Genomic DNA, 72,089 nt, shown 5'->3' on the forward strand with positions numbered 1-72,089 from the left:
TGAGAACCAGAGCTCCAGACCAAAGCACTTATTTTGAAAATACCTATTTTTCAAAGATTTTGCATTTTAAATTAAACCAGATGAGTAATTGTATCCCGGCTTCATGGTGTGTTCTAGAAAAGAAAATTCTTGTCCCTTAACTTGGGAAAGAGCATCATGATTTTGCAAAAGGAAAGCAATTAGGAGGAAGGCAGGTAGAGTTCTGGGCTGCCCAAACTCAAGGTACAGGTGCCATCAGGTGTCCTTGGCCAAGCAGACAGGCAAAGTTAAGTAACTGGGAATCTTCCAGAGCACGGCTTCTCCCTCCTGAGGAAAACCAAACTTTCATTGCAGGCTGGCCTGCCCCACCTTGCTGTGTCAAAGGTGATAAGCTAGTACACTTGAAGATTTTGAAATCCAAATTGAGTGAAAATAATTATGTCAGGTATTGTTGATGGTCTTTAAATAGACAAACTTGTTTCACTGGGTTAGAGAAGTGTTTGTTCTTCACTTATGTTTTTTTTCCTTTATTTAATTTGACAAGAAGCTGAGATACCAAGCAGAGATTTTGATTTGGCTGATGTCTCAGAACCAGAAAGTGGTAGAACAAATATTCAAACCAAGGTCCATCAAACTCCAAAGCCCCTTCTCTAAGGACTCAGATTTGCAACGTGAAGATTATGACAAACAGGCTCTAGGAACTTGGCATTAATGAAGTACATGGAGTTAACAGATATGCGTCCAGGGGTGATACGATGAAAAGAGCAGGGAAACTGCTTCTAAACAGACTTTTCCTCCTACTGCGGGTATGACCTTGCACTAGCCATTTAACCTGGCTTTCAATTTCCTCAGTCGAAAAATGCAACTAAACAGTATGCTTATCTCTTAGCCAAGATTATCTGAGGGCTGGGGTTGTGGCTCAGAGGTAGAACACTCGCCTAATATATGTGAGGCACTGGGTTCGATTCTCAGCACCAAATAAAAATAAAATAAAGATATTGTGTCTACCTATAACTAAAAAAAATAAATGTTTTTTTAAATATTATAGGAAAAAAATGAGTTGAAGCATCTTTCACCCGAATCTCAGTAAATGCTATTGGCTAAGTAAGTTACTCAAAAGGAATTATAGTACAGCATCTAAGAGCTTGGCCTCTAGCTCATTCTACCAGGTTCAAACCCCAGCTCTCCCACTTAGCAGCATCATCTTGAACAAGTTTCTTAAGTTCTTTGCAAAATGGAGATAATAGAGGGGTTGTTCTACTGTCTTAGAATAGTACCTGACATGTAATAAGAAGTATGTGACTGCTTATTACCAGAGTTATTGTTAATATGAGTAAAAGTAATAGATTGTTTCAACATGTTTGAAGGAAGGAGAAGAACACAAGATTGCTACAGAGAAGAAAAAAAATGCATTTAAATCTGTAGTTTTTACTAAATGGCCGAAGATAAATACTTGCAGACAAATATATAGTTATGACTTAGTGGGTGACAATAGTGATTCATTTATAAAACAGATCAGAAACATTGATTTGGTTTTTCTATACCATTTCTTAGGCACAAGTTGTATTCCAGGCACCATACCTGGATTGAGAATGCAAAGATGAATGAGGCTGATACCTGACTTTGAGAAAAGAGTATCATCCCCGAGAGAAATAACATGAAAACAAGTAACTCGAATATAGGTACTAAAGCTACATTGAGGTTAAGAGTAAAGGGTTAAGAAAACAGGACATCAGATGGTGACATAACCATGCACACAGATTATTTCTGTCTCATTGTAAGTAATGTTTTATAAGACCTAAAGAAAGCCTATTCAAGATCACTATCAGTAAGTCACCAAGTTCAATGTAACTTATTACCCAAATACCAAATAGCCAAATTCTATGTCAATTATCAAGAGACTTCTAGCTAATTTTAATGCCTGCACTAAATATTTTAGTCAGCTTTTTTGCTGCTGTGACTAAATGACCCAATGGCGCAACCATAGAGGAGGAAGCATTTATTTGAGGTCTCAGGGTTTCAGAGTTCTTATTCAATAGACAGCCGGCTCCATTCCTCAGGGCTCCAGTGAGACAGGAGCAACATGGCAGAAGAGTGTGACAGAGGGAAGCAGCTTATGTGGTGATCAGGAAGCAGAGATAGAGATTCTACTCACCAGATACAAATATATACTCAAAGCCACGTCCCAATCCCCACCTCCTCCAGCCACAACCTATCACTTCAGTTACCACTCAGTTTATCACTGATTGGGTTAAGACTCTCACAACCCAATCATTTCTCCTCTGAACCTTCTTGCACTTTCTCACATGTGAGCTTTTGGGGGACACCTCGCATCCAAGCCATAACACTAAATAAATGAATATTCCCTGAATATCCATGGCCCAGGATCTAGGCATTTCAAGGTGTGATGGCAAAGACATGCACTTGGGTGGACAAGAAAAGAGAGAAGAGAGAACCCCAAGAAAGAGATATTCTTTCAGCATTAACAGGAAGAAAGTGATGGTCACACCAACCAAAGTGTAGAGATCCTGAAAATTATGGTTGTGATGATAATCAAATATTTAAGAAAATAAACGACACCTCTAATGACAAGTATTTTAAAACACCAACTCTAGAAGTACACAAATATATGCCAAACCACATAGTCCAATAAGTGGCTTGCAAAAGATAGGCATCAGAGTTGTATATGGCACTGCAGTCTAAAAACCAGTGACTGGGGAGGTAGTAGTCAGGGATTCACTGGGATAGTAGCTGAAGGATGTAGCCAGGGAGAGCTGGGTCCAGTTCAAGATTAGAAAAGAGACAGCTGGCAGAAGCAGCAAGAGATGCCCCGTCCATGTTGTTGAACAACCAACCAAGGAAATCCAGAGCCCAGAGAGTCTCCATCCTCAGGATACAGTAGAACATCTGGTATGGGACACTTAGCATACTTCTTTTGAGCAGTTTGCTTGCTGATAACATCTATGTTTATTGGTCCTATGACATATAGGGAGGAATTTCCTGAAGGAATGTCTCCAAACTCCACTTATGTGGTCAAAATGACCAATCCAGGGTATCTGCAAAAGCTACTCTATTTAAGAGAGAATCTGGGACCAGGTAGACCAGCATGGACAGGATCAGCAAAGGGCTATGGAAGTGACAAGGTCTAAGGCTCTTGGGTCATTCCTTGATGTTCCCAGAGCCCCCCACTTGATCTACACCAAGCACATATCACTTTCTGCCCAGAAGAGTCACCTGGTACATACCTTTCCCTGCCACCACCACCACTACCAGAGTATAAGCAGGAACAATGTCATCTTCTTTTTTATTTCCCAAATCATTTGGCATGGAAAGTTAGCAGGACAGAAAAGAAAGAAAAATGGGCAACAGCACTGGTGTTGAGCCACACTGAGGCAGCCCAGTGGTTGGAATTACAATCTGTGGAACCAGCATTGTCTTGTTCAAGCCTGGACTCTTGTAAGTAGCTAGGTGAGCATAAGCAACTTTGTTAGTCGCTTCCACCTCAGTTATTGCATCTGTCAATTAAGAGCAGTAATAATAAGGCCCACTCCCAAAGTGCTAGGAATTAAATGAATGTAAGCACTCATAGTAGTGGACATACTGGGGTAGATCATATTCCTAGCACTTAACAATCTTGTGTTTGTTAATTTGCCTAAGATTTATTTTCTCATCTGAAAAATGAGAGCATGAGACCCAACCTCATGGAATTAGATAGGAGAATAAAATTAAGATGATGGAAGTCAAAAATATGTTGAATGGAAAATGCAATCCAAATGTTTGTGTTTGCTGTTATCATTGCACATAGTAGGCACTGGAATCAATGATTGCTAAAATGTGGAAATAAAACGACCATGGAGAGGTTGGGCTGGACCCCCTCAAAACTCACCATCCTGAGATCTTGCACAGGAAAGTTATTTGTTAACGTGAATGCCAGACAAGTGTTCCTTGTTAGCTATGCATGGGCCCTGGAGATCAGCACTGCCATGTGGTGAGATCAAGTGAAGTGAAGGGCTCTGCCAAGCATGGCTCTGCAGCCACCCCTCACATGAGCCTGAGAAATGACTCCCCCAGAGGCCTCCTGCACTGTGCTGTGCCCCAGCCCCCATCATACCCACCTCCCTGAAGGGCCCGCCCTCCCTCCTGCAACCCTCCATTCCTAGCTGGTGTGGAAGCACAGAGCTCAGCACATTCCACACTCCATCCTTCTGGCTTCACCCCAATGGGGTAGTTCTGCTTGCCTGCCCCAAGCACCATCAAAAAGGACTTACTTAGACAACGCTGGGCAGAACCAAATCCAGCATGTCTTGTCACCGCAGAGAGTCTAATGCTCCCGTCATCACCATGACACAGACACAGAACAGGCCCCTGGGAAGAGCCTGAACCCTCCCCAGAGCCAGGGGCTATCCAGAAAACCATGTGGGGATGTAGGTTCTCCTGCAAAAGCTGAGCCACCAACAACCCAAGCCCTGGAAAACTCTTTCCAAGTAGACATTTGGCAAATGAAAGGGAAGAGAAAGAACTGGCAGAAAAAGAGCATTTGTCTCTGAAGCTGCTTAGCTCTACCTAAAACTTAAAAATGACTTGTTGAAACTCAAATCTTAGAGAGTTGTAATGAGCTCAAATAACAATAATAAATAATAATAATAATAATAATAATAATAATAATAATAATAACTGGAAAGCATTCCTTCTATAGGTCTTAAGTGTTTTAGAAAATCCTATAGAGATTTTGACCAAGATACTTGGCCTCTCTGAGCATCCTCATTAGCATGATGGGGATTAAAATACTAACTTTTCATGGCTTGCACACAAAAAAAAAATGTATAAAAGGAGGTTAGTACATAGGAAGCCTGACTACTGATAAGCCCGGAAGTTTCACCCAGGTCACAGTAAATCTTGACTCCCTTTCCTAAATGAGAATCTCCTTCATCTAACTCCCCCTCCATTCCCCAAAAGCTGAAGCCATGTGCCCACCACTTTGTTTACCACATTCCTAAGCTAGCATTCCCAAGCTCCTTTCTGCTAGTGCCTGGATCAGTTTAATAAAATGCTACAGATGCCCCTGGAAATTGATAAGCCTGTCCTGTGCAACCTGCCATTCACAGCACTGTGGTCTTACAGTTACTCAAAAACACTGATTCACTCCCTTGTTAACAAGGAAACTTTTGATCCCAATAAAATAAACTTTTCAAAAAATAAAATTTTCATAAATAGGATCATAGCCTTTAATTCAAATTAGTTGTTACACATTCATTTATTCACTCATTCAACAAATGCTTACTGTGAACCAACTATGTGCCAGGCATGATGCCAGGGACTCAAGATGGCGTAGTGACAAAAGCCAGACACCAAGCTTGTTCTTACTGTCCCAGTGGTACTGGTTCTTGTACTCCAGAGCATGCAATCCCAGCTTGGCAGCACTTCCCAGAGGAGATCAATTGGTTCTTGGGTGGTAAAAAAGCCCTCTTCTTTTTTAGGTATAAAATATAGATATGCATACCATGTGCAGATATGTGTACACAGATGCACAGTTGAACTGTTTTTCTGTTTCTGCTTTCAAATTGCCACAAATTTAGTGATTTAAAATAAACTTTATTATCTTGCAGCTCTGTTGAGTCAGAGTGGATGTCACTGGGCTGAAATCAAGGTGTCTGGGAGGAGCTGAATTCCTTCTGCAGGTCACAGGGAACATTCCTTGTCTTCTCATCCTTCCTCCACAGTCAATAACAGTCAACAATGGCCACCCATATTTTATACCTTTGTCATGCTGAATCTCTCAGACTCTCCTGCCTCCCTCTTTTGCTTGTAAGACCTTTGTGGTTATACTGGGCCCTCCTAATAATCCAGAATCATCTCCTCATCTCTGTCCGTGGATCAGTAACCTTAATTCCATCTACAACCTTCATTCTCCCTTGACATTGAATACAGCCTACTCACAGGCTCCAGGGTTTAGGATAGGGATGTCTTTGGAGGGACCATTATTCTGCCCACAACAGCACATCTGTGGCAGTAAAATTTCATGGGTGATGGTGGGGATTACTAAACATATCTCAAAAAATAAAAGGCTCTGTGGCTCGAGAGCTTGAGAAACACTGAGCTACAAAGATGATATACTAGTCAGCTGTTCACTACTGTAATGAAATTCCTGACACAGGATACTTACAAGGAAAAGGAGGTTGATTTAGCTCACAGTTTGGGAAGTTCAAATTTCAAAATTGAGCAGGCTCATTGGTTTGGCCTCTAGTGAGGACCTCATGGTGAATGGCAGATAGCAATGGCAGAATTGTTTGGGCTAGTGATCCCATCTTGTGTCAGAAGTAGATTGAGAGATAGAGAAAAAAAAGAGAGAGAGAAAAAAACTGGTATCCCATAATCCTTTTCAAAGGCATTCCACCATTGATCTACAGACCCTCCACCAGACCCCACCTCTTAAATATCTATACCAGCTTCCACTACCACCAACCCAGGGACCAAACCTTTAATCACATCAACTGCTGGCAGGGGACACAACCATATTTGAACCACATCATCAGGTAACAGCATCATAACTAAAGGTGTGCACCTTGGGGCTGGGCTGCCTGGGCTCAGACCCCAGCTCTGTGTTTACTAGCCATGTGGCTGTAGGAAAATTACTGAAATCCTCAGGGAGGATAATAATGGAGTGAACTCACTCACTTTTTTGTAAGAACCAAATATAAATATGTTAAAATACTGACACAACTCAGAAATCGACAGGTATGCAATAAGTGCTCAGTACATGTTTCCATTATTGCTAGAGGGGACAAGATCATGCAATAATCACAGAAGAAATGTGTCAGCTCAAGTCACAATAAATACTAAGAAAGGGAAAGAAAGCATGCTCTCACAGTGTTGTGAGAGTACAGACAAGGGAACTCTCTGCAGTAGTGGGTAGAGAAGGGTTTTCCAAGGAAGTTATCCCTGAATTAAGATTTGGAAGGTGGGTTGGCACTAAAGAAGCTGGAAAAGTTGGCAAAGTTGCTGGAAGTGTGGAAGTTGTGGAGAGCTTCCCAAGCAGAGGGAACAACATAGGGGTGTCCTTGGGGCAGGAGACATACAGCACAGATCATGTAACCGACAGGCCAGAATGGCTGCCCCACAGAGAGAGAGGGGTCAGGTGGAGCCAGACCAGGCTGAAGAGCTAGAAGGAGCCAGATTATAAGGTCTGGGCCCATGTTAGGATTTCTTTGGGTTTTGTTTTGTGTTGTGTTGTGTTTTCATCAGTACCAGGAAGCAAGCACTCTACCATTAAGCTGCGTCCCCAGCCCCAGGTTAGAATTTTCACCTTTAGCCAAACAATGACAGAAGGCCACTGATGAATTTGGAGAAGAGGGGGTGGTGTGAGTGAAATCGTCAAGACTGGTTGGAGAGACTAATCAGCAGTTAAGGGGGAAAGCAACTGGGACGGGGAGGAGATAGAGCAAAAGGAGAAGCCCAAGAAGTACTTTAAAGTTAAATCTATAGGACTTGTTCAGAACAGAAGAGTGTGTTGTATGCAGACTCGTTTCCAATACCCCATGTTCATGTCCACATGCATTCATCAGTGCCTAGAGCCGCCTTTCCCCAGGCGTGAGGGTGTCCTGTTGGGTGAGAAGGCCTGCCAGAACATCTGGTCGGTCCTGCCCAGATGTGCGATGACTTCTGCAGCGCTCTGCCCACCATTCCGCCTCCTGAGTATAAAATAAACTTTAAATTGAATACAGCTTTAACAAAAAGTGATGCTGGCAACAGATCTTCTTTTAAGGCCTCTGTTTACTATAAAGTGTTTTAAGCATGACGTTTTAATTTCATTTTTTTAAATATGTATTTTGTGAGAAATCAACAGAGATGACTTAACTGGAAATTGAACCAGGGACTCCTGGCACTTGTCCCACATTTCTACCCAGGGCCCAACTGTCTGCTGAGGTATAAATCTCTCTGTGCAAGCTGCCATAGGACCAATTGAGCTGTGTTTATGTTCCTCTTAAAAATGCATGCACTTTTTGGCCAGAGGCCTCAGGGTCCAAAGCATTGATCTTTTAGACCTCTGTTCCAAGGAAACCTAATTTGATTCTTGGTATAATAAGACAGAAGTACAGCTGCACCTATTTTCCCAAAAGTCCTCTGTATTCGTGTACCCCACATCCAAGGTCTTCAAGCTTCTCCCTGACATGGGAGGGCCACAGTTTACAAATAAACCACTCTGAGTTCCTTGAACCTCTTGCCATGGCAATGGTTGGGAAAGAAATCCTATGGGGAAAGATGAAGACTGGAAGAAGCTAAACCATTGGAGAGAAATAAATAAGGATTAGGGTGGACAAGCAGGAAAGGAGAACTGTCCCTATTTCTGTCATTTTTAAAACACTGAAGTCAAGAGACCTGGTTTTACTCCATCTCTGCCACTGATGCCTGTGAAATCTTCTGCAGCTCCATTCTATTCTGTTCAACAAACTGTGAGTAAATGAATGACATGACTAGGCAGGTTCTAAAAGCTGAACACCACGCTAGATACTGCTGGGACTTCCTTAAGGCAAAGATACAAGAACCTGAGCAAGAACTGACTAGGCAAATAGACGTGGAAAAAAGCACTCCAATTTAGCCATGAATGGACATAGGGCAGCTCATAACAGTGTCACAAATGCTGAATTATAGACAGTTGTCATTCTTTGAGATGCTTAGCATCTGAACTACTCTTCTGTGTTTAGGCACTCACTCTCTTTTGAAACTTGATTGGATTCTCACTATAGAAGGTGAATATTTCTGAAAATTTCCTCTCTCCTGTGCATTTGGGTCTCAGGTATGTGACTAAAGTTTGAACAATTAGATACTATGCCAAACATTAAATTGTGAGCTAATGATACAAATAAAAACAGACTACATGAAATTGTTGCTGGTTACTAGAAGAAGCCAGGCAAAGTCTAGATTGCAAAGACAGTGGTAGCCAAGGAAACAGAGACAGCCCCAGAACCCAAGGTCAGGGTATGCATAGTGGAGGCTACAATGTCGAGGGCTGCAGCAGTATGACCACAATAGACCTGTTTGGGAAGTGGTTTGGGTGATGGTTTCAACTGGGTACCTTCTAACCTAGTTCTTCTGCCTTTATGGCAATTCTAGAAACTAGCTATTATCCTTTTAGTAAATTTGTTTTCTGCCTCAGTCACCCAGGGTTGGTTCCATTGGCTTGCAACCCAAACATCTTACTGATACAAGAATACCATGAGCAAAGCCTCCCAGGTAAGGAACAGTTTGATGCTACGGAATTATGGTGGGCCACTGTAAGCAGTTCAATGTTAAGGGCATCAAGAGCAAGATGAAAAGGATGGAAATAAGCTAGATAGAGAGAGACAGGTCAAGTTACAGAGCAGCTAGGGCACTGGGCTAAAAGACTTGGAATCATCCTAAAGGTGACAAGTACCACAGAAGTGACAAAGGTGATGGGTAAGTCCAAAAGAAGCATTGACACATTCATATTTTAGATCGACTTACTGAACACCAGTGGAAGGGGTCAAAAGAAAGAGGACAAGGACAGATATGGAGAGATTACACGAGATTCTATTACAATAGGGTCCAAAGAAAGAGGACAAAAGCCGACTTTGGGCAGTGGTTATCCGGGGAAAAAGAGGTGGTGAGAGGACTGAAGAATATTTAGGCAACAAAGCAGGTGTATTCGTCTATTTTCTGTTACTATAATACACAATACTGAAGCTGGGTACTTATAAAGACAAGAGGTTTATTTTGCTTAAGTTCTGGAGGTTCAAGGGCATGGGCATGGTACCAGCGTTGAATCTATTTTGGTGAGGAGCCCCCTTGGCTGCATCATGTGAAAGAAGGCATCAGGGTTTGAGCAGGTACAAGAGGGAAAGATCACATGGCAAGAGAGGAAGTCAGAGAGAAGGAACCAGATTGCTTTTGTATAACAACAATATCAAGAGAACTAATGAGATTCCCAAGAGAACTACAGTGACTGCTTCCAAGGGCAGTGCCTGCCATGGCCTAATGACCTCCCACTAGGACCAACTCTTAACCTCACCACATTGAGGACCAAGCTTCTAGCTCAGGAACCCTTGTGGACATACTCAAACCACATTGAAACCATAGCTGCAGGTAACACCTGTATTCACACTGAGATGGGAGAATCCCTTTGCCATGCTAGGTTCAGCTTCTTCATCTTTAAATTAGAGGTGAAGTCTGGGCATTCTACAAGGCACTCGACAGTTTGTGATTCTGATTATAGGAGAGGCAGGCACATCAGCCTGAAGAAAGAGGAAACTGTCACCAGGAAAGGAAAGAAATCTCTCTATGGGAACAGGTCAAAACAGGTGAATCACTTCTAGTGAGCAAGACGAAGACTGGGGAGGGTTAACATGATATAGAGTGTGTTGTGAAAAGCACAGTATATGGTAAAGATGGGTTTGTTTACTGAAGTTTGGTTTCTAAGACTGAAAACTGGAAAGAGAATGTGATTATATAAAACATGGCTATACACAGCAGGTGCACTGCCTAGGTGTACTAACATTTGAAAATCTGAAGTCCCGTAAAACACAATCTCCTTTATAATTCTTTTTTTTTTACCATTTATGCATATGTTTTCCCATTACATAGACATGAATTCACAAGCAGACTTGATTTCTTGAACAGTCACAGTAAAATGTTTCTTTAATCAAACAAACATTTCTTCAGCAACCCTATACTCTTCCAACAAACCAAATTTCTGAAGGGTTGGGTATCAAAGCACACAGGATTGTGCTTTTAAGTATGTATGTAGCTAAAATTGAACAAGAAAAGTGACCAAGACTAGAAGCATGAAAAATTGACATTTTCCCAGAATCTCAGCACGCCAGGGGTAAGCACATGCTTCCGGCCCAAGTGCAATTTACCTTTGCAATGCATGAGTTCTTTCTCAGCTGTAAAGAAAATTGTTTTGAGTTGAAATTGAAAAATTTAAGTGACCAGAAGGCTCTCTTCAACCTATTTCTTTAAAGGCTCCAGAATGAAAATGTGCCTTATATTATTTTTCACAATTAATGAGCTTTTCTACATTCTGATCACTGTAATGAATGCAAGGACATAAGAAGACACACTTTAGACTCGTGCTTTCAAATTTTCAAAGAAAGACTAGGGATGCATTTGCAGTTTCTCTCAATTAGTGTTTCTACGTGAAGAGCCTAACTCAGTCACTCCGCTCTTATGGGGAAGGAATGTCACCCACATCAGCCCCTCCTGACCTCACATGACTCACTCCAACTCATCAGTGGAAAATGGCTCCCCAATGTCCCTTTGTGGCTATGATGATTTAGTCCATGAAAATGTATAAATTAAAATAAAATGTATAATCACTGTTCATTCTGGTTTACTTTTTCTGTTTCTCAAACTGAGAAGTACTTGGCAAGTTTCTGATAGGTAGGTAATATGCAATTAAACCATATGTGTACATATGTGAGTGCATGTATATATGTATATGTGTATGTATATGTGTTATATGTATGTATATGTATGTGTATGTATGTGTATGTGTGTGTGGGTCTGTATATATTTGCAGTCCTAAGGATGGAGCCCTGGGCCTCATATGCCACATGCTAGACAAGCATTCTACAACTGAGCTACACCCCAGCCCCCACCCCCATAACTTGAATACTCTCTCTCCATCTCCCCTTCTCCCTAAATTAGGACACATAAGAAAAGTGAATTTCCATCCTGAGATGGCAATAAAGAACATTTTCTTCTTTTATTTTAGTCTGAGGTGCCCTTGGAGGATTTTCTCCTTTGGCCTCCAGATCCCTTTTTGAAAGTCACCTTGATTTAAGGAAGGACATTTCTGAAATCCATTTTTAAAGCACCTATGCACTCTTTCCCGGAGATAAATTTTAATAACTAAAGACATTTGCTACCACCTTCCTTTCATCCCCCAAGAAGAGGTGTTTATTTTTTAACTATTTTTTTTTTTTGAAACTTGCAGCTTTGTTCCTCTGAGCCATGGCAACTTCCAAGGTGCCACCTACAGAGGGAGGGGGCCACCCACCCTTGCCGGTGATGTTTTGGTTTTATTGCTTCACATTTCTGATCGCTTCCCTGAAGCCCAGGACTTGAGTCAAGTGTGCTGGGCAGACAAATGCTAACACTTCGGACAGTTGTACTCCAGCACAAAGAAGTCGGCCATGGTTGCAGGTGGATAAGGGCAGCGGCTCAGATATGCTGTCTCTGGAACCAGCCCTCTGTGCTGGGGAGAAAATCCCGAGAGTCGGTGTCTCCCGCAGAAAGGACCAGGAGATGGTTTCCTACTGTTAGCCACCTGACCTTGGCCGTGTCAATTATTCAGAGGAAGAGAAAACTACTCTAAAATAGCCTTTTTAAAAACATCCATTTACTTAGTATAATTTCCTTGCCCCAGTTTTCCTGACACTTTGTTTTTAAAGAAATATGTCCTCACTGGCTGACGGGGACCAGTTTTCCCCCACTCCCCTTCATCATCCATTATAATCCTCCTCACCGTTCATTTCCCCCCAGCCCCCTGCAACCCCCAAATTGGATTCCATGATAAATAAACACTGCTGCCATCACCGTTAACTTTATCTCAAACCAGAAAATGAACAGGATTTCAGAAACCTGTTTTCTAAACTCCCAGCGACTGAGACAGGAAGGGGTGGGGGGAGAGGATGGCGGCCTGTTTGTACACCCACTGGCACTGCCTCTGCCTCACCAGTGGAGCTTTCCATGGAAATTCTGGCTGCATTGGCCTTGGCTAAGCTTGGGACTATTTTTGGAAGCCTAAAAACCTCAGGGGAGTGACTTTTACTTTTATTCATGTACAGGGTCCTTACTTTTATTTATTAAAGAAACAAAAACATGTCTCCTGCTTAACTTCAACCAGCTTTCATGTCAAGCAAAACAAAACTTGTTGGCTGATCCAATCAGCCATTGGCCAGGGTGGAGGGGGAGCCCCTTCCACAGCAGGTCCGAAGCTTAGGTGACCTGGGTATTAATCACCCCTCACAAAAAGGAGAGGAACCACAGACTTTTGAGGTTCTTGTCCCAAAGGAACAACTTTGGGAGAGTGTTTGAATCTGGCTGGGAAAGAAAAAGTATCTGGGAAAAATTCCAGCAAATTTGAAATGTTACTTTAAAAAGCATTTCAGGTGAGAAAGAAGAGAGGAAGGCCCAATATCAGCCCTCTCCACCCTGCAACTGTGACACTGACATCCCTGAAAAAATCAGTAGAGAGGATTACAAGGCAAGAATCACCCCTCAGCTCTCTCTTCAACCCCCTCCCCCAGAGTCTAAGTGTTCATTTTAACAAGTTGTGAAGGGCACACAGCCAACCCCCCGCCCCCAGGCCTCCAACAAGACAAATTGATTCAAGGTTTTCCCCTTGAGCCTGCAGCCAGGATGCCTGCAATAAAAGCAGCTGGAGAGATGCTGTTGCTTTATCTCAGTGGAGATGCGGAACTTCCCTAGCCAGGACTAGTGGCCCACGAGGCATCTACAAGTGGGGGAAAGAAACAGCAAGAAACGTGAGCAAAACAGAAGATAAACTCCAGCACTAAACAGAGCTGCTGTGAGAATCCCCAGGGAACTTGCCTCGTAGCTTCCCCAGGCCAATGTCCAGGCTGGCCCTCTGTCTTTCTGCCTTCTGGTGTTATAACTGAATACATCAGACTAGAAAATATATGAAGAAGAGAGGTTTATTGAACTCTCAGTTCTGGAGGCTGGGAAATCCAAAAGCATGGTGCTGGCCCTTAGTAAGGGCCCAATACTGTATCATAATATGGCAGAGCACATCATATGGCAAGACAGAGCAAGCTGCTAGCTGGGATTTCTCCTCCTCTTCTCCTGAAACTATTATTGCCATCTTGGGGACCTCACCCTCATGGCCTCATTTAATACTGATTCCCTTCCAAGGCCCCTCCCCCTCTCCAAATGCCAATATGTGACTCTGGGGATCAAGTTTCCCAAATGTAAATTCCAAGGGATCCATCAAAACCATGGTACTATTACCTCAGCTCTCTCTTCCTTCTAAACCCTCTACACTGCCCTAATTATGACTCTAGGTAGGATTTTCCCTGTATCCCAACAAGTTGGTGGATGGCTACAAATACTTATTCCACACTGGGCAAGTCACTTTAACTTCCCCAAAGTGCAGTTCATTCTACTAATTGCATGTGTGGCAGGCAGTACTACCCGATCACCGTAATTCTGTTCTGCCTGGGCACACAGCTAAATATACTTGTGCTCTTTGTAATTAGTCATGGGCATGTGACTTTCATTCCTAGTCAACAGAACTTAAACAAAAGATGTATATGCCATTTTCAGAGCAAGAAGTTAGTATGCCACCTTTTTTTCTCTTCTCACCAGCTGCACATGGGCAATGAAGAAGTACTAGGTATCCAAATAGGGAAAATGGCAGAGACAGAAAATATATCCCAATATCACCCTGTGAAAAGAAAACTGCCCTCTAACCCAAAATATCTTCTTTGGATTGCTTCATGAGCAAAGAAGAAGCATTGGTGGGGTTAAGTTCCTTAAGTTTGGGGAACCTAACTTGTTACTGCAGCCTACCCAACCCTGATACAGGGTAATAATAATACATGCCCTGCCTAGCCTGAAGGACAGTGGGAAAAATCAAAGGAGATATCTTATGTGCACACACTTTGAAAACATATCACATCCTTGTAGTCTACAGCAGAAATACCATCTGGAGCTGGATGACATTATGTTTAGTGAAATAATCCAGGCACAAATACTGCATGTTCTCACTCATGTGCAGAAGCTGAAAAGGCTGATTTCATAGAAGTAGAAAATAGAACAGTGATCACCAGAGGCTAGGAATGGCAGGGGAGTGGAGGAATAAAGGGAAAATGGATAACAGGTACCAAAATAGTTATTGGAGAAATAAGTTTGAATATTCTATAGCACAATGACTGTAATTCACAATAATTCATTGTTTATTTTATAAAGTGCTGGCAGAAAGGAGTTCAAAGATTTCTAACACAAAGAAATGATAAGTGTATGAGAGGGAAATGTTCATTCTCTTGATCTTATCATTATACATTGTAAGCATGTATCAAATTATCACATCCTACCTTATGTATATGCAGTTATAATGTGCTGATTAAATTTTTTTTAAGAAATAATGCCATCTATAGAAGGGGAAGCACCCATAACTTAACCGTCTTTAATAGAGTCCAGGCATCAAGTTATTTAAATGTTTAATAAGGATTATTTTATGTAATCCACATTATAATGTTCCAAAAGAGATACTACTGCCATTCCCACTTACCAGATGAGGAAACCGTGAAGATGAAGAACTCACCCAGAACTGCATAGCTGTCCCAGAGTCGAAGACAGAGAGTCTGGCACCAGAACCAACCTTCCAGGCCAGCAGTCCCCAGCTTCCTACCCAGGCAGCTTCACATAAATGAATAATTGGAACTTTTAATTAATGAGGTGAAACATTTAAAGGGCTTTGCTTTGATTACCTATTTTTTTAAGCCACCTTGGCCTACCATTTTTCCCCAAGCTGACTCGGTTTTTCCACTTTGTTTCCCATATGTACACACAACTCCATCTAGGGTACCTGGGATTCTTTCAGGAACATTTCTAGTCTAGCAAACTAGACCTGAAACCTAAATCCCTTTCATAAGCTTGGATGCAGGATTTGACATTCACTAGGCGCATTTTAGAATCTCACTCCAATACATTATTTTTTCTTCCCTTTAGAATTTCTTTTGTCCTCTTACATGTCCTTAACATAAGCTAAGAGACAAAGAAACCCTATTTAATGAGTGGAAAAGGGCAAGGACACCTCCCAGGTATTAACTCACTTAAGAAATCTTAAAGCAATTTTACTTTATGCTTCCACTGTTAGACAGAATCCCAAAGTACAATTACTGAAACCTTCTAACGAGACCACCAAAGGTAAGCAGGCCATTATAAAAATTTAAGACCTATTGAACACTGTGCGTTTTTATAGTCGGTCAGCTCAGAGTTATTTAGCACATGTTTTTTCCATCCTTGCAATACATGGGGAAAATTCACAGCATCCAACATCTCTCAAAAAACACATTTCCACCTGTGTGGGGCAGTGGAATTAATAAGCATATAGAATAAGTTTACAAATTTGGATCCCACTCATCTGGAATTCATGATATTACAGTTATACATATGTGGACCTGGCCAGACCAAAAGGCTGGAAAGGGGCGGAGGTCAATGCATACAGCTAGAGCAACATCAGGGCTGGCAGGGTCAAGGGAGGGAATCAGGCTGCAGAGTTCAGAGACTATTATTCAGACATGTTTAATCATCAAGTATGAATTATATATACAAAGTCATTTATCGTGTGCTGAGATTGGGTTTACCCTTTGGAATTCATAAGGGTTTGAGAAATAAATTTAAACATAAGTGAAATTGTAGGAGGAATGTTTAACCTGCTTGCCAATCAAGGCAAACAAAGCATTTTCTCCACCTTTTCAGAAATAAGCTCCCCAAAGCTATGGGCACAATTATCTATTCCCTGGAGGACGTAAACAACCCTCCTTGGAATCTTCCTGGGAAAAAAAAGCTAATAAAATACCAGTATCTACAAAAGACTAATACTGTTTGATCTCACTTACATGTGAAATCTGAAATAACTGAACTCATAGAAATAGAGAGAATAGTGGTGGACAGGGGCTGAGAGTAGGGAGGAATAGGGAAGCAATTGTCCAAGGGTGTGAAGTTTCAGTTATACAAGATAAATTGGTCTGGAGACCTATTACACAGCACAGTGCCTTAAGCTAACCACACTGTTATACACAGTCATGCATCACTTAACGACAAGGACACAGTCACAGGAATAGGTCGTTAGGTGATTTCATCATTGCATGAACATCACAGAGTATACTCACACAAATCTAAATGGTATAACCTACTACACACTTGGACTATATGGTAGATACCCTCATATATGAGGCCCACTATTGACCAAGACAGTGTATATAGAGTGTGGCTGTATTTAAAATTTGCCGAGAATAAACTTTATGTTAAGTGTTACCAATAAATAAATAAATAACAATATTAATAGTAAAGGGGGCAGGAGGAAACTTTGAAGGTGATGGGTCTGTTTATGGCCTTGATGGTGGTGACAGTTTCACAGGCATGTACTTATCCCCAAAACTCACTGAGTTGTAGACATTAACTATGTTCGGCTTTTTACATGTGGATCATGCCTCAATAAAGTGGTTTTAAAATTTTAAAATAAAATGCCAGTCTTTGAGAGTTCAGATTTAAAACTTCAAATAACTCTGATAACCTTCCTATAATCATTTATACACACACACACACACACATACACACACACACACAAATGTGCTGCTTAGTGTGTGGCTCAGCTCCAGTGAAGAGATGAGTACAAGTTCAAACTTAACTATGGATCTAAAGCAGAGCCATGTTGGTTGTGCTTGTCTCTTCTGTTTAAAAAAACAAAATCCTTTGAGTGATCAAAGAAGACTTCTGAGCCACACTAGATTAACCATTCTCCTTCATTTTTCTCTGGGCACCTGCTTCCTTCTGCCTCTATAGAACTCCTCTAAGATAATGAGCATAAAGCAATCCTGTTATATTTGGAATGGGCTCCATTTTTAGGCTATCAGAAAAGATAAAATGTGTAACTAATCCTACAGAAATGAATAAGCATATTTCATTTATATCTATGGGGACATCAAGATATATCATTTTCTCCTACGGATAATAAAACACCAGTATTATATGACAAGTACCTTCTTATAACAGGTTATATACCAAGCAGAGCAAAAATTCAAAGAAATTCAAACTTCATTTAACTGTTCACTGAATCATTTTTTCTTTATCCCAGAGAAGTCATTATCTTAGGATTCCCAGGTCCTAAGACCTTTGGGTGTTTCTGGGTCCCATCTCTTCCAGCCATTTTTCTGCTACCAATCAAAGGGAAAACATATATAGCCTGAAATATATCCCTAAGGGGAAATGTCTTCTTTTTCTGGTTATGCACTTTACTAAACATTCAGAAAGCACAGACATTGCCTGGTGTGATGGTGCATACCTGTAATTCCAGCTACACAGGAGACTGAGACAGAAGGATCACAAGTTCAAGGTCAGCCAGGGCAACTTAGTGAGACTCTGTCTCAAAAAATAAAAGGGGCTGGGGATGTAGCTCAGTGATAAAGCACCCCTGACTTCAATCCCCAGCCCCACAAGAAGGAAGGGAGGAAGGGAGGGAGGGAGGAAGGGAGGGAGGGAGGAAGGGAGGAAGGGAGGGAGGGAGGAAGGGAGGGAGGAAGGAAGGGAAGAGAGAGAGAAAAATGAAGAAAGAAGCAAAGAAATGAATAAATTATGTATTTTGTATGTCAAACAAAATTTCCTTATCAATAAATAAAGACCAACATGATCAAGGCGAAAGAGTATACCATAAATTTATTTAACCAATCTTCAGCTGATTTACATTTAGATCTTTTCCAATTTTTTCCATTATAAATAATGTTGTAATAAATATTCTTTGCTTATGTAAGAGTGAAATTGATTTATCAAAGTGTATATATTTTCTAGGGATTTTAATACTACATTCCAGAATGTTCTAGATATCTGAGTATCTCTGAGTTTACTATTGCAATGGTAAAGTAAATGCTCCCCACCCCCACCCTCTTGACTACACTTAGCATTAACAGACTTCTTATCCTTTGCCATCCTGGTTGCTGTCCACTTTTTAGTGAGGCAAGCAAGATAAGCATTCTTGGCCATTTACAGTTTTTCCTTCATGATTTTCCCATCTTCTTGCACATTTTTTTTTCTAGTGATATGCTCCCTTTATTCTAAATAATTTTTTATCCTTGGCTTGAGGGCCTGGGGCCCTCAACTGCTTTGCATTTACTCCAGAGCTGTCCTTGCCTTCCACTACAGGTCTGTTATCCTCAAACTAGAGATGTGTGTGGCAAGTCCTTCTTCAACCAGAATCCTCCCTCCTGGCAAATCGCTTTCCTATTTTAGCCTTTGACATCTTAAAGGAACCATTCTATGTTGTTTTCTATCTTGATTAAAGGTGGGGGTATGGAGTATGTAACAATGCTATAGATGATGCTACAGAAAATTCTAGGTGATATTGTAAGAAACCCTGTTAGCGTCTAAACTGTATTTTTCACTGATTCTCAGAGATGGGCACTGGGTTAAAAAAAATTAATACCACTTTTATGTATCATTATAATGCAGAAAGGAAAAATATATATGTAAATTGGAAGACTGGATAAGTAGGGGAAGGAAAAGGGGAGGGTAGAAGGAAGGGAAAGGGGAAATACTAGGGAATGAATTGGAGTAAATTATGTTGTGTGTATATATGTATATATGAATAATGTCACAATGAACCCTGCTATTGTGTATAATTATAATACACTAATAAAAACAAAAAACTTGGAAGTGTTAAATCCAGACTTTCTTTGGAGCCTCCAGGACCTATCCCCCCACCTGTCGCCCCTGCCATCCACTGTCCCAGGTAGAATTGTCAGGGATGTAAATAAAATAACTTTTTAATGCTCAGTTTCTGAATTTTTGCATAAATGTTAGAAATCACAACAGAAACAAGAGAATCATGGGAATTTAAAATTTTTGTGTTGTAGAAACCAGCCTTTTTGATAGAAAAAAAAAAGATTTTTTTTTTTTTTTAAGAATCAAGAGCTGAGGCTGGGGCTGTAGCTCAGTGGCAGAGCACTTGCCTAGCATGTGTGAGGCACTGGGTTTGATCCTCAGCACCACATAAAAAGAAACAAATAAAACAAAGGCATGCTGTCCTTCTACAACTACAAAAAAATATTTTAAAAAAAGAATTGAAAGTAAGCTCTGACAATAAATGGATGTGTGGGGAAAGGTACACTCATACACTGCTGGTGGGACAGCAAATTGGTGCAACCACTATGGAAAACACTATAGAGATTCTTCAGAAAATTTGGAATGGAACCACCATTTGACCTAGTTATCCCACTCCTCAGATTATACCCAGAGGATTTAAAATTAGCATACAATAGTGCATGGCCATATCAATGTTTATAGCAGCTCAATTCACAATAGCCAAGATATGGAACCAACCTAGGTGCCCTTCAACAGACAAATGGATAAAGAAAATGTGGTACATATACACAATGGACTATTACTTAGCCATAAAGAAGAATGAAATTATGGCATTTGCCAGTAAATGGATGGAACTGGAGGCTATCATGTTAAGTGAAATAAGCCAGTCCCAAGAAAACCAAAGGCCAAATGTTCTCTGATACGTGGATGCTGACTCAGAATAGGTAAGTGTTGGGGGTTTCATGGAATTGGACAGGGCAGAGTGGGGGATCCTAGAGGGGATGGACATGGGAAAGACAGAAGAATGAATTAGACATAACTTTCCTGTATACATATGCAAATACCTGACCAGTGCAACTCCATGTTTTGTCAACTTTTTTCACTGCTTTGACTAAAAGATCTGAGCAGAACAATTGTAGAGGAGGAAAAGTTTATTTGAGGTTTCACAGTTTCAGAGGTCTTAGTCCATAGAAGTCTGGCTTCATCCCTCAGGTGAGGCAGAACATCAGGGCAGAAGAGTGTGGCAAAGTGAAGTAGCTCATGTGACAATCAGGAAGCAGAGAGACAGTTCACTCTCCAGATACAAAATATATGCCCCAAAGCCACACCCGCAATGACCCACCTCCTCCAGCCACACCCCAGTTCTTCAGTTACCACTCAGTTAGTCCCATCAGGAATTAATTCACTGTTTGGGTTAAGGCTATAACATGATCATTTCTCCTACAAACTTTTCTGCATTGTCTCACACATGAGATTTTGGGGGACACCACACATCCAAACCCCAACACTCCACATCATATACAACCACAAAAATGTGAAGTTATACTCCATGTATGTATGATACGTCCAAATACATTTTACTATCATGTATAACTAAAAAGAATAAATAAGAAATAAATTTTAAAAAAATAAAATCTAGGCTCTGAAGGAATGGAGGCTTCAAGTTCATGCCCACAACCCTGTTGTTTTGATCTGTTAAAGGTGTGATGCCTCTCCAAGACCATGGGGGCAAGAAGTGGGATTGAACTGGAAAATATGGGGTGGAGAGATTATCTAATTGTCACAGTACCAAGAGCATAGAGAAAATGCTCAAGTGAGTGGATGTTTTTAAGTCGACTAGGAGGAAAAGGACCCAGCCTAAGAGGGAGACATTGGACCAGGACAGAGTTTGTGAATCTGCATCAGAGGCCAAACCTAAAGGCTAAAAGGAGTTAGAGTCAGCTCAGAGAGACTGCCAGGGTCCTGCCCAGTGAGTGTGGCCATTCACAGTGTCTAGGACCCAATGTGGGCTGAGACTGTACTTTTTCAGACCATCATCCACGGTTCCCATGAGCTCCTTCATCACCTGCACTGAACAGCCATTGTAGCTACCTGGGTTCCACCTGTTAGCACCTTCACCAACAGCTGCACACCACCCAAGGATCAGTCTTGCCATCAAACTGCCCCATGTGGATGAGCCTACTCAATAACTCATCCTCTTTGCAAATTTCCTGAGCCTGAGGATGAGATCCCCAACACTGAGTGAGGCAAGGGTAAACCCCAAATACCTGGTCTTGGGAGATATCAGATGAAAGGCCCAGACTCCCTTCTCCCTTCCTCTGCCCACTGTCACCTCCAGGTGAGACAGATGTGAAATCCAGCCCCATTACACCTGCCTGGCCCCACCAGACAGAAGAGTGGACTAGTCGGGCCAAGATACCATTTGCTCAAAGTCTGAGGAATCTTATAGGGAAAAACACCTGAAGACAAAAGAGGCAGACGTGATTTTGCTCAATACCATAGCTCCAAATTCTGGAGAGCAAGGACTCCATTTGCTTTATCACCACTATAGCCTGTGTATCTGACCAATGGCTGACCCCTACAAGGGTTAGTGAATGATTCCTGGAATGAATAAATGCATGGTTGGAGTAGAACACAATGTCTCTCACTTGGATCTAGCAAAACTACAGTGAGGTTGAGAGATGCTAACCAACAATGACTGTGTATCTGTGTTTACCGTGAACTCTCAATAAGAAATTCAGAGACCAGGAGCTGTTTTAGTTCCCTTAAAGGGAAAGAGTAACAGAAAAGAGGACATAGGCACACTCTCCACTCCTGTCTTGACAAATGGAAGGCTCCAGAAAACACAGAGCAGCCTGGGAGCTCTCAGGTAACAGCAGCACCCAGATAATTGTGGCCCCACCACAGTGACTCTGCCTGCACTCACCTGAGGAAGCCACCGCATGGGCACAATGAGCCTGGAGATGCTCTGTGAAAACATTGGCCCTCACCATGGCCCCCTTCTCTACTTTGTTTCGTTCCATTTCATTTCATAGGTATTTACTGAACACCTAGTTAATCCTAAGTGATTATGTGCCAACCTCGGAAAACAGGGGAGATTCTGCATGAACGCTAAGAAGTCAAGGAGGATCCAAATTAGAACAATGGTGAACAAAGAACGATTTATCTCATTCAGCAGAGAAACAACAGTGAGCAGACAAACAGACAAATCCAAAGTCAGTGCTGAGAGACTTAGAGCTCCCATTAGTCTGGAGTAGGTTGGTAAAGGTAATAAATAGAAAAGAGGGAAGTGATAGGCTCCCTCTCCAAATAGCTTTCCTGTTGCAACACTCAGGCAGACATGACTTAAAATGTCCATATACTGGGACTTCTTTCAGACCAACTGCACTGGCCAGGACTCACCTGCCTTGGATGACAAGTTTCCAGGACTGTTTCCTTAAGGTCTGTGAACTCGACAGCACAGCACATTTTTAAATAGCCATCTTTCAAATACAAAATCTTTAAGTGGCTTCATGGCAGTTTCAAAAACTGAACTGACTCAGTGAATTCGTTCTTCAGAGGATCCTGGGCAGTTAGAATCCCAGGTTACTATTTCCAAGATCAAAAGTTAATCCCTCTCTCGTTGTTAACAGAGTTGCCACTGCCATATGTCCATACAGAAAATGCTGGATTCTGAATTCATGATTGAATGAATCAAACATTTTTAAATCAGTGTCAATCTGTGTCTGTATTCATTTGTTTTCATTTCATCTCTCGGGTAGCAAGGTCTGACGCCTTTCCCCATCCAAAGGCAGGTAATATGGAAATAATACCTAGTGTCTCTTTCTCCTCTTAGTGAAAATCTAAATCTATGCCTGAATTTCTTGCCTAATACAACTCTTGAACTCATGTGTAGAAAGTTTCCCAAGATCAACACTGGCATCTTTCATCAAAGCCTTAATTCAGGTCTAACTAGTATTTTAAGGTAACAACCAGCTGTGCACACAACTTGCTTGCCTGAGATGGCTCTTCAGGATCCAGGCTTCTTAATATAATCATCCAAGAATGAATGAGTCCAGAGCTTCCTGGAATCTTGGACCAGATAAAGGCAGGCAAGCAGGCAGCACTCCCCCGGGAGTCTTTCATTCCACCTTGAGTCCAGCTGCCTTGATCCCCTTGGAATTTCTTTCTTTGAAATTCCAAGTATATTTGGACCAAGCAGTTCAGTCCCCAGCAATCTGTTCAGTTAATATTGTTATATCTAGATAAATATGACTATAAAACACTCATGTGTCATTATAATCTGCCCTATTTTTAGGAGTTGCTAAACCTGGAACAGGGTCTTAGAGGTCACTGCAGCCTTTGGATTTACAAGCTCCTGATCAGAGAGAGGTTGCTCCTGCTCTCAGCTGCCCTCCCTTTTGGTGCCTCAAGCAGATGATCAATTACCAGGGTCATGGGTCAAAAAGGCCATTTATCTGCTGCATACCTCCCAGAACTTAGTACCTGATGATATAACTTACTGGTAGAGACTTTCCAAATGTTTTGGAGCAACCAACTAATTCCTCTAACAGAAAACTTCTCCTCTGGGGAGCTTGGGAATGAGGGCAGACAGACTTTTGCTTCTATTGCTGTTGCTCCTCTTACCTAAAAAAAAGACTTTTTTATCAGCACCAAAGTGATTAAAGTCTGAATATTTGGAGAAGACTTTAATATAAAACTGCCAGATTCCAGAGACACTACACAGCTTATAAAAACTGACCCTTCTGATCTGGGCACAGTGGTGCATACCTATAATTCCAGTAACTCTGGAGGCTGAAGCAGGAGGATCACACATTAGAGGCCACATTGAGTAATTTAGCAATATGTTGTCTCAAAATCAAAAGGGATGGGGATATAGCTTAGTGATAGAGTTTCCTTGGGTTCGACCCCAGAATAAAAAAAAAAATTCTTGAAATAAAAAAATCTGAACTGTGCAAGAAATGCAAAAATGTTCCCAGCCTTTGGCAGCACCAAGAAGACTTGATTTCATGGAACTGCTGAGATGAATTGTTTTTCAGATAAAACAGCCACATTCTTAGGCTCTAAAATGATAAATGGAACTGAATTATCTATAACCAGAAGTCTTCTGTCTTCAAATGGTCAGGTGCTTCTCTGCTGTCCTGATTCTTCAAAATGTTTTATATATGTTTCATTTGAATGCTACCTGTCTGCCTCAGTTTGCTCAAAAGCATTCAGGAAGTTGCCTATTTTGATTCTATTTTGTAGGGTGGGTTAGAAGTTTCCAGATGCACCTTAGATTTGGTTTGTGGCTCTAAGAATTTAGAATGAGAAATAAAAGTTTTCCAAAGGTGCATATTCTGTGACATTTAGTAGGGTTTGACTTAATTCTGTGGAAGTATGGCAGGATAAGGTTTCCCTTCACTTATCACCCAATTTCTGGAAGTGGGAGCAAAACCATCTTCTTTTAGGAAGCTTTGTCATAAAACATAAAAAGGAGGTCTCTAAATGTAGGGAAATAACAAAGTAACTCACCAGAGTTAAGTTCTTAGAATAATAAGGCCCAGACACCTCCCCAGGGCCTCCTCTCTCTAGGCATAACCCGAAGCGCACACGCACACACACACACACACCACCTCTACCAGCACCACCAGCACCATGCACCGTGGAGAAGAACTAGGAGAAGCTTGGAGGAGAAGACAGAGCGACATGAGAAATTCAGGAATAGTATAAGGGAACGTTCAGAGAAGAGAGATTTCCAGGCCCATCCGGGAGCATTCACTATGGATTGGAACAATCTTAAAGGGAAGAAAACTGATTTTCACCATCTTTTGAAGTCCCCATGTGCTTGATCCTCCAATAATAATACTTCTGTAAAGGACTGTATATTCCTGCCTTCCAGAAGTCAAAGCACGACCACGAGGTCCCAGGTAGCTACAAGGTATACAGAAGCCTTGTGACACTTTGAGATCCAGGGATCACATATTTAGTCATTAAAAATAAAAATAATGTTCTCAGTCAAGGTAGCACCATAATTTCATCATTTGGCTTTTATTCTCTTCAAAATAATTAAGGGAATAGAAAGGGAATAGGAAGGATAAAATCAAAAGACATATCTAGGCTCAAAATAACCACAAAAATCTAAAGTCAAGGTTGGCACTGGGGGTCCGCTGGGCTGATAAGAACAAAAGGTCCTCCATGTGTTGAGACACCTCCCTGCATAAAGCTGGGGTCTTCTTATGGAAGGAGCTAGATAAGAGGCTATTGTCCTAATAAGGAGGACTGTATCTTCATAAAAAATTGTGAGCCAAGGGAGATGGGGGAGAAGAAACCAAGCTTCATGACAAACTAAGTTTATCATCAAATCTTAAGACATGGAAGTTCAGAGATAAAGGCAAAAGTGGGATGACAATAATGATGAGAAAGAAAACAAACAACCAAAGTTTCCACGTAACGCTGCAAACCAAAACTGTAACCAGAAATCACGTTATCAAGGCACTAGCCAACAAACTTCAACAAAAATACTACAAATTAAAGAAACTATATGAAGGAATTTTAAGAAGAAGAAGAAGGAGGAGGAGGAGGAGGAGGAGGAGAAGGAGAAGAAGCTTGTTTGGATGATCGGAGAGATAGAGAGATAAATGAAAGAAGGGCACAATTAAAAATGAGTAAGCAGTGGGGCATGCAGACACACACCTGTAATCCAGCAGCTCAGGAGGCTGAGGCAAGAGGATGGCAAATTCAAAGCCAGCCTCAGCAAATGCAAGGCACTAAGCAATTCAGTGAGACCCTGTCTCTAAATAAAATACAAACTAGGGCTGGAGGTGTGGCTCAGTGGTCAAGTGCTCCCGAGTTCAATCCCTGGTACCCTGCCCCCGTCCAAAAAAATGAGACAGCATTTATTTTTAAAACACAAAAATGAAAAAAGGAATGGTATATATGATTTTAAAAGCTTATTTGAAATCTTGAAAATGAAAAAAAAGAGTAAAAATTGAAATTTTTTAAAGGTATAATGAACTCTCAGGGCCGGGGCTGTGGCTCAGCAGTAGAGCGCTTGCCTAGCACTCTAGATAGACTAGAAACAAAGATATAGTTAATGAACTGAAAAGTGGAGCAGAGGGCTGAGTTTGTGGCTTAGTGGTAGAGGACTCGCCTAGCACGTCCAAGGCACTGGGTTTGATCCTCAGCACACATAAAAATAAATAAATAAAATAAAGTCATTGTGTCCACCTACAATGAAAGAAAAAAAATTTTTTTTTTTCTTTCTGCAGATCAAGCAGATGAGAGACAGCAGAGGGAAGCCTGACCTGCAGAGTCAGATAGGGAGGGAGTTCATGAACCTGGGAAGTCTGTAGGTATGCATACCTATAGACAAACAAACACCTGCTTATATATGCACACATTTATGTCTTTCTGTTGTACATGTAATACATATATGTGTTCTTTCTTAGCTCTGTCCACTGAGAGGGTCTCCGATCAGGGATACCACAAAAACAATGAGCGCAACCAGATACTGGCTTCTAAGGACTATTATCCACTGTAAGACAAAGGTTTCTTAGAAAAATTCCAAGACTGGGGTAGAGCCAAGTGAGCCAGAAATATCTTGTCATGCTAGAAAGCAATCAAATGCTCAAAGAATGATGGGGACATGTGAAAAGAACATAGAAGCAGTTTGGCTGGGCTCCCATGAGCCAAATCATGGATAATTTCAGCATCAATAAGAGTACCATATTATAACCCATTAAATAAAATAGGAAACTATAAATTCATATAAATATAAATGAATAAATGAAAGTTTGATAGGGAGCAGGATATTTGTGTAGTTTTAAAGTATCTCCCCACAAAACACATATTAATTAGAAACAGGAAAAGGATAACTTTATACTGGAGAAGACTGGCAGACACCACCTTCATCAAACAATCAAAGAAACATCATCAGTAAGGGGACAACCTGAATTCTTGCACCACCTGATATGATGCAATGAGAAGAATATACCCACCAGTTCCATGATACTCCTACCAAAGGTGCAAAATATAAATATAATCATGAGTAAATATCAGATAAACCTAAATTGATGGGCATTTTGTCAACTCAGTGGTCAGTAACTCCTTGACTTTCAAGGTCATGAAAGTCAACAAAATATTGATGATCCATTTTAGATTGAAAAAAAAAGAAAAAAGAAAGAAATATAGCAACTAAATGCAACCTGTGACTTTGTTTTTTTATTATTAATTGTTCAAAACATTACAAAGCTCTTGACATATCATATTTCATACATTTGATTCAAGTGAGTTATGAACTCCCATTTTTACTCCCGTATACAGATTGCAGAATCACATCAGTTACACATCCACGTTTTTACATACTGCCATACTAGTGTCTGTTGTATTCTGCTGCCTTTCCTATCCTCTACTATCCACCCTCCCCTCCCCTCCCATCTTCTTTCTCTACCCCATCTACTGTAATTCATTTCTCTCCCTTGTTTTTTCCCCTTTCCCCTCACTTCCTCTTATATGTAATTTTGTATAACAATGGGGGTCTCCTTCCATTTCCATGCAATTTCCCTTCTCTCTCCCTTTCCCTAAATGCAACCTGTGACTTTGACCAGAATAATGTTGCTATAATTGGAACAACTGGTGAGATTTGAAGAGCTTTTGATAGAAATGTAGGGTTGGTAATTTTCTGATCTTGAAGGTTGTCTCGTGGTTTTTATGGGAGAATGCCATTCTTGAAGAGAAACACACGCTAGAGCATTTGAAATGATGTGGCATCAGCTTAGCTATTTACTTTCAAATGGTTCAGGTGGGGAAAAAGTTCTTTGTACTATACTTTCAACTCTTTTTATAAGCTTGTGGTTGTGCAAAAATTTTTTAGAAATTTAAAGAGAAGAAAAGATAATCAGGGCCAAAAATTCAGCCCAGAGCAAATTCAATTCAGATAGACACTGTGAAAAGATATGAACAGTGACTCCAAAAGTTCTATATATCAATGGTAGAGAAAAAAACATTTGAAAAAACAGCAGCTTAGCTTTTTTCTAGAATTTAAAAATACAAGAGTCCTTATATTGAGGTATAAGACAAATTGTGAGCTAAGAGATAAAGATAATTCTATACCAAGGTAAACCATAGTGAAACTACAGCATATCAATTTTTCTTTCTAAAGTTTCTAAAATTAAAAATAAAATAGAATGACAATTGAGTTTGACCCACTTTTCATCAGCAACAATATAATCCAAAATGCACTGGGTTCCATCTTCTAAGGGAAAATAACCATTTGCCTAGAATTTTATACCCAGCTGACTTTTCAAGAAGGACAAACAATTATTCTTACATGTTTACATCTCTAACTTTCAGACTGAAGCAAAGGCAGAGGGATCTCTTATTAGCCCATGAATCACTATTATCTGACTCAGGATTAACTGATAGGGCCAATAAATGTTATTTGATTGTTAGAGTCTGTAAACAAGTCAGGATGGCGCCTGGCATTTTGCCAGAGAAATGTTAGAATCTGTAAACAAGTCTGGATGGCGCCTGGCAAAATGCCAGAGGGAGTGGTTTGAGAAGTAACAAAAGCAAGCCATTAAGTGTGGAGATTCCTTATTGGTTGACCGATGTATCTAGTTTATGCTAATTAGATAAGCTGTGTGGAATGTATAAATACTGCTCCTGTCCTGCAATAAATGGCTTCCACTCCTGCTGTATCAATCTACACAAGTTGCTCGTCACCACCCCCCCCACCACCCCACCCCACCCCCCCCCACCCCCCCGGTTATTTTGCTGCAGCCGGACTGCGGCATTTGATGGGGAAAAAAAAGAAGGGAGGAGAAAAAGAAGGAAGACAAAGGAAAGGGAGAGAATGAAATATGCTGATTTATCTCTATTTTGGTCCTGTTTTTACCCTAGTCTACTTGGTATGAACTGGGAGATTAGAGTCAGATGGAGGGTGACCCTGAGAACACTCAATGACTTGGCTTTTTGTACATGGTTCAGAGATTTCTGAACTCAGTATAACCAAGTGTTAGATGGGAGTGTGGGGACAAGACATGTCAGTCACTCTGTGGGTAAATGGAGTCAGTTACTCTGCCTCCCAGAGGTATTGAAGAATAGGGGAGGTATTGAGGCAAGGACTAGAGAAGCCATCCTAGAAGCATGCTAAGACCTTCCCTGGGTCTGTTTCCAGAAGCAGGTAAATTCTCAATTAATTGTGAACCTCAAGCCAAAAATTTGAGAATAAAAGCTCATTAGAAATGTTTTACTGGAAGAGCTCAACACACCAGCTAGATGAAGAAGAGAGCTCTGAGACTTTCCCTACAAATAACCTGAATGTTCTGGCGTCCCATAAAAGGCTCATCTGTAAAACACAAAGGGGTCTAGTGCAAGGAGCTGGGAATTTGGATTTACAAGACTTGGGTTTGAATCCCACTTCTGGCACTTTATACTAAGCAACTCTCTACTCATTCATTATCTATTTCCTCACTTGTAAAATATAATTCATAAGATATACAGTTCTAAATATTAAATGACAACAAATATGAAAGTTCCTGATATGTAATAGATATCTAATTTAAATTTGCTCCATCAGTGAATCTGCAAGTACCTGCTAGGCACTTACCATGAAGCAGACATTACTCCAGGCACTAAGGGTATAGTGGTGAGCATGCAGAGTATGTGCCCTAGAACTAGTTCTCTCCTGAAATAAGACAGGTAAAAAAAACACAGCGCTTATCTGGTACAAGTATGAGCTTCAGAGGAGAATCTAGAGAGTAAGCAGGGCCAGGCACCGGCTCAAGTGATCAGGAGAGACCTCTGTGAAGAGGGGACATCAGATTTGAGACATCAGTGATGATACAAGTAATATTCCAAATAGTCCCAGGATAGGTACATTCTGGGGCACATTAGGGAGTGAAAATCAGGGCGGTGTTCTGGAACACAGCAAAGAAGGTGATGGAGAAAAGGTGAGGTCAGGGTAGGCAGAGACCTGCTCACACCTGCTGTGTTGCATGTCACCTCCAGGAGTTTGGGTTTTGTTCTGATGCCAAAGGGAAGATATGGGGTGCTTTCTATGTGATAGGGAGTAAAGACTTGTGGTCATGTATGAATGAGTGAATTAATGGACCCAATGCCACATTACTGCACTGATGTCTACCTAGGCCTCTGCGTGGGCCTGGTAGTTATCCACAGTCCTGGGGATATTAGGCAGATTGTAATGAGACAGAGCCAATAACAAAGTCTCTGGACTTTGAAGGTCACAGCCCCACATGGGAGGACAGAATAACACACAGCCCTCAAAGAGAGAGCACATGTTTGACCTAACTGGCTGTGTTGTCTTGAAGTACCCAATGGTATGAAAATCGGTGGATTCCAGAATGCCCTTCCTCCTGCCTCCCTGGGAACACCAGAGTTTGAATCATGAAGAATCTCAGATATTGACATTAATTTTCAACTGTGATCAGGCTAGCTCTGTCCTAGTCTGCTTTTGAGGAGGTCTATGACTAATGTTTTTATTTCACAGAATCATAGAAATTAGAGATGGGAAAGATTTATGAAGTCATTTGTACTTGCTCCTTGCCAGAGAGACATTGTTCCCCAAGGTATATGTGCTATGGCTGTGCCCAGCCATGTCTGCAGTGCTTCAAGAAGTGGGGCCAGAGTCCCAACTGTGGTCAACAACTCTACATTCCAAAAGTCCTCTCTCTACCCCTGGGATTCAACCACACTAGTCCTTTTATAAAATTTCTTTTTTTACTTTTTCATCTCATTTTTCAGTTTTCTCCCTACTCCCCCCTTAGAGTGGGAAAATTGGCTTTGGGGTATATAACCCTTAAAGGGGGCTGGCTCTAAAATGTTGAGTGAAGATTAAGTTTGGGGTTAGCCTCAGAGGCATTTCTAACATTTGCCCCATCCTAATGATGAAAAAGAACAGAAGTGGGGAAAATGAATAGTGGGATACAGGGATTCCCAGAATATATGGTACTTTGCTGTTTCCAAGGATATGCATTTTGTGAGACGGGTCCCGAGCTCCCATCAGATTATCAATGATCCCAAAATGTTTAAGAATGACTCCTGATGAAGGCCCAAGGGAGCAATGGAATGAGCTCAGGTCTGAAGTAGACCAGGTATACACTCACAAATCTGCTGTCAACTAAATGTGCTGTTTGAACAAGTCTCTTAGTCTCTCTCTAGGCTCCAGTTTCTATTTCTGCAAAAGGAGGGCATGGAAGAAAAAAGAGATGGAGAAAGGGAAGGTTAAAATAGATTATGTATCAGGTTGCTTTCAATTCATAGAATCCTGTTTCATGATCAAGATCATAGAACTTCATTCTATTTCCAAATGTTTTTCCTGTGGACAGATAGTCACTAATTCTTTCCAATGTCTACCTTTCTTCCAGGTCCTGAGGATCTTTGACAAAGTATTTCTATGTATAAGAAGCATTAGTAGACCTCAGTACAGTTCAGTCTGGGTACAAATAAGTCTGAATATCACCCCTTCCCAGGCTTGTGAACATAGCACCTTGAGCCCACTGTAGGTCTTACTGTCCTTGGTCTTCTCAATGGCTTCAGAGTGGGGACACAATGCTATACACTTTTTCTTCTATTTCGTTATTTTATAAGTATTTATTGAGCAGCTTCTATGTGCCAGACTCTAAGCTAAATCCTGGGACAACCCTGTAAATAAAACTAGTCTCCATCCTGAAAAGGTTAAAGATACTAACAGCTCAAATAATCTACTCTAGGGAACTGTCCTGGGGTAGTTACTGGTTTGGTTTACGTGAGAGAAAAGAGGAAGTGTTGGAGCTGGGGTTGAAGTTATTTTTTTTTTTTAAAAAAAAGGAGCATCCAAGACTCTCTGGGGAAGGGTGATGCTGGCACCTTCCTAGAAGTGAGAATGAAATTCCAGGTCAAGTTGCACAACACCCCTAAGCTTGGTCAGGAACGTTGCTAAGGTTTTGTAGATGTCATTCCAGTTTTTCTTCCACTGAAAAGAAACCAATAGCCCTATGAGATTAGCACAGGAAGACTGCTTTCCCAAGGTGCAGGTTCCAACCAACCTTGAGCCAGCTGACTTCATTAGACCACACCTAGTAACAATGCTAGTGTTATATTTCCCACCAGGGAAGAACAAACAGTATCTGTCTCTTTCCTGAAATAGCTAACTTTCTTGCCTATGCTCTTTTCAAGTCTGAATCTTGTTCCAATGGAAAACCATTTCTCTTATTTAAGGAAATTCCTACCAAATATGCATTTGGTATTCTCTCCTAACAATACCAAAATGCACAGAAGTCTATAAATTGTTTACTGTTTTGTTCCAGTGATGATGCTGGCTTGGACCAAAATTGCAAGTCTACAAAATAAAAGTAGGCTCGTGAATGACTAAAGTCATCACTGCACAGATGATACAGTTGACTCTCCATAGTCACCAATGCTGCATCTGGGGATTCAACCCATTACAGATTTAAAATATTCTAAGGCTTGAAGTGTAGCTCAATGGTAGAACATGTGTTTAGCATGCATGATATCCTGGATTCTACATACAAACACACACACACACACACACAAATGCATTTGTACTAAACATATAGACACCTTTTTGTCATTGTTTCCTAAACAATATAAAAATTTACATAGCATTAGGGACTATTAGTAATCTAGAGATGGTTTTAAATATGCAGGGGATGTATGTAGACTAGCCACATAGATTGTCATTTCAAATAAGGAGCTTGAACACCCATGTATTTTGGTATCCTTGTTGGGTCCTGAAATCAATCCCCTGCAGATAGTGAGGGACAACTATACCAACAATCCAAGATGGAGATGCAATACCACCATCTTCTCCAAATGCTAGAAAGATATTCCCCTCCTACCAGGGCCTCAGAGGAAAAGACCCACCTCACTGAAGAAGAAAATTCTTAGCCCCACTGCCACAGCTACCCACCCTCACCAACCCCCACCCCTGTGGCTGGAGAATAGGGACTTCTATGTTAAAACCAGAATGGAAAAGGAATTGTGTTAAAGCATCATACTCTTTCACTGTGTATGCAATAAATAAATGTATTGTTCAATCATTTGAAGCAAAGGAGGAGACACTCAAAGGTTCACTCAAACAGCAAGATGGCCACTCAACACCTTATAAATGGAGAAGGTCCCATTGGCTACTGAGACCTTGGTTTCTCTCTTTCATTTGGAGTTACACTGTGGCAGGGTTGAGTTGCATCATATTTAAAAGAGTCAGACATCTGAAGTTCCAGATGTGACAGGGAAGTAGGATGTGGAAGAAACCCAATACTCTGCTACTGCCATCTTGAAATTCTTAATTCTGGAGGAAAGGCCCCTGTCTTTTCATTTGGCACTGGGTTCTGTGAATTATGTAGCCAGTCCTAGGGATAACCACCTCTCTGCCAGTAAAGCATATTCAAGAACCCAAATTATTAGACCATCTGAACAAGAGGCTTGAGAGAAGTGAGGACATCTGACTTAGAATTAAGATCCAGGCTTAAGGACAGGCTCTGCTGCTGTTGGATGGGTTTTCTTGAACAAATATCATACTGTCCAGGAGCCCCAGTGACTTCTTCACTGGTTCATTCAATTATTCTTCAACTATTTATTATCTCTTTAGCCACTGAGTGAGGTCCTAGTGATGCAAGCATAGAGTTCACAGAGTTGCTTCCCTCACATGGGAAGAGCAACTACATGGAAAACTATAATGTAATGTGCACTTTTATAGGAGAAGTAAGCAATACTGTAAGAGCACCAAGAAGGGGCACCTGATCCTAGAGAGGGCAAAACAGAGGGGCCCATGAGGGAAGAGAGAGTGGGCTTGGGAGAATTTAGGAAGGTTTCTCCATCGTGGGCATTGCCAGCTGTTCAGTGTGTGTACTCCAGTTATATACTTCAGGACAGAGAAATAACCACAGGATGGGTTCAGGGATTCACTGGGCTCCCTGTGAGATGGACCTGAACTAAAAGTCCATTATCACCTGATCTCCACAAGCCCCTAATCTGACTAGTGGACAACAGCAATGTTTTTGGAATTCCTGAAATTAGTGTCAGTTCATAGACAGCATGCCGTAGTCCCCAAAAGACGTGATTACTTCCTTTCCCCCAAAGCATATTCACCCTGGCAAAATGCCATATACCTTTTAGAAAAGGAAAGAGAATCACCCTGTTGTAAAATCGTTACTTTCCTACCTGGTCTGCCTGCACATCAGAGCTGTTGTGAGGATCAATGAATGGAGGATTTGGTATGATTAATATTGAGTGATTAATAAAAAAATTCAGAGTGTCATGATAAGAAAGAACATTTTCTCCAACATGCCCTTTCTATCGCTGACATAAAACCATGGTCATGTTTCCTGTTTTTCTTTTCTGCTTCCAACTGTGATCATAATTTAAATCCTCGTAAAAAAAAAAAAAAAGATATGAATATCAGACTGGGCTAGAGTTGTAGCTCAGTGGCAGAGCATTTGCCTAGCATGTGTGAGGCACTGGGTTCAATCCTCAGTGCCACTTAATTAATTAATTAAAGGCATTCTGTCCATCTACAACTATAAAAAAAAATTTTAGAAAGATAGACTAGATGTAAGGTCATCTCAAGGCTCACTGAGCCACCCAAATCCTGTTTAGTGTTTCCCTCTTCCTCGGCTTACACCTCAAGCTGCTTCTGATGCACTCACCATTCTGTTCTAGCTACACCTCTTTTTGATTAATCATTTGACATCCCTAGTCAGCAATTGCAATTTGGGAGGTTGGTTTTTATAAACGATGTAGTTCAGCAGTTTTCCAGGACAACCAGGTCTCTTGAGCAGGTGGGCAATTTCTCTGATGACACAGCATTTCCATATCTTTGGCAAAAGAAAATATTCTTTGCACTTACCAAGGTGTGTGGTGCCACGAACCCAGGTAGGACATCTGAGATACGAAATGAACAGATTGTCTAGTGTTTGGGGGGACGTAGACTGGGAACAGTCCAGAATCTACAGCCATCACCCTTTTCCTGCCAGAAGCCATTCCCAGTTTGTACCGATGGGATAACATGCTACCTGTGGTATGACAAAAAGGGAACTTCAGCCCCATGACAGGTCTCTGGGGGTCTGGCCTGTTGGAGGACAATTATTGTTAGAAGGTCCCTTCCCAACAGAAGCAGCACAAAACCTTTCTCCTACCATTACATAGATGTCTTCAGGAAATGTCACCTTGACTTCTCAATGACTGATTACTTTGCTCTGGCTAAGTACACCTGTTTTACTCTTGAGATAACAAGTCCAAGGAGGTTGGTCACTAGACATCATGCTCACTGAGATGCATGAGCCCAGCCAGGTCCTCCAGCCTGCTGGGTGGTATAGGTGAAGCATGTGGCTAGTTTGGGCCAATGGGCTGTGAAGAAAAGTGATCACATCACTTCTGGACTGAAATATGGACACTCCCACTGTGTCTTCCGCTTCCAGAAGCATTGCTGCATTGCTGGGCAACTTCCATCTGTGAATCAAGACCTGGAAGGAAGATGCCCTAGGGAACCAACAGGCTCTGCTTAAACAAGAACTAAACCTTTTTAAGTTGATCCACCGAGACTCGGGAGTGTGTTCATCCCTGCCGGAGTGCCTCGCCTGATGGATGTGACCAGGCAGCCAGAAGCACCGGACCCCTTGATGGGATTCTAATTTGGGAATAGAACACGATGGCCCTGCTCTCACATAGGGCTCTCTGACCTTTCCACAAGATTATCTGGGTCATAAATGACCAAAAAATAGTGGCCATACAACCTGGAAAACGAAGAAAAATAGCAAGAAGAAGTGCCAAATAAAATGAGCTATGGAAAAAAATGTTGGTAGACAATGGAAGTTTGCCCCCTTGTGCAGATCCACTGACCATCCCAGAGGTGTGCAACTGGGAGAGGATGGGGGTGGAGGTTGTAGAACACTCCATGGAACCTTTGCTCCTCAGCCAAACCCCAAACTTTCATGTCAAGCCAACAGCAGGGTACATTAGAAAGCTGAAAACCTGGGAAACCACAGACAAAATCGTGAAGTTTATTTTCAGAGCCTGGAATCTGCCATGCAGCTGACATAATCAATATTCCGTGAGTTATTTGTTCGTTCTCCTGGCCCCTAATCCCTTTCAATACTTTGAGTCCCATGCCTCAGCCACTCCATGTCCAGTTCTTCTGAGTCCCCACACACTGAAACCAGCCCAGAAGCAACCAACCACTAAACCCCTTCCTTCCCCTCTATATGTCCTGTCAATCCTCCTAGGACCTGGATAACCCAACACATCAACTTACAGGAGTCAAGGCGATACTGGCTACTTGGAAATGAAGGTGTCATTTTCCTAGCTAACTGCACGGTAAGAGACAGTACTGCTGTCATAATTGAAAGATGTGACCATCCAAATATCATCCCTGGGTGCAAACCAGACAAGAAATCTTTTCAAGCAAAGAAGCCTTTCAAGGCATTTCAAAACATTCTGGGGATGAAAATGACTGATTCCCTGCTCCTCTGTACTCCAGGGTCAGGCATGGTGATCACAGAGCCACCTCCCCTTCCAGACAACACCACAAGCCCCTCCCAGCTGTCCTAGTACTGATACTCTCATCCTGAGCTTCCTCCTGCAACCACTGGTGACAACACGTCTACATCACTCTCCCTGTGACTTTAGAGGCAAAGAAAGAAACGGAGACACCTGGGTTTTCTGCCACTGAAATTGGAAAACAGTCCTTGAGAGAAAAGATGTCAAGGTCCAGTGGGACATATTTTTCCATCAAAACACTGTAAAATGAGTAGAGGTTTCACATGACGCTCACGTCTTGGTATGTGTTTGTTGTTTTTAGAACAGCGGGCTGCATATCTGAAGCGATACATGCATATATGATGTAGGCGTTACCATGGCAAATGCCATGCATTTTTAGGTTCAATAGAAGCGTAAATAAGAAGATAAATATTGCATTTTCTGTCACCATGGAGATGAAACAACATAGGCGCTCATCATTTTGAAAGGTTTTCTATTTTATTATTTGGGCTCACTTTCTGCAGTGAATAATCCTATCAGGAAACCTCCAACACTGTCACTGCTATAATTGTGCTTACCACCCCGCAAACTTGATTTGTCCTTTCAGATGGGATATCACCTTTCAGATGCGATCTCAGGGGCAGAAAATTCATTCATTCTTTTTTTTTTAATTCCCAGATGATAAATCTATGCCTTCAATGTTAAAAACATGAATATTAAAAGAATGCCTTATAGCCATGATTCTTTTGTCTACTGAGCTCTAAAAATAGTATGTGCTTTCAAAGTCTTGAAGGCTTTTTTGATCTCTTAGTTTTACTTAGTTGAAGAATGGGTTGAGTATATTTGAATTATTGCTGAAAACAGGGTTTTAATTCCTAACCCTGATATGTCAGGATTGAAATTCAGAATTTTAACCTTTGCATAGTCTGGATATTTCCATTGTAGTCATTGATTTAAATGCTTCTAGCATCTAAGCTAGAACTGTGGTTTAGCCTCTGCTAAACTATGTCAATGATGAATAAAAGTCTAGATTTGGAAGTTTAGACTACTTATTCTAAGATACATTGATTTGCTTCTTACAAACTAATTGATGTTTTAAACAACCATTAAAACATCTAATGACAATCAACAAATATATGAAAAAGTGTTCAACATCTCTAGTAATTAGAGAAATATGACTCAAAACTACTCTAAGATTTCATCTCACTCTAGTCAGAATGGCAATTATCAAGAATACAAGCAACAATAAGTGTTGGCAAGGATGTGGGGGTAAGGTACACTCGTACATTGCTGGAGGGACTGCAAATTTGTACAACCACTCTTGAAAGCAGTATGGAGGTTCTTTAGAAAACTTGGAATGAAACCACCCTTTGACCCAGCCATCCCACTCCTAGGTTTATATTCAAAGAACTTTAAGTTAGCATACTACAGTGACACAGCTACATCAACGTTTATAGCAGCACAATTCACAATGGCTAAACTATGGAACCAACCTAGGTACCTTTCAATAGATGAATGGATAAAGAAACTGTGGTTTATATATACACAATGGAATATTACTCAGTCTTAAAGAAGAATGAAATTATGGCATTTACAGGTAAATGGATGGAGTTGGAGAATATCATGCTAAGTGAAATAAGCTAATCCAAAAAAAAAAAACCAAAGGCTAAATGTTTTCTCTGATATGCTAATTCACTATGGGGGGGTAGGGAAGAATGGGGGAACTTCGGATTGGGCAGAAGGGACTGAGGGGAGGGGTGTGTGAAGTGAGAAGGACAATAAAATAAAATGAGAATTATTACTCTATGTACTTGTAAGATTGCATGAATGGTATGACACTGCATCGTGTACAGCCAGAGAAATGAAAAGCTGTGCTCCATTTGTGTACAATGAGTTGAAATGCATTCTTCTGTCATGTATAACTAATTAGAACAAATTTCAAAAGACATTTCATGAGCACCCACTACATGCCAGGCCCTGTACAAGGCACTGGGATTTCAAAAACAAGTAAGATATAGTCTCTGCCCCCCAAGGAGCTCATCAAATTTATTTAAACACCTTTAAAAAGGTGTTTCTTAAAAAAATAAAATAAAATAAATAAATAAAAAGGTGTTTCTTTGGATTTTTATGTTTGACCAAAGTTGGATTAAATTACCTCTTGTGTTTCTTCTAAGCTTAAGATTCTGAGATGCTAAACTTATTTCACACTACAATAAAGTTCAAGACTAATTTAACACTAACATCAAAAATTTACACAGTTTGTTTGTTCAAATTATTTCACACATTATTAACTCTCAGTTACAACAGTGGCAGTCAAAATTAATTAGAAAGTTCTCTAAGATCCTCTGCAGCCAGTGTCACAAGTTGCTATTAGTAATAGGACAAATCAACTTGGCTTTACTTGTGCCCATTAAAGAAGGTGGGTAGACCAAAGAGACACTATGCAGTTACACCATCTTCTCTCCCTGTCCCCAACCAGCTTTTTCTAAGAAATACCAAGACAGATCCCCTAAAGACTAGGAAGCCCAGAGGATTCTAGTCCAGTTGTTCATACTTGACCCTGGAAACTCATGTTGGACCCTTACTTCTCCTTTCTCTCAATACACAGGTACAAAATACTATACAAAATTATTGTGTGTGTGTGTGTGTGTGTGTGGTGTGTACAAATGTGTGTATATATGTGTGTGAATGTAAGCACATAGGGCAGGCTTGAAATGGACCCACCATAGTTCAGATATTAACAAAAAGATCTTTTATTTCATTATAGCAATTCCATTTTTTTCTCGAATCCCCTCTCCACATCTGCTGATGTCAAAAAAGCAAATGAAAATATTTAAAGTGCCAAGTAAACACAATGAAAATGTAATCTCTATGTCAGGACCATTTCTTTTCTCTTAAGAAGTCTTTATTCCCCCTCTTCTTTCCCAAGAAGGTCCTGAACGTTGGCATTTCTCCCATTCATAGAGAAGGGCCTTGCTCACTGAGGTCTGTGCCATCCTCTGCTGCAGTGTTGCTCTTTACCAGTTCATCCTGTGCTGAGCAGTACTCAGATCTGTCCTTGTCAGATCTGGGCTATCACACTTTGTTGATTGGCAGCTGACACAGTCATTCTGGTCATAAGGATTAAAATCAAACATTTCTGACTTCTTGCTCTTTCCTGGTCCTCCAAACCCCTCATCCAGCACAAGCAGGAGTCTCCCCTCTCTGCCTACTGGAAACTTTTCTTGTGACAATTGCCTCCTTTCCCAGCTCTATAGCTGGTAATTCTCCATGACTCATTTATGGGAATTCTTTTGAAATTTGTAAAATCTTTTTTCTCTCTCTCTCTCTTTTTTTTTTTAAGAGAGAGAGACAGAGACACCTGGCTTTGCTTTCTTTGCATAGATTAAAACAAATAAGATTGGAAACTCAAATCTAATGAATGACCATTTGCTTTGGGTTTTCCTACAGACAACAAATGTCATTAATTCAACAGGGTCTTGATTTAGTGAGACATCCATTGCTTCATTATCGTTGAAGCTCTTGCAAGGGTTTGCTTGGGTGTGAGCATGCACCATCTTCCCGTTCCTGTTCTCTCCCTGCCTCCAGCCAGATCCACACACTTAGGGCACTGTCAAAGCAGGAGGGAACCAAGAAGAAGGTTTAACCTCACTAGTTCAGAATTTTTCTGACAGAAAATTGAAAAACAGGTTATTCTAATTCCAACCTATGTGTGAGCATAGAAACTAAGTCATATGAATGGGAAAAAAAGCCATACTTTTTCCAAGTTTAGGGTATGTATACTTGACCCCCCACGCACACTTAAACACCTAGAATGCAGGCTAATGTTCCATACCTATACTTCTGTTGTCCCTAACGAAAGGGTGACACTTCTTATCAAGGCCTGGCACATAGCAGGGAGCCAATAAAGGATCAGAATCAAGAACTAGATGACCCTGGTGAAACAGAGCTTTTTGCAGACTTTTAGGGAAGTTAGAGCCTAGAGGCAGAATATGACAACTACCCAAAGGGAAAAAAAAACAACTGGAAGTTACGTCTGCCAGGAGTCACCATCAGAGAGTGGCCAGGAAGGTCTCCAGAAAGCCACAGAAATGCCCCAGAGAATCGGGAAAGAATAAAACTGGAGGATCCAGAAGAAAATGAACAAAGAAGGAAAGTTGTCAAAAAGTAGCAAAAAAAGCCTCACTATTTATTATTTTATTTAAATCAAAGAAGCCATGAGACCCATCTCAGACGGACTGAGGCCCTGGGTACCTTATCAACAAACGGTCTCTGACATAAAAAATCAAGATGCCAGCCACGAAGTGGAGAATGAGACCCAAGAATCAAACAAAAACCCAGGGCCACAAGTTCAGGTACAAGATTAGGCTCCTAATAATAGTTTTTTGAGTAGCAGACCACCCATCTGCTTAGGCCAAGAGCAGAGTCTACTGGGACACATATGAAGATCAGAGATACTATATTAGTCTCCTGGCTGCCATAATGAATCACCACAAACTCCATGGCCCACAACTTGGCTAGACATGAAGCACCTGGAGCCAGGCTGTGTGTTCTTCATAGCCACTCTTTCCTTGCCCTGGTACCTACTTGGTGATGCATTTTCCAAAACCTGCATGTTAGATGCATAAATCAGTGCCAGGTACAAGGATATTTTCAATCAAACGGAATCACACAATAGAGGACCTTTGGTGTCTGGCCTCCCAGACGCGTCATGGTCTTTGTAACCCGTCGTCTATCTTCCTCATGTCCCTTTAACTCTGTTCCAGAAGCAGTCCATAGTGCTCTTTCTAAACCTTGAAGCTGAGCTGGCCACTTCTCTCTTAGAACTCTCCAAAGCCTCCCTCATGCCCTGGGGTCAGCTCTGTGCGAAGTGCCCACCAACTGCTCCAGCTCCAGCTCTTGGACCCCATGGGCCCACGTACCCATCTCACTGCCCATTGTGCCAAACCCAGCCCCTTTCAGCTCTTGTTCACCACGAGGCTTGGCTGTTGTCCATGGCCCTCACCTGTAGCACTCTCTTCTCGCTCAGCACCCCCTACCTTGTGTTAGCTGTGACTTCCTCTAGGAAACCTCTGGATGGGTCACATTTCTCAGTTCATACCAGGACCCAAGAATGCCCATAATCAGATTGTAGAGAATTTACCAAAAGCTATAGATCTGGAAAAGGAGGCAGCTGGCACAAGGACTGTTAGTTTTACTCCTCGAGGGGCCACCTTAGTTCTCCCTTCTGGAACAGCCCTTGTCCCACATGGTGGCACAGACTGATGCTCACTCAGCGTGTGATGAAGGAGCCCAGAACTGGCATGCCAGCCTCCTAGCTGGTCTCTGACCTCCCAACAACGTCCCTGCTGGGACACACCGTGGGTCACCTATGCGGCTATCTTCTCACAATGCCACTTTTCATCTCTGACTTCTCAGCTCAGACACTTTTGATGCCTCTAGCAGAGGCTGAAAACTGGAAGCCTCTGAACTGAATCCAGCCCACAGATGGCTTTTGTTTGGCTCACACTGTGTTTTCAAAAACTTGATTTAGATACAACATTTTAAAATAGAGACTTCACACACACACACACACACACACACACACGTGTCCAAATTTCTGGCTTCTCTTAAAAACTCAGAAAGTCTGGCAACTCTATGGACCCTTGTCTCCACCTGGTAACAATCATCTGATGCTGAGCAGAAGCTTCCCTGTCCCCAGCATCTGCTCTCAACAACCGTCAGGTCCCCACTGCCACTTCTGCAACTTCATTGGCCTTTCACCTAAATATGGGTTCTGCAGTTTTTAGGATGGTTAATCCTTGACCTACAGGGTGGATTCTAAACTGGCCTTCCAAGGTGTTCTCAATATGACAGTACAAAACTACTGCCCAATATCTGATCTCTCCTTTCAAAACTTCTCCACATGAGGGATTTTAGAAGTATCTTCCTTCTGGGCATCGTGGCACACACCTATAATTCCAGCAGCTCGGGAGGCTGAGCCAGAAGGATTGTAAGTTCAAAGCCAGCCTCTGCAATTTAGCGAGACACTGACTCAAAATAAAATATAAAAAGGGTGAGATGTGGTTTAGTCGTTAAGCACCCCTGAGCTCAATCCTGGTACAAACTAAGTAAATAAATGAAAGTATCTTCCTGCCTTCCTACAGTTAACCAACATCATTGACTTTTCACCATGTGCTGGAGGCAGACTGGGCAAGATTCACATGGTGCCTGCCCTCAGGAGGCTGACATTCCAGTGGGGATGTAGTATATAAACTAGAAGAGTGACAGAGTGACCACTGTTGTGAGGGAGAGGGGAAAATAGGGGGTCATGACAAGGGCATTGACCCATCCAGAGGTTTCCTGGAGGAAGTCACATCTAACACAAGGCAGGGGTGCTGAGTGAGAAGAGAGTGCTACAGGCGAGGGCCACAGCCAAGCCTCGTGGTGAACAAGAGCTGAAAGGACTTGGGTTTTGAACAATGGGCAGTGAGATGGGTACGTGGGCCCATGGGGTCCAAGAGCTGGAGCTGGAGCAGTTGGTGGGCACTTCGCACAGAGCTGACCCCAGGGCATGAGGGAGGCTTTGGAGAGTTCTAAGAGAGAAGTGGCCAGCTCAGCTTCAAGGTTTAGAAAGAGCACTATGGACTGCTTCTGGAACAGAGTTAAAGGGACATGAGGAAGATAGACGACGGGTTACAAAGACCATGACGCGTCTGGGAGGCCAGACACCAAAGGTCCTCTATTGTGTGATTCCGTTTGTATGAAAATATCCATGTACCTGGCACTGATTTATGCATCTAACATTCAGGTTTGGAAAACGCATCACCAAGTAGGCACCAGGGTGAGGAAAGAGTGGCTATGAAGAAACACACAGCCTGGCTCCAGGTGCTTCATGTCTAGCCAAGTTTTAAGCCATGGAGTTTGTGGTGATTCATTATGGCAGCCAGGAGACTAATGTACTTAGTATTTCTGATCTTCAGTTTTCTCATGCCCAAGGCATGAACAATAGTACACACCTCACTGGGTTGTTAAAATGAGGTGATGCATAGGAAATACCTAGTATAACTCTTGGAACATGGTAAGTGTTCCATGAGAGTAAACTATTAATATTATATTGTTAACACTGGTAGACATCACGTAGTAGTAGCAGTACTATGCATAGAAGATAAGTCTAATCCAGATTGGGGCAGGGGTCTCTTAGAGAAAGTGGCATCAGCCGAGGTATATGGTAAGACAAGATTAGCCAAACAAAGGAAAATGGGAGAGGGTCTAGAGGATGGTGACAGGAAGAGATGTGGGGGTGAAGTTCTGGAGGAAACAGCATGTACAGAGGCCAGGAGGTAAGAGAGAGACCAGAGAACACATGGGAAACAGCAGTTATAGCAGATGTCAGATGGCATATTGTAACAGCTTTATTTCTATATCATGCTGAGCCAGCATCATGTCCAATTAGTGTGAGAACAATGGATAAATCTGGTTTGGTGTTAAGTTTATGTTTAGTCTCAACTTCTGTTGTTCTATCAAATGTTCACGGACATATCTTCCCTATGATTAACTTGGATGGGAGGGACAAGGGTTTTCAGGAAACACAACCTTGTGCTATAAATCTTAAACTCAATACAATCCTTATTCTTTTTTCCTGAGCCCTTTGATTAGGTACATATTCTTCTAGTACATATCCATCAGTAAGTATTTTCATTTTATTGGCTCTGTAAAGCTTCCTCCATATACAAAGTCTGCAATGACCCCCAAACAATGTGCCTATCATTGACCCATTTGCTATTGAATCCATTCCCAACCTTTCCCTCCCCTGCAATCTACATCCCTTCAACCTCTCATGCTTTCTGGTTTGCTGGTAAGTGCAGCCAGTAGAAGTTGTCTCTCTAAGTCTAAAGTTCCTAAGGATAATGGAATGGTCTTGTAGGGTTAGTGTAAGTGCTAAATTTTTAAATGTTATGCATGTACCTTAGGAGTCTATGGCTATTGCTCTTCACCCACAAACCCTACATGTCAAACTCCCTTGCAGCTACATATGGACATGTGCTTAAGTTCTGGGATGTGGGGGAAAAAGTTAAGTATAATTTCCAGGCTTCCTTGTTCTCTTTTCCCCTTTCTCCTTTTCTCTGGCTGGCACATGTTGTGATGGTGAGCCACATTAGAACATGTGAGCAAGAACAATACCCTTTGGACAACCTAGCAGCAAGATCAAAGACACCTGGGACCTTGAAAAGTCTCTCAAGAACAAAACAGCCAGACTTCTACAGAGAGAGAAATAAACTTCAGTACTGTTAAAGCCATTGCTACTTTGAGACTCCATTACATAAGTAGATTATATCTCATCTAAACAGCACCCTACAAAATGTACAGCACACAGCAGGCACCTGGAAGAGGATTTGCATGGCAGTGAGCTATCTGCAGAGACCAACTTGGCTTTCTTAGAAGCTAAAACAAAACAAAACAAATCTCCCTTCTGAGAGTAACAAAAAAGTTGCTGCCATCTGGAGGCAACCCAGAACTTGCCTTTGAAGCAAACTGTCCCTTTCGTTCCCAGGGTAGCAACGTGGTGGAGCCCTTTTAATTACGAAGCAAGGAAGTTATCTTAGAATTTGCAGGGGAACTTTTGAGAGAAACTCGTTTCCTTCAATTAGGCCAATGAATACTCTAGCAAATTAATTGGCACAATAAAGGAAAGTGTGCTCTTATTGACAGTAAACACACTAATAAGGCCGGGGATTTATTGGTTACACAAGTTACTTCTAATTCTTCATCATGGTCAGCCCTGGAAGGAGTGGATCAGAAAACAGCTTAAGCAGTAGCCAGATGGAATTGCCTCTAAGAAACCCCATTTCACATCCCTCTTCTACACAATCCAAAACTCCTGCCCAAGGTTCCTGCCTTCTCAAAATCAGGCTCCCTAGTTCTCTCTTCTCTCCCTGTCTCTCCATGCTATGCGTTTTGTACCAAAAGGAACCCTGTGAACCTTTGCCCCTCTTACACTTACAATATATCCTCGGACAACTCCATCATGTTGTCTGCTGGTCTTCTAGACCTCCTTCTCCTTTTTAATCCATATTTGCCTACTTTCCAGTTTACGCATCTTATCTTACATCCTAAATTCTTTCCTGTTGGAAGCCAGGAAAGAACTGTGGGCGTGTCTGAGCCATCTCTAAGCCGAGGTGAGCCCCTCAAGAGAACTTTTGGAAGTATGTTACCCATCTGAGACTGCTTTGATGCAGTCTCAGATGGGTAACATACTCCTGCCCAAAGAGAATTCTGTGATACTGAGGAATTTATTGGCTCAGACCATCCTAGGTACAAATGCAACTCCCCAGAAGTAGAGAGTACCCCAACTGGCCCTGTGGCACTAGGTGCCCGGAGAAGGAAGAATTACTGCACAAGTGATAAGTCCCCAATCAGGCCAACTCCCACACAGCCTTTTGCTTCTTGTTTATTTTTGAAGAACCCTTCCTTACCACAAATTCCTTTGTTGTGTTTCACTATAAATAAATACAAACAATAGTAAGTGTTGGTGAGGATGTGGGGGAAAAGGCACACTCAGCATTGCTGGTGGGATTATAAATTGATACAGCCAATGTGAAAGCAATATAGAGATTCCTTGGAAAACCATTTGACCCAGCTATCCCACTTCTCAGTACATATCCAAAGGATTTAAAATCAGCCTACTACAGGAATGCAGCCACATCTATATTTATAGCAGCAGGAAAGTGTGCTCTTATTTACAGTGAACACACTAATAAGGCCGGGGATTTATTGGATATACAAGTTACAATCGTTATATTGTGGAACCAACCTAGATACCCTTCAATAGGCGAATGGATAAAGAAACTGGTATATATACACAATGGAACATTACTCAGAATTGAAAAAGAATAAAATCATGGCATTTGCAGGTAAATGAATGGAGTTGGAGAATATCATGCTAAGTGAAGTAAGCCAATCCCAAAAAAACAAAAGCCAAATGTTTTCTCTGATATGTAGATGCTGATCATAATAGGGGTGGAGGAACATGGGAGAAATGGGCAAAGGAGAGGGAGCGGGTATGGGGGTAGGAAAGATGGTAGAACAAGATGGACATTATTACCCTAAGTACATATATGAAGACACAAATGGTTTTACTCTACTTTGTGTACACCCAATGAGAAATTGTGCTCTATATGTGAACTCTGACTTGAAATGCATTCTGCTGTCATGTATAACAAATTATAAGAAATAAATAAATTTTTAAAAATAAATAAATCATTCATGAGCTTTTTCCCTTTGTTAAGATCAGACTCATCAGGTCCTTTCCACCTATAAAGTCCTTGCTTTAAATGACATTTCTTGTATCTCTTATTCCCAGACTTTTTCAGACTTTTATTTCCAGTAACCTCCGAGGGTTCCTTATTCCCTCCCCATGCAGTCGCAACTGAGACTTTCCTGATGGACCACTTAGCACACACTCACCTGACCCCATGGTGGTCATTGTCACTCACAATGATGATCTCTCTTTCAATAGTCCCAGAACAGTCATCGAATATCTGACCAGGGATTGAGTCACTAAACTTAACTGGAAATCTGATAAGCCTGTTTAACTTTTTATTCTCAAAGAAATAGACCCATACAGGCAATCTCCCTTAGGGCAAGCCTTCTGCTGAATAGCTTCCCAGCATAGGAAAGGGCAACCAGTTACTATGGGCATGTTTGCTTCCTGTCTTTTGATCCTGATTGCCAGAAGCAGCAATATTAGAATAAAAGGAGTTTCCATGTTTACCCAAAAGCTCCCATTTGTAAAATAGGTTGGGAAGGTCTGTTTTAATCTTTCTTCTTTCCTCCCATTAACTGCCTTCTCCTCCCATTCACAGTGGCCACCACCACCATGATCTTAACCATTATTTTCAAGGAATTAAGCTCATCTCACTAACTCCAAGACCCCAGCCTTTGGGCTCTCTGCTGGCACCAGTGCTGAAGGGTCTCAGTACGGCAGTGTGTAGGGTTGGAGTTGGGACCAGGGGACTTGCTACTAACAGGATTCAAAGAGCCCTCAGGCTCTTAAAACTACACTGTCCATTGGCTCACCTGCTTCAGCCAGGAGAACGCCTTTCCAGCCTTTCTGCGGTTTCTATTCCTTCCAGCACTTTCTTTGCTGATGGCTTTGTTTGTAAGAAAACATGGAGAGTCTGAGGGAAAGAGGGTTCTATTCAGGCCAAGCCCGCTAGGTGAATCCCTGGAGGAGCAGTGTGGGTGGGAGGTGCGGGCTGTGTAAAAAGCCACACAACTTCCTGCCACTACAACCATTTCCTCGGGTAAAAGACAAAATTCACAATTCTGCCCTCACCCACAGGGAACACTGCTCCTGATGTCTTCTCCCCTCCGGTTTTCTGATGGCTGCTTTCGTTAAACATGGAATCATCACACTGCCACCTGCTCTTCCCTGACTGGTGGAGTTGCTGGCAAAGCCAGGAGAAGCACAGGAGAGGGACCCCCAGGAGGCTGACAGCTCCTGAGCTCCTGGACGTTGCTCCAAGCACGAAGGCTCTCAGGGGCACCTTCCCTTCTGGCTTATTCGTGTTTGGAAAATGTGGCTGCATCCATCCAGCACCTCCACAAAAGAAAACACTTATAAAAGGAGAAGCTGGCCCAGCAGCGGACAGTGGAGGTGAGATTCAACTTGCACAGAGCCTTAACGGAAGAATCCCAATCAGCAGGAAGCAGACGAGAAATAAAAATGGATTCCTACCTCCCACTCACCCGAGTTAAACTTGAAAGAAGCTGGAAGTGGCCACAGCTGGGCTGGCACGGCCCTGCCCTGGCAATACCCTTGGCCCTGGCACCCACTGGGTTTGCTCTGAGTCTTGCCTCAGGGTTTGGCTGGTCAGGAGGAGCCCCTGCACCACCATAAAACACACTCAAATATGTTTTCAGTTACCATAATGTGTGCTTTGAACCTGATTCCTCTGCTGGGAAAAAAAGAGAAAATTAGAGTATTGGATGAACCTTTAGAGATTACTAAACTAAACGTTTTTCCTGTGCTTCCGTTTCCACATCTGAGGTGGGAAGTAGAAGTAAGTGATTTTTCTTAGGTCCCATGACAAAAATTAAAATAATAATAATAATAATGTGGAAACATGGGCATTATACGGTCCTTTGGCCCTCACTCCATCTTCTTCAAAGTTGCTTAGCACTGGGGCACTTCAGAACATACAGGACTCAGGAGATGCAGATAGACCAAAATGTGCCCCCACAATATTATGCAGCTCCTTCCTTCAAACCCACCAGGAGAAAGATTCTATTTGTCCAGTTCCTGAATTTGAGTTGGCCATGTCACTCACTTTGGCCAATGGAACATTAGCAAACATGGTACAAAAGGCTTGAAATGTGCTTCTCCCTTAGCATTTGCCCTCTCTCGCTGCACTTGGAAAGCTGAGATGATCATGGAAAATGCTTCAGCTCACCTGCTAGACAGGCCATGTGAAGAAGCCAGTGTACCCTGGACATAAAGTCATCTTAGCCCATTCAGCTCCAGTCCATTGACCTGCAATTGCATGAATGAGCCTAGGCAAGCCTAAAAGAAGAACTGCACAGCTGATTGCCAACCCCAAAGAATCGTGAGCTAATGTTATTAATTAATTGTTATTGTTATAAGACATTATATTTAGGGCTGGTTTATTGAGCAACAAAGGCTAACTGATACACAGCAATATGGCAGAAAATCAGCTCTTTGCCTGAAATGTTCACAGCACAAACTACTACCCTTTGGAACTCTCAGCATAGAGTTCTTTCTATTATAAACCACTTATGAGAAGTCAACATCCTAGCTTGAAATTCTTCACTATAAGCCACGTGCAATGTCTCCTGTCTTAGGTTGAACACTTGGACAATTGTTCAGTTATCTTGGTTTATTAGTTAGGGTGAGCTAAATGTTGCAACAAATAGCCAAAATGCAAGGGTGAATTTTTTTTTTAATTTATATAGCAATCTGAAGTAGTTCCAGATCCAGGAGAGAAAGGTCTGTTCCAAAGTGATGTCAACACTGTCATCTCTAACATGATTCTTCCTGAGAACATTCCACTTGAGAAAAATGAATAAAGAGAAGAGGTTTGTGGCTAAACCAAAGTGGCCTATGTCACATTCACTCCCATTCCAATGGCTAAAATTCAGGTACATGGGCACATCTCACATGCAGCAAAATGGAGAAATGAAGGAGAGATGGTCCTTGGTGCACAGCAGCAGACTCTGCCATGCTGGGTGACATGTGAGGTTTAGAATTAAGACTTTATCATTAGGGCTCCAACAGAGAAGCAGGAACTCAGGGTTGATGGAGTTTGCAAAGGAGAAAAGACTGAAAACTTGGCAGTTCATGGATGGTAAAATCCCCAGTATTTCACATTTTGTCTTTTTTTTTTTTTAATTTTTTATTGTGGGTTGTTCAAAACATTACAAATTTCTTGACACATCATATTCCACACTTTGATTCAAGTGGGTTATGAACTCCCACCTTCACCCCATACACAGATTGCAGAATCACATCAGTTACACATCCATTGATTTACAAATTGCCATACTAGTGTCTGTTGTGCTCCACTGCCTTTCCCATCCTCCACACTCCCCCCTCCCCACCTCTCCCCTCCCCTCCCCTCCTCTCTCTCTACCTCCTCCACTGTATAACCCTGAGGGTCTCCTTCCATTACCATGCAATTTCCCTTCTCTCTCCCTTTCCCTCCCACCTCTCATCCCTGTTAAATGTTAATCTTCTTCTCCTGTTCTTCGTCCCTACACTGTTCTTAGTTACTCTCCTTATATCAAAGAAGACATTTGGCATTTGTTTTTTAGGGATTGGCTAGCTTCACTTAGCATAATCTGCTCTAATGCCATCCATTTCCCTGTAAATTCTATGATTTTGTCATTTTTTAATGCAGAGTAATACTCCATTGTGTATAAATGCCACATTTTTTTTATCCATTCGTCTATTGAAGGGCATCTAGGTTGGTTCCACAGTCTTGCTATTGTGAACTGTGCTGCTATGAACATCGATGTAGCAGTGTCCCTGTAGCATGCTCTTTTTAGGTCTTTAGGGAATAGACCAAGAAGGGGAATAGCTGGGTCAAATGGTGGCTCCATTCCCAGCTTTCCAAGAAATCTCCATACTGCTTTCCAAATTGGCTGCACCAATCTGCAGTCCCACCAGCAATGTACAAGTGTACCCTTTTCCCCACATCCTCGCCAGCACTTGTTGTTGTTGGACTTCCTAATGGCTGACAATCTTACTGGAGTGAGATGGTATCTTAGGGTGGTTTTGATTTGCATTTCTCTGACAGCTAGAGATGTTGAGCATTTTTTCATGTACTTGTTGATTGACTGTATGTCCTCCTCTGAGAAGTGTCTGTTCAGGTCCTTGGCCCATTTGTTGATTGGGTTGTTTGTTTTCTTATTGTCTAATTTTTTGAGTTCTTTGTATACTCTGGATATTAGGGCTCTATCTGAAGTGTGAGGAGTAAAGATTTGTTCCCAGGGTGTAGGCTCCCTATTTACCTCTCTTATTGTTTCTTTTGCTGAGAAAAAACTTTTTAGTTTGAGTAAGTCCCATTTGTTGATTCTAGTTATTAACTTTTGTGCTATGGGTGTCCTATTGAGGAATTTGGAGCCCGACCCCACCGACTGTAGATCGTAGCCAACTTTTTCTTCTATCAGACAGCGCGTCTCTGATTTGATATCAAGCTCCTTGATCCATTTTGAATTCACTTTTGTGCATGGCGAGAGAAAGGGATTCAGTTTCATTTTGTTGCATATGGATTTCCAGTTTTCCCAGCACCATTTGTTGAAGATGCTATCCTTCCTCCATTGCATGCTTTTAGCCCCTTTATCAAATATAAGATAGTTGTAGTTTTGTGGATTGGTTTCTGTGTCCTCTATTCTGTACCATTGGTCCACCCGCCTGTTTTGGTACCAGTACCATGCTGTTTTTGTTACTATTGCTCTGTAGTATAGTTTGAAGTCTGGTATCGCTATACTGCCTGATTCACACTTCCTGCTTAGCATTGTTTTTGCTATTCTGGGTCTTTTATTTTTCCATATGAATTTCATGATTGCTTTCTCTATTTCTACAAGAAATGCCATTGGGATTTTGATTGGCATTGCATTAAACCTATAGAGAACTTTTGGTAATATCGCCATTTTGATGATGTTAGTTCTGCCTATCCATGAACAGGGTATATTTTTCCATCTTCTAAGATCTTCTTCTATTTCTCTCTTTAGGGTTCTGTAGTTTTCATTGTATAAGTCTTTCACCTCTTTTGTTAGGTTGATTCCCAAGTATTTTATTTTTTTTGAAGATATTTTGAATGGAGTGGTTGTCCTCATTTCCAATTCAGAGGATTTGTCGCTGATATACAGGAATGCCTTTGATTTATGTGTGTTGATTTTATATCCTGCCACTTTGCTGAATTCATTTATTAGCTCTAATAGTTTCTTTGTAGAGCCTTTTGGGTCTGCTAGGTATAGAATCATATCATCTGCAAATAGTGATAATTTAAGTTCTTCTTTTCCTATTTTGATGCCTTTAATTTCTTTCGTCTGTCTAATTGCTCTGGCCAGTGTTTCGAGAACTATGTTGAACAGAAGTGGAGAGAGAGGGCATCCCTGTCTAGTTCCAGATTTTAGAGGGAATGCCTTCAGTTTTTCTCCATTCAGAATGATGCTAGCCTGAGGCTTAGCATAGATTGCTTTTACAATATTGAGGTATGTTCCTGTTATCCCTAGTTTTTCTAGAGTTTTGAACATAAAGGGATGCTGTACTTTGTCAAATGCTTTTTCCGCATCTATCGAGATGATCATATGGTTCTTATTTTTAAGTCTATTGATGTGGTGAATAACATTTATTGATTTCCGTATATTGAACCAGCCTTGCATCCCAGGGATGAATCCTACTTGATCATGGTGCACAATTTTTTTGATATGTTTTTGTATCCGATTCGCCAGAATTTTATTGAGGATTTTTGCATCTAGGTTCATTAGAGATATTGGTCTGTAGTTTTCTTTCTTTGAAGTGTCTTTGTCTGGTTTAGGTATCAGGGTGATGTTGGTCTCATAGAATGAATTTGGAAGTTCTCCCTCCTTTTCTATTTCCTGAAGTAGCTTGAAAAGTATTGGTATTAGTTCTTCTTTAAAGGTTTTGTAAAATTCTGCTGTATACCCATCTGGACCTGGGCTTTTCTTAGTTGGTAGTCTTTTTATGGTTTCTTCTATTTCCTCAGTTGATATTGGTCTGTTTAGGTTTTCTATATCCTCCTGACTCAATCTGGGCAGATCATATGACTTAAGAAATTTATCTATGCCTTCACTATCTTCTAATTTATTGGAGTATAAGGATTCAAAATAGTTTTTGATTATCTTCTGTATTTCTGAAGTGTCTGTTGTGATATTGCCTTTTTCATCCTGTATGCTAGTAATTTGAGTTCTCTCTCTTCTTCTCTTCGCTAGCATCGCTAAGGGTCTGTCGATTTTGTTTATTTTTTCAAAGAACCAACTTTTAGTTTTGTCAATTTTTTCAATTGTTTCTTTTGTTTCAATTTCATTAATTTCAGCTCTGATTTTAATTATTTCTTGCCTTCTACTTCTTTTGCTGTTGTTTTGCTCTTCATTTTCAAGGATTTTAGATGAAGTATGAGATCATTTATTTGTTGGTTTTTTCTTTTTTTAAGGAATGAACTCCAAGCAATGAATTTTCCTCTTAGAACTGCTTTCAATGTGTCCCATAGATTCCGATATGTTGTGTCTGTGTTTTCATTTATCTCTAAGAATTTTTTGATTTCCTTCTTGATGTCTTCTATAACCCATTGATCGTTCAGTAACCTATTGTTCATTCTCCAAGTGATGTATGCTTTTTCCTTCCTTCTTTTATCGTTGATTTTCAGTTTCATTCCATTATGATCAGATAAGATGCATGGTATTATCTCTACTCCTTTATATTGTCTAAGAGTTGCCCTGTGACATAATATATGATCTATTTTTGAGAAGGATCCATGTGCTGCTGAGAAAAAAGTGTAACTGCTTGATGTTGGGTGGTATATTCTATATATGTCAATTAGGTCTAGGTTATTAATAGTGTTATTGAGTTCTATAGTTTCCTTATTCAACTTTTGTTTGGAAGATCTGTCCAGTGGCGAGAGAGGTGTGTTGAAGTCTCCCATGATTATGGTATGGTGGTCTATTAGACTCTTGAACTTGAGAAGAGTTTGTTTGACGAATATAGCTGCACCATTGTTTGGGGCATAAATATTTATGATTGTTATGTCTTGTTGGTGTATGGTTCCCTTAAGCAGTATGTAGTGTCCCTCTTTATCTCTTTTGATTAACTTTGGCTTGAAATCTATTTTATTTGATATGAGTATGGACACTCCTGCTTGTTTCCGAAGTCCATATGAGTGATATGATTTTTCCCAACCTTTCACCTTCAGCCTATGTATGTCCTTTCCTATCAAATGCGTCTCCTGTAGGCAGCATATTGTTGGGTCTTGTTTTGTGATCCATTCTACTAGCCTGTGTCTCTTAATTGGTGAGTTTAAGCCATTAACATTTAGGGTTATTATTGAGATATGGGTTGTTCTTCCAGCCATATTTGTTTATTTCTGTTACTAAACATGGTTTGTTTTCCTCTTTGATTATCCCCCCCCCCCTTTACTGTCCTACCTCCCACTGTTGGTTTTCATTGTTATTTTCCATTTCCTCTTCCTGTAATGCTTTGGCGAGGATGTTTTGAAGAGATGGTTTTCTAGCTGCGAATTCTTTAAACTTTTGTTTATCGTGGAAAGTTTTAATTTCATCCTCCATCCTGAAGCTTAATTTCGCTGGATACACAATTCTTGGTTGGAACCCATTTTCTTTCAGTGTTTGAAATATGTTATTCCAGGATCGTCTAGCTTTCAGAGTCTGTGTTGACAGATCAGCTGTTATCCTGATTGGCTTACCCCTAAATGTAATCTGCTTCCTTTCTCTTGTAGCTTTTAAAATTCTCTCCTTATTCTGTATGTTGGGCATCTTCATTATAATGTGTCTAGGTGTGGATCTCTTATGATTTTGCACATTCGGCGTCCTGTAGGCTTCTAGGATTTGGGATTCTGTCTCATTCTTCAAGTCTGGGAAGTTTTCTCATATTATTTCATTGAATAGACTGCTCATTCCTTTGGTTTGGAGCTCTGTACCTTCCTGTATCCCAATGACTCTTAAATTTGGTCTCTTAATGTTATCCCATATTTCTTGGATGTTCTGCTCATGGTTTCTTAACAGTCTTGCTGAGCTGTCTATGTTCTTTTCCAGTTGAAATACTTTGTCTTCATTGTCTGATGTTCTATCTTCTAAGTGTTCTACTCTGCTGGTAGTATTCTCCATTGAGTTTTTAAGTTGGTTTATTGCTTCCTGCATTTCTAGGATTTCTGTTTGTTTGTTTTTTATAACCTCTATCTCCCTGTATAGTTGATCCTTTGCTTCCTGGATTTGTTTGCGTAATTCGTTGTCGAAGTGATCTTTCATTGTCTGATTTTGCTGTTTAATGTCTTCCTTGATACTCCAGATCATCTGAAGCATGTATATCCTGAATTCTTTATCTGACATTCCATCTGCTGCAGCTGTTACCTCTTCTAAAGTTGCGTTGACCTGCATTGCTTGTGGTCCTTTCTTTCCTTGTCTTTTCATACTGCTTGCGTATCTTTCCTGCAGGTGCGGGCGGCGGCTCTGCTCTCTCCTTATTCCAATTGGGGTGTCGTGGCTACCACGCCGGCAGGTCACTGGGCCTGTTCTGGGAGCTGGCGGCGGCTCTGTTCTGCCCCTACTCCAATTGGGGTGACGAGTGTACCACGCCGGCAGGCCACTGGGCCTGATCCGCCGGTCGGTTGCAGGTTTGCCTACCCTGCAGGCGCGGGCGGCGGCTCTACTCTGCCCCTACTGCAAATGGGGTGACGTGTCTGTCGTACCGGCAGGCCACTGGGCCTGTCCCGCTGGTCGGTCGCAGATCTGCCCACCTTTCGGGCACGGGTGGAGGCTCTGCTCTGCCCCTACTCCAATTGGGGTGTCGTGACTACCCCGCCTGCAGGACACTGGGCCTGTTCCTGGCACGGGCGGCGACTCTGCTCTGCCACTACTCCAATTAGGGTGGTGTTTATACCACGCCGGCAGGCTCCTGGGCCTGATCCGCAGGTCTGTTGTAGGTCTGCCTACCTTGGAGGCGCGGGCGGCGGATCTGCCCTGCCCCTCCTACCACGCCTGCGGACCCCTGGGCCTGATCTACAGGTTGATCACTGGTCTGCTCACCCTGCGGGCACGGGTGGCGGTTCTGCTCCGCCCCCGATTGGGGTCACGTGACCACCACACCGGCAGGGCCTGTCCGGACGTGGGAGAAGGATCTGCTCTGCCCCTACTCCAGTTGGGGTGACGTGTGTACCACACTGGCAGGCCACTGGGCCTGACCCGCCAGGCTGTCACAGGTCTGTTTACCTTCCACGCTCATTCGTCACAGCGCGAACCGCGGCTCTGCCCTGCCCCTCCTACCACGCCCATGTACCACTGGGTCGCGGGTCTGCCCACCTTGCGGTTGCGGGTGGCGGCTCCGCTCCGCCCCCTCTCCAATTGGGGTCACGCGGTCACCACACTGGCGAGCCGCTGGGCCTGCTCCGGGCGCTGGCGGCGGCCCGGCTCCTTCCCTCTGGCTCGATGACAAATTGAGGAGACTCGGGTGACTGTGCCTCACCCCCCCTACCAGGAGACCAACTGCTTATGTCACCACTGGTATTGATGAAGTTCCCTCCTCCGCCGCTTTCTGCAGACATCAGATCTCTGCCATGTTGGTATCCTATGCGAATGGCAGCATTTCGTTCCCCTTGCCGGGCAACCAAAGCACCGGGTGAGTCCTGACCGGCCCTCAGCAGGACCCGGACCGAGAAGCAGTTTCCGCGGGCTCCTAGCCCCGGGCCAGGGAAGTTCCGGGAGCCGGAACTCGGCCACTCCGTGCTCGGTGTAAGCTCCTATAAATGTAAGCTCCAAGAAGCAGTCCCCGCGGGCTCAGTTCCGGGAGCCGTAATTCGGCTGCTTAGTGCTTGTTGTATGCTCTGGTAGGCGCAGGGTCCAAGAAGCAGCCTCCGCGGGCTCAGCAGCCCTGGGCCAGGGCGGTTCCGGGAGCCGGAACTCGGCCGCCCCACGCTGGGTATTCACTCCGATAAGATCAGGTTCTAAGAAGCACCCAGGCGCTGAGCCCTAGCAATCTGTCTGCAAGCCGCAGGCGAATTGCAGCCTGAAATTACCTGTTCTATGGCTGAATGAGCTGCGGTCAGTCGAAAACAGCGGTGGTGACGTCAGTTTACCAACATGGTGGCTGCTGGCCTCCTCTGTGGTCTGACCGGTGTGGAGAACCGAGATGGACCGCTTCCTTCCCCCGTCTCGAACCCAGAATTCAGCCCTGAGTACAGTGCTTGCGCGGCTGGCAGAAACTGCAGCGCTGTAACCCTGCATCTCTATCCCAGCGCACGCTGCAGATTCTAGCCTCGGGCCGATTTGCTGAATAAGCAGTGCGACAAACCTCTCGCGTTTGAGTCCCCGTAGCTGATCCTCGTGCGATGGAAATCCTTCCTCCAGGTTCCGGAGCACCCCACTATTGCTGGAAATTCCTAACAAGATATCCTTTAGCCGTCCTGACTTGTCATACTCCCACACAGTGAAGCAGCACACAGGGGCAATGCACTCCCCTCGCCGCCATCTTTCCCCCCCCCCCCCCCCCGCACACATTTTGTCTTTTACCAGGTAGAGGAAAGGCTGGGAAGGGACAGTGGAATTTTGTGGGTGAAGAAGAAAGCTATCCTAAGAAATCTCTGTTCTGGGGAAGGGAAGGTAAAGCAGTCAGCTCCAGGAAGCTGCACTCCATACATGACATAGCTCAGGAGGGAGGATGGGGCACAGAGTCTGGAATCAGCCAGCCACTTTGCAGAGAAGGCAGGTGAGGCCAAGGCTGGCTGTGATTGAGGCTTCAGATTCTGGCCCTGAACAGAGGCAGGGAAGTCCTAAGGGCTGTAAATGAGATCCAAACTTCATTCCTTTCCCCCATTTGCTAAATTCAAGATGTCTAGAAAGAGGAAGCAGGCTCTTAGAGCATCAGATAGATCCAGGATCTCACCAGTAGGAAGAACTTGTTTTTTTAACACTTAAGGCCACCCACCACCCACAGAAAAATAACCAGTTAAAATATGTTATCTATGAAGAAACTTCCTCATAGTTTAGGGAATTTCAAAGGAGATAATTACATAATGTTGTATTTAGATGATAAATTTATTTAGGGCAAAAATATAAATCATTTATAACAAATATAATTAGTAAAATATCTACCTCAGTTTGGTTTTTGCGTTAAATAAGATATAGAGACAGGGCAAGTATTTAGAGTGAAAGATAAAATAAAAATACAGAGACAAAAACATACAAGAGGAAGAAAGGGAGAGAAACAACATAAGAGAGAGAATTAAAAATAAATTTAGAAAGATATCCAGAGCAGCCACAGACATACAAACACACACATGTGCAAATACCAACATTCAAGAATGAAGTAACATATTCATTTTATGACCTTATATGAAATTGCCACCAAATTGAATAAATGGCATAAACAACTGTCTCTTCCTATCAGTCAAATTAAGATAGAATTAAATACTGGGGAGGGAAATCCTACACTGAAGTTCTGTATTATTTTTCTAGGTATCAATAATAATTAAAATTAATCTAGGAAACACTAAACATCCTGAAAATGAAATAGAAAGGAAGACAAACATAGTTTCACGCAGAGAACAAGAAGAAATCCTGAAATCAAAAGAAACAACCAAGTTTTCTTTTCTCTGGAATTCTCTTTGCCAATTCATTCAGAAATATACCTTTTCCTTCCTAACAGAACAGGCTAGCATTTCATTTGTTTTGTTTTGTTTGGGGTGGGGGGTGGGAGGGTATTTGTTTCATTTTTGTTTTTTGATAAACATTTCTAGAGTAACATGGTAAACACCACGTTAGGCACTAAAACAACAGAAAGACTGAAATATGGCACCTTCTATAAGGAATTTGCATTTCCAGGTGGAGAGACAGACACAGAAACAAATAAAATGACAAAATTAGTGCTGAATAGAAGTATGCACAAGATACTAAGTCCACCTCTCAGAGAAAAAGGAAACAGCAACACACTGGCTACAGGGCCACCATGCCCAGCTATATTTACAACAATTCCATCTGCTCAGCCTGAGTGTCACGGCATTCACAGATCAGGTGTTTCCCACCACGTTTGTTACAGTTATTTACTGCTGTGTATTAAATCATTCTTAAACTTAGTTACTTAAAACCACCATCATTGATTTGCTCACAGTTTTTTAATCTGGGCCAGCCTTAGCTGGGCAAGTTGTTTCTGCTCCATGAGTTCCTTGGCCAACTGGTGAACGGACTGAGACTGGAGAATCCAACATGGCTCCTCTCTCACTTCTGACACAGCTGGAATAGCAGAGGTTCTCTCACTGCCACAGTCAGGTATCCTTCAGGGCTCCTGTCTTCACCTGGCCTCTCTCCTCAAGGAGTCTAGCCAGGGCTTCTCAATGTGGCAGGGTGGTGAGAAAATAAAAACAGACACACCCAAGAATTTGTACAATGGTACAAATTAGGCCAATCCAAGTTCAATTCATGGAGGTGAGATTTACTGGGAGTCATTTTGTAACCATTGACCACAATGCGTGTGTCATCAAAAGTTGTCTTTATGTCATAGGGAACAACGTGCCCTAACTCCAACACCTAAAGTGTCTGAAGTCTTATCTTAAACAGGCAAATGTCCATCCTCTTTGATTTCTTACCCTCAACTAAGCCTTGGTGGCTAATAATGCAATATTTTTAAAATGCTAAAAAAAAAACTCTACTTACTGGGCCTTTTGCATAAGAACATCGTTGGTGGAATTTTAAAATAGAAAATGGTTGATTTGGACTTTGAAGATTCCAGTACTATGACTCTACCAATACCACTTATGGAGTCCCAAAGACCCCTCTGTGGGCTCTACTTTCTGACAAGTCATTTTGGAGACAACTGATAGGGTAACAAGCACTTATATCTCCTCAAACATTAATTATTCATGTTGAGAACTTTTGTGCTCCTCTAGTTATTTTTAAATATTTCATGGATTGTTGTAACCAATAGTTACCCTATTGTGTTGCAGAAAACCTACACTGATTCTCCCTCTCTAACTCTGTTTTGGTGCCTTTTATCAAACTTTTTTGTTCTCCTCTCCCCCTTGTCCTTCCCAGTCTCTAGTGACCACTGTTTCACTACTTTCTATTCAATCGACTTTTACTTTCTTCAAATGAGTAAGAATTATCTTTTTGTATCTGGCTTATTTCACTTAACATAATGACATCTGGTTCCCTCCAGGTTGCTGCAAATGATAGGATTTCATTCTTTTTATGGCTGAATAATAGTCCATTGTGTATATGAACCACATTTTCTTTATCCCTTTATTCACTGATAGACACCTTTTTTGATTCTATATCTTGACTGTTGTGAAAGGTACTGCAATCAACATGGAAATGCAGATATCACTTCACCTACTGATTTTTATTTGCTTTGGATATATACTAGTAGAAGGATTGCTAGATCAAATGGCAGTGCTATTTTTAGTTTTTTAAGGAATCTCTATACTATTTTCCATATGGCTGTACTACTACACCCTCATCAGCATTTATTTCTAAACTTTTTGATAATAGCCATTCTAACTATGTTGAGATGATATTTTCTTGTGCTTTTTATTTCTGTGGTGATGATTAGAAATAATCTGATGATTAGAAATATTGAACATTTTTCAAATACTTATTGGCCATTTATATGTCTTCTTTTGAGAAATATCTGCTCAAATCTTTTAACCCTTTTTAATGGGATTATTCGCTTTTTGGTGTACAGGTTTTTAGTTCCTTATGTATGCTAAGTATTCATCCCTTGTCAGATGTATAATTTAGAAATATTTTTCTCCCAGCCTGTATGTTATCTCTTGATTCTTTAATCATTTCCTTTACCATGCAGATCTTCTTAGTTTGGTATAATACCATTTGTCTATTTTTACTTTTGTTTCTTTTGGAGTTCTATCTAAAACATCTTTGCCTATACCATTGTGCTGAAGTGTTTCTCCTATGTTTTCCTGTACTAATTTCATAGTTTTAGGTATTGTATCATCTTTGATCTATTTCAAGGTGATTTTTGTGCATAGTGAGAGGTAGGGATTTCATTTCATTCTTCTGCATATGGATATTCTGGTGTCCCGGCACTTTCCTTTCTCTAGAGTATGTTCTTAATACCTCTGTCAAAAATCAGTTGGCTGTATATACACATGGATTGACTTCTGAGTTCTCTATTCCATTCTATGGGTGTGTGAATTGATTTTTATGTCAGTATCATGCTGTTAATATAGCTTTGAATTTTGTTTTGAAGTCAGGTATTATGATGCTTCCAAGTTTTATTTGTTAGTTCATTTTTTCCCTCCCTTTTGTAGGATTGATTTATCTATACTAGGTCTATTGTGGTTCAATATGAATTTTAGGATTTTTTTTATATTTCTGCAAAGAATTGTATTTTTATTTGTTCTAATTAGTTATACATGACAGTAGAATGCACTTTGACACATCATCCCTAAATGGAGTATAACTTATTCTTCTGGTTGTACATGATGTAGAATCACGTCAATCGTGTAGTCATATATGCACATAGGGTAATAACATCTATATCCTTCCTGCCCCCACACACCACCCCTCTTCTGTCTAATTCAAAGTAACTCCATTCTTCCCTGGTTCCCACCCTTATTGTGAATTAGCATCTGCCTATCACTAAACATGATATTCTCCAGCTCTATCCATTTACCTGCAAATACCATAATTTGATTCTTCTTTAAGGCTGAGTAAGAGTCCATCATGTATATGTACCACATTTCCTTTATCCATTAATCTGCTGAAGGGCTCTGAGATTGGTTCCATAGTTTGGCTATTGGAATTGAGCTGCTATAAACAATGATGTGGCTGCATCACTGTAGTATGCTGATTTTGTCCTTTGGGTATAAACTTTAGAGTGGGATAGCTGGATCAAATGGTGGTTCCATTCCATGTTTTCTGTGGAATCTCCATAATACTTTACACACTGGTTGCACCAATTTGCTGTCCTACCAGCAGTGTATGAGTGTGCATTTTCCCCTACATCCTCACCAACATTTATTGTTGCTTATATTCTTGATAATTACCATTCTAGCTGAAGTGAGATGAAATCTTAGTTTTGATTTGCATTTCTCTAATTGCTAGAGATGTTGAACATTTTTTCATACACTTGTTGATAAATTATATTTCTTCTTTTGTGAAGTGTCTGTTCAGTTCCTTAGCCCACTCACTGATTGGGTTATTTGGGGGGTTTGGTGTGAAGTTTTTTGAGTTCTATATCCTGGAGATTAATGCTCTATCTGAGGTGCATGTGGTAAAGATTTTCTCCCATTCTGTAGGCTCTCTCTTCACATTATTGATTGTTTCCTTTGCTGAGAAGAAGGTTTTTAGTTTGACACCAGGATTCTTGATTTTACTTCTAGCACTTTAGGAGTCTTATTAAGGAAATCAGATCCTCAGCCAACATGGTGAAGATTTGGACCTACTTTTTCTTCTATTAGGCACAGGGTCTCTTTGATCCTCTTTGAATTGAGTTTTGTGCATGAAAACAGAAGACCTTAGAAGATGGAAAGACCACCCATATTCCTGAATTGGCAGAATTAATATTGTCAAAATGGCCCTACTACCAAAAGCATTACACATATTTAATGCAACTCCTATTAAAATCCCAATGACATTCTTCATAGAACTAGAAAAAGCAATAATGAAATTCATTTGTAAAAATAAAAGACCCAGAATTGCCAAAGAGTGAAGCAAAAGACGTCACAATACCAGACCTCAAATTACACTACAGAGCCACAGTAACAAAAATGGCATAGCATTAGCACCAAAACAGGCAGGTAGACCAAAGGTACAGAATAGAAAACACAAAGACACACCCACATAAATACAGTTATCTCATACTAGACAAAGTGCCAAAAACATTCACTGGAGAAAAGATAGCCTCTTCAACAAATGGTGATAGAAAAACTGGAAATCCATATATAACAAAAGAATGGTATTTTTATGGGGATTGCATTGAATCTACAAATCACTTTCAGTATGGTCATTTTAACAATATTACTTCTTTTAATTGTGAACATAGGATAACTTTCCACATTTGGGTCCTGTATCATTTCTTTCATCATTATGGTATCATTTTTATTCTATATATTTCAGCTCCTTGGTTAGATTTATTCCTACATATCATGTTTTGAGTAGCTCCTATGAATAGGATTGCTTCTTTTTTAGCAAGTTCACTGTTGGTGTCCTGTCTTTTGTATTCTGATTTTGTATCCTTCAAGTCTAGCATTTATTTCTGTGGTGCCTGATGTACCTTGCCTCTCAAGGCAATATTTGCACCACAGAAATCTGGCCTCTGTGAGTCATAGAGGAAAACCTCCACACTGCACATGTGAGGTCTTTGCTCTGCCCTGTGGAGTGTTGAAAACACCCTGTAGAAGAAATGGGAATTCCGTCATCAATTGGAACGTTATTCCAAAATACCGTGGACATCATTTCATAGAATGTGGAAGTAAATAAATTTTAAGAAAGATAAAATCCTCATTTATTTGCAATGAAGGAAGAAATATTTCTTTTTCTGCATCTTCTTGACTAATATCAATGACTCACTTGTCACAAAAGCTGAGGTTAATGCTCTCTTTCTCTTGAGATTTTCAGGAGAAAAGTTAAAGAGGCAATAAAACAACTTGGAAAGCATATGAATGAAGTGCCATGTAACCCTGGGGCAGGGTGACAAATCACACATGCTCCTTTCAACCCTTTGATTCTAGGATTTTTCTGGATGTTCCAAGAAAACAGAAAGGACTAAAGCTTAAAATCATATTCCTGGAAAAGAATAGCCTACAGGTTTCTTCTTATTCCTTAACTTTTCTGCAGGCAGAAATGGCAATTCATTTATTCATTCAACAAGCACTTTTGAACGTCATACTGAGAAGAGTCTGATGAATGACCTATTGATTTCTGAAGCACCCAGATAGAATTGTTCAAATCCTGAGTCTGTCTTTCTCAATTTCTGTGGAAAGTGTTCTGTTATCTATTGCTGTATAATAAATCACTTCAAAATGTAGTGACTTAAAACAAAAATAATCACTTATTTTGCTCATGAATATGTATTTGAGGAAGAGCTCAGTGGATATAGCTCAACTCTTCTCCATGCAGCACCAGCTGGGGGCTCACCTGAGGCTGAAGGATCACCTTCCAAGATGGCACACTCATGCTTGGCAAGTTGTTGCCGTCTAACAGCTGGGAGCTCAAATGAGCTGTGGTCCATGGGCCTTGGTTCCTTTCCACAGGGATCTCTCTTTGGGATAGACTCCTTCCCAAAGCAGTGGCTGAATTCCAAGAGCAAGTAGTCCAAGAGGTGTGGGAGAAAGTAGCCTCAAAAATTCCAGTACTTCACTTCCTCTACCTTCTACTAGGCAGTCAATAAAGGCCAGCCCAACTCAAGAGAGAGGCAGCTAGACTCTCCCCACCATGGGGGGGTAGCAAAGAATCGGTACCCCCTTTATTTGACACAGCAAGATGAAGTCTCATAAATTATTGCCCACAAAAATTCCCACTCCCCGTAGTTTTAATGAGAATTTTTTGAAAATATGTGTCCAAAGGAAAAAACCTGTGAACACTCCCCTCTGAGAAGTGAAATGTCAAGGAAGGCACTACAGAACTGGAAGGACAGTCTGCTGAGTGCTGGGAACTGTAATAAAAAGTAAACTGAAATCTTTATTTGAAATTAAAATTCTCCCCCTATAATGTGCACCTTCTTCATATGTATGATAGAGTCTATTGACTGATTATCCCAAATTCATTTCCCTTTCCTCTGCTGACAGAGCTCCAGTTTGATTCAAAATCATTTTTTCAACAAGCCATGTATTTCAGAAGAAGTGCGTACTATCCTGGCTCCAAGGGGTGAATGAGGGTTGGTTTGGGTCAATTATGGTGGTATTATTTCCCATACCAGTGAATGGATAGACAGGCAGCATACCCCTAGCCAATAAGAGAAAATCTCTGAGAATGTTTCAGAGGTTTTCTCTCTAATATAGCAGACACACACACACACACACACATACACACACAAAAAATACAGTTTCTCCTTTGTCATGCATTAATGGGATGAACTGTCACAACAAGCCCACACCCATGAGCAGAACTAGCCTGAGAATGGACCTTCCAATGTCTTTCCATCATCTTTCTGAATATCTCCTCACTGTGCTGCACTTGAGATATTAAAGGTATAAATATTTGGACTGGTTGTTCTCATCTTCAAGTCAGTTGTGAAATCTCAGTGTAAGAAGGATTTGTTAAATACCATCTTAATAATCAGCTTCTGCCAAAAATCCAAATTAAAGACATCCATGAAAGTTCATAAGGCATAACTTACATAGACCCTCAATTACTTGTGGAGTCCATATTTTTAAATTTGTCTACTTACTAAAACTTATTAATAACCCTAAACTCAATAGTCCATGTCATGGTTGTTTGCAATGATCCAACTGGGTGAAAAATCTGAGTTGCTTGATGTGTGTCTTCCCAACTGAAGTCTAACAAGATGACAATCTGCCCTCTTACTTCAGGTCTCATACTGTAAACAAGTGTCCTTTCCATTATATATGTAGTGTGACATTTTTTGGATTTTTGGTGCTCTATGTTAGTGACTTCACTGTTAAAATGACTCCCAAGCATAGTGTTAACTAGCTATATGATGTTCCTAAGCCCAAGAAGCCTGAAATGAGCCTCATGGAGAAAATATGTGTGTCAATTAACCTTTGCTCAGGCATGAGTTACAGTGCTGTTGGCTGTGAGTTCAATGCTAATGAGTCAACAAAACATGTTAAATAAGGGATCTTTAAACAGAAACACACACAAAACAAGATTATGTATTGATTGCTGATGAAAAACTCGTGATTGAAAGCTTCAAGAACCTAACCCTTATTTTCCCAGGAGCAATGGTTTATTATTCACTAAATACTAATAGTGTTCAGTATTCACATAACTCTATAGGATATAACTGCTTTGAATAAGGAGAATCAACTATATGTTTTATTTTCTATTATTGGCTTCTTTCACAAAAAGTGTCATGTTCAAGGGGGAAAAACCTATAGAATGCTAATACCACCCTTCTCAGTGAATCCCTTCTTTATAGAGTCCAATGACCTTGTAGTTATGAGCATCTGGTGGTCTAGTGATCCAAGGTAGTTACCTCCACACTCTGGTAATCATTAGCAAGTCACATCCTGTTACAATGAAAGGCTCACACCTTGCTGTCAAAGACATTAGAACGGTGACCCCAGAACAGAATGTTCCCACAAAATATATATATTTTTCAATCCAGACATCACTGCCACTGCTCAGCCAGGTTTTCTCACCCAGTAATAGAACACACCTTCAGTGAAGTATTAGTCTGACCTGGAGTCTCCTCTTCACCCATATCAGATAAGAGAGATGCTCTTCCCAAACACATGCATTTAAGCCCAGACTCAAAGGCCACTGTTCACAGTCTAGAAGGCCAGATTCCTGCTGAGTCAGGGTTCCAGTGCACTCTCTCAAAACAGCCTGTTGCATGTTCCCCAAACCTAGGGTACCATCTTTTTCCCTGTATAGTGACATCTTGTGATGGGCACAGCTGAAGTCAAGAGCACCTATACTTACGTCAACCTTGCTAACACGGGCCACTCCCACCACTGGTAATGCTGCTAGAACAGGAGATGCCTGAGGCAAACTCCTCTGTCCCATAGGAGGTCACCACCAAGGGGTTCTTTGCACAGCAAGCAAAAGATTCTTTAAGACCAACTCTTATAGATTGGGCTATGCTTGGCCAGAAGGCAACCCTGTGTTCATGCTGAAGTGTCCTTCCCTAAAAGACCAAACCTCTCAGATCATTTGTCCCTACTTATTGCCTCCCCCTTCCCTGATGCTTCAAGTTGGCCTCGACCTCCATTATGCCATCTCATACTTAGAAAAGTTTTCAATGACTTGCTACATCAGGTGGACATTTTTCAGGCTTAGCATTCAGACACCCTTTGCAGTATTTGATGCCGCTGCTGACACCCAGTCCTCAAAGCAATCCCCTTGCTTTTGGATTTCTCCTTCTCCTCCTTCTCTGTCTCACTCAGTCTCAGGCACCTCAGCTTGTTCATCTTCTTCAGTTAACTCTTGGCTTCCTTGATAACCTAGAGCTAAGTCTTTCTCCTCTCTCACTCTACACCTATGCCCCCAAACAACCTTATCTCCACACGTGGCTTCACTTAGCATGTATGAACAAGCCCCAAGTTTATTTGAGCAGCCCAGACTTTTTTGAACTTTGGATTTGTATATAAATAATAATAATGGCTAACATTTATGTAATACTGTATGCCAAACACCTATTTAAGTTCTTTACATGTGCCCAAATCATTTGGACCTCCATGAGCCACATAAGGTGGGTTATTCTTGTTGTCATCCCCATTTTACAGATGGAGATACTAAGAGGCACAGAAAACCTAAATAATTTTCCCCCAATCACACAGCTGCTGGTGATGTGACTCCGGAATCCACACTTTTAACCGCCACACAATACTGCCTTTCAATTTATTTACTTACTAAAAATCATATTTAATGTCTTTAAAAAGTTAAAAATAAACTCACAATATGTCTCCCCAAATCTGGCCTTCCTCCAATATTCCCTCAGTTGTAGAATGTCACCACTACCCCAACATTCTCCCACTCCCTTAGATGCATTTCCAAACCATCACCAAATCCTATGCAGTTTACCATCAAGATACTTCCAAATGTGACTTGTCTCCACCCCCCACCCCTGTATCAATGCCACCTTAGACCAAGCAATAGCAGTCCCCTGCCTGGGCTTTTGCAAGAACTTCCTAAGCTCCCAGGCCTGCGTCCCAACTTTGACCACTGCAGAGTGACCTTTTAAAACTCAGATCTGGTCATGTCATATCCTACTCAAATTTTCCCACTGATCATCTAAGAAAGTCCAAAATTTTCCCCAGGCCTAGAGAGCCCATTTTCCTCCCTGGCCTCTGTCCCACCCCTCACCTCCCTGCTCGCCATAAGCCCTTCTTTTGCTTCCTCACGTGTACATTTCCCACAGGCTGGCTCCACAGCCCGGTCATCACCAGTCCTTCCCGCAGCCCTTCTTCCCAACCCTACTCCATCGAATTCACTTTTGCTCACATTTAAGAATATCCTCTGGAGTTCAGCTTGCCTTCCTGTCAGTAAGTCATTGATTTCATCATAAGCTGCTTAATATGGGACTCCCTCATTAGAATATCAGATCCACAATGGCAGAGACACTTCCTGTCCTGTTTGCCATCATGTCCTGAGGAACCACTGGTGAGCTCTGAAGTGTTCGTTTGTTTCAATGAATAGGTGATAGTGTGGGTGACATAAATGCCAGATGGAGAAGTTGGCACTTACCCAGCAGGTATTAAGAAGCCATGGCAGTGCTTTAAACAGGAAGTAGTGGGAGTAAGTACCACATTAGGAAATTAGTCTGACAGCACTATGGAGAATGAATTGCATTAGGCAGGTGAGCAGTTACTCCTGTCATGTGTGGGTCAGAGCCTGCGCTGGCAAATTGGTTTTGAAAATAGGCAAAAAGGTAAAGTCAAGAGATCCTGAAAGTAAAAACCTAAAGGACATGGTAACTCAAATTACTGACTAGTTGGGTAGTGGTGAGTTTGATTCTGTTAGTAGAGGGTGGCTTTGTATTAGATGCCTACAATATAGTCACGTGAACAATGCAGGAAAGGATGAAGAGTGCTCAAATTCTTCCTTGCACCCTGAGAAAATGCAAATCAACATGACAATTATATTTCTAATATGTAAAGATGATTGTCCTGGGGTATTGGCCCAGGGTGCCCCACCCTAACTTGGATACCAAGATTTATGGATGCTCAATTCCCTTTTATAAGATGGTGTAGTATTTGCATAAAACCTATGGGCATCCTCCTGTACACTTTAAATAATCTCTAGATTACTTGTAATACCAAATACTATATAAGTAATTATTAAACTATATTGTTTAAGAGCTAAGGATAAGAAGAAAGTTTGCACATGGTCAGTACAGACACAATGTTTTTTCCTGAATATTTTTGACCTGCAGTTGTTTGAATCTACACCTGAATCTGCAGGTGCAATACTACCTATGGACACAGCAGGCCAACTCTATGCAGGCCAGTTAAGACAAGAACAAATAAGTAAAACAATTGCATTCTAACATTCTAACAGAGGACAGTCACTTCTCCCTACCTACTATCAAAAAACAAACAAACAAACAAAAACTTACCTGTTCCTACTTAAAAGCAGGTCAACGTGGCAGTAATAAAAGCCTTCTGCTTTGGTTAAACTCTATTCCCATGGACAAACCACCATTCTTTACATCTGAAACTGATGTTTTGTAAACTCCTTAACATATTTTAAAATATCTACTTCATCTCATGAAACAAAACTTAATAAAATAGGAAAAAAGTTTCAAGTGTTCTCTGATAATCAAAATGGGCACCATCAACTAATCCGGTATTTATGGTCACAAATTCATAACAATATTTAAAGTCACTAATCTGAGTGCTGTACTTTCAAGGTCATTATTTTCTTTTAACATTAAAGCACTGTCCATCATGCACACATAATAGAAGAATGGAAAGTCTGAATGGGCCCACAAAATAAGACGCCTCTTAGGCTTTGAAGGTTTCTCTCCCAACTAGGTGTACTTGGAAAACTAACTTTCAAGAGTGGCTCAGCTATAAGTGAGATATAGGTAAGTATATAAAATGTCAGATGGCATTTCTCAATCCTGGTCTGAACTCCTAGTTTGTGGGAATAAAATGGCACTCAATACCTCACCTACTCCAAAGTATTTTGGGTCTATCACATCATTTCTCAGCCAACAAAAGCTCATCTGGATCAAAATGCTTTGGAAATTTCTTTTTAAAATAAAATACTCCATGCAAATCTGCAAGCAAACTCTCAGCCTTTCTCATTTCCCAGCAAGGCTGTAAACAGATTGAAAAGACAAATTAAAACTGTAGCCTAAACTGTGCCCCCTTCAACCAAATGTAGAGCCTTCCTTTATCCCAGCCTCCATGTGGTGACCAGCTTTCCATGTTTGTGTTAGTGTCCCTCTTATCTTAGAAATCATGATCTTTCTGGACCAACTTCTAATAAGGTCAGTGGTTATATCAACAAAAGAATGATATCTGGTCTTGAAATGAATGAGGGAAACGAAGCAATGTGCAGTTAAAGACAAAGCAACAATCCACTAAAACCAAAAGGAAATGGCTTGAATGAAAACAAATGACTTGAATTTTTATAAAATAAACCATTTTTAAATTATACAAATGCAATTTCCCACTTTTGTTTATTTTGCTTGTATGATTGTTCTATTTGCAGATAAGCCAACCAGGGCTTGAGAGCAGATTTCATCATAGGAAAGAGCAACAGAGGAATGCCAAGTTCCTGGGTACCTGCCACAACAGAGATTGTCGTTCCACTTGTGTAACTACTGGAAATGATTATCTTATGTGACTTCTGACCTTGATAAACCCTTGCAACAAGCCTATGAAATCAGTACTACTGTGCCCAATTTACAGACAAAGAAACTGAGAATGAAAGATTGGGTGGTCAGGAAGATTATGTAATCAGCCAGTTTATGTGAAATGTCACATAAACCCAGACCACTTGACTGCATGTCCATCCTCCATGCAAACTGCTGTATGATAAGCACAGATCAAAGCGTCTGAAATTTCTGATACTTATCAAGGGCAAGAGTTTTATATCCAACGTGAGTCTGACATCCAACTTCCTCTTCCAACCCAGTAAGTAGAATCATAGCTCTAAATTTTATAGCAGTAAAATAAATAGCTCTACCTACTAATCACTAAAGAAAGCTCAAAAGAAAATATGTAGAAAATACCTAGATTTCCTTCTATCAACACTAGTGACCACTGACCTCAGGCTGTAAGTATTTTAATACTCCTAATACCTGAAATAAGTGCCATTTATTATTAACTCATTTGTCAAGGCAACCACCTTCTAGCTGTGGCCAGAGCTAAGGGCAGCTGGCATCTGCGACCAGGCAGATACTCCCAAGCACCTAGCTGGCCATTCCCAGTGTCAGGTGCTTGGTTTGGAAGTACCAAACTGAATCGATACAAATCTTATTCTACCACAGCAAAGATCCCCTTCCCATAGCCATCCAAGGACTGGAAGAAATACCATCTATTGTTTATTCATTTACTTCAATCATTCAACCAGTATTGTGTCAAGCATTGGGTTGGGTCTCAAGGAATAAGAGGGCTCACATGATGTATGGAGATCAGAAAGAAAATGGTGTGAAGAGTGTTAAAGTTTCTGGTGGGAAGAATGGGGTCCTTGGAAAGGGTGCCTAACAGATTTAGGAAAGGGTTTCCTGAGGGAAACAAAACTATATGAATAAGTGGGAGTTAGAGGAAGAGCTCTCTGTGCCAGGCACTCTCCATGGCTCTCTGTCAGCCCCTTTATGACATACAGTGTTGTTATTAACATCTGGCATGTAGGGAAACTGAGGCTCTAAGGGTTTCATGATTCTTAAGGGCCAGCCAGTGTCCACGTTTAAATCCAGGTCCACAAATCCAAAGGTTGTGCTGCACTGCTCACCTGTACAACAAAAGCATTTTCTTACCAAGGTACTCTAGAAGCCCATGATCATGGAACAGTGCTGACCCAAGGTCTCCCTTGAACTATGGTCTGTCTGTGTTCCTCAAAAGAAGCCTGCTAGTGCTTGGGTAGCATCAAAGAACCACAGCAGCATTGCTGAAAAGATCTAGGGTACAATCTGGGGAGGGTCTGCTCAGAATGTGCCCTTCCTAGGCCACACAGGCACTCTGGGTTCTGTGGTGGATGGTGTTCACAATTCTGGTGATGGATCCATGCATGAGCATCCCAGTGTCTTTATCTATCAAAATCATACATCCTTCTGGATTGAAATCAATGTTAAACAGCTTGATTCAGCCATCTCTTCTCCAAAACTGAAACCCAGAGACACTGGGATGTTTTCATAAATCACACCCACTACCAAAAGAAGAGGATCTGAGTCCTTTGAAGCTAGTCTGAAGAAAGTATCAGAGACCCTGGCAGATAACAACAAAACC

This window comes from Marmota flaviventris, chromosome 15, assembly GCF_047511675.1.
Source record: "Marmota flaviventris isolate mMarFla1 chromosome 15, mMarFla1.hap1, whole genome shotgun sequence".
In the NCBI taxonomy this organism is placed as follows: Eukaryota; Metazoa; Chordata; class Mammalia; order Rodentia; family Sciuridae; genus Marmota; species Marmota flaviventris.